This window comes from Xyrauchen texanus, chromosome 23 (assembly GCF_025860055.1).
Source record: "Xyrauchen texanus isolate HMW12.3.18 chromosome 23, RBS_HiC_50CHRs, whole genome shotgun sequence".
Lineage (NCBI taxonomy): Eukaryota > Metazoa > Chordata > Actinopteri > Cypriniformes > Catostomidae > Xyrauchen > Xyrauchen texanus.
This window is the reverse complement of record NC_068298.1, coordinates 38,287,149-38,359,237: the sequence shown is the minus strand read 5'-3', so window position 1 is coordinate 38,359,237 and position 72,089 is coordinate 38,287,149. Positions and strand designations below refer to the sequence as shown.

Here is a 72,089-nt window from a genome sequence, read left to right as displayed (position 1 = left end):
TCTCAGGCTCCGGAAGAGACATTAGGCTGGCATTGAGGCGAGCTGCCTGTCTCATCCCAGAGGTGGACGGAGGCCAGCAAGCATGCTGCGGGGTGAGCAGCCCGCTGGGGATTACCTGGCGAGACCATACCCAGTGAAGCCCACAAAACTTCTCCAGCGTCAACCACATCGCCGTTGTACCTGTAGGTAGGAGGGACGGGAATGGGAACGGCTGAAGAAGTGCTCCCTCGGAAGAAGGAGTGCCATGCTCGTAAAGTGGTCATGGTTATGTTCTTGCAGCAAGAACATGAACCATCCACGAACGCTTCCTCAACGTGACATTGGCCCAGGCACGTGAGGCAGTGTTCTTGACCATCAGGGGCGGAGAGGTAACGACCACATCCAGGAACTGCACAGAGACGGAACAGCATCTTTAAAAAGACACATCTTTAAAAAGACGTTCAACATCACTGTGCACAACTCTTTTAGAGGAAAATACATTCAGTTAGAGGAAAATAAGCTCTTTCAAAGTGCTGTCGAAGCACCCAGGGGTGTAGTCTGCAGCAGAGTGGAGAGAGACCGCTGGAAAGCGCCGTAGATCCAACAGAAACGCTCTGAGAGAGAGAAGGTGCATGAATGAACAGACGAATTCAGCTTGCTGTAGTGTGACCGCTCGGCTCCAAAGAAAAAATCTGAATGAACTTGCCTGCTGGCCTCCCTTTTATACCCGTGTGTCGGGGGGAGTGGCATGCAAATTCAACTCTCCAATTCTCATAGGCATTTTCCCAAAATCTGAAGGTGTTTCGGGCTCTCAAGATCGACCCCTAGTGTAACTTCATAGACACAATGTCGAGTGAGTGGCAGAAGGGGAACTGTGGTTGCTCGCTTTACATAACAATCAGACAATCTCTTCGGTAAATTACCCTAGATGGCGGTAATTTACTATATTTGTTTGTGATCTGCCATTACAAAAGAAGAAGACCACGCTGCCTGATTCTGATCAGCAGACAGAAATATGCTGCCAGATGGTCTGACATTTTGCCTGTAAAACTTTTGCTTCTACACAATAAGGAAGGCTACACCGCTACTTGCGGGAAAATGTAGTTTGCTACTGGAAAAGCTACTCTGTTTTAAAAGCAGCTGAGCTACTGTCAAGCTGCTGAAAAATGTATTTAAGTTAGTAGCGTCACTACATGTAGTTAGCTACTCCCCAACAATGCTTATAAAGTAAAAAGCAGATTTTTACAGTTTCAGAAGGTTAATATTAAGTTTATGAAGTGTGTTTACTGTAAATTTAACAGAATTTTTTTTTACAGTGCTATCGTGGTCATGTAAATTATAAGTTTTAATCTGTAAAATTTACAGGTTGTTCTATAAAGTTGTTTACATTTTTACTGTATTTTTACATAATTATTCTGGAAACAACAGTTTATTTTTCTTTTTTTTTCTAAAAACAAATTGAGATTGTCTAAATGATTCTGCTTATGAGGTGGCATTGTCACATCAAATTAAATTCCTCAACACAGGTAAATCATAATGATAAATCTATCTATTGACCAATAATTTTTCTTAATGTAAATGCTGGATGTTTCTATGAACTCTAAAGATTGTGGAGAGAGAGCGCTATGCAACGCAACCATTTGAATTGAATAGCACGATTGGTCACCACATTAAGAAGCTTCAAAACAACATTTGTGCAAATTTTGTAATACATTTACATAGTTTGAAAGCTGAAATTAAAATAAAATAAACACAATCCTGCTACAAAATCCAGCATTGCTGGACACCATCTTATTTTATGTTTTGTGTCAAGGACCAGCTATCTAAGCTCAATGAAAAGCATGGCTATACTGGTCCACCAGATAGATAAGCACCAAACTAGGACTAACCAGCATTAACCAGTTTAAATGGCATGGGAATTGCATGCTGGTTAGAGGGATAGTTCACCCAAAAATACAAATTCTCTAATTATTTACTCACCCTCATGATATCCTAGGTGTATATGATATTCTCTCTTCACCAGAACACATCTGAAGAAAATTTGAAATTTATCTTAGCTCAATAGGTACTTAAAATGCAAGTGGATGGTGATCCCACCATTCAATCAATTTCTGATGGATTAAGTCATCTTCTTTAATATAATTTTCCACTCTGAAATGCATAACATTATGGAAGTGATAGGTTTAACATTGACTTTAAATTGACTTCATCTTTAAAGTTGTACCTTACTGGCAGATCCATCAAGGTCTCCTGGAGAGGTGAGGTGTCCAAGTCTCACTAGCTAACCACCGGTGTTCCTTGTGTATCATTACTTGGCCCCCTCCTCTACTCAAGCTACATAACATCACTCAGACATATCATAAAGGCACATGGCTTCCCCTACCACAGCTCTGCACTCTCAGATTTTGCACTCTGGTAGAGAGACGCACTCAAATATGCAAGAAGGCTGTTTATGGTCCAATGTCATTGACTTGCTACCCCCTTCAGGGAGGAGCTCACTGGTCCCTATACAAGAAATTCAAATAAATTGACCATCCCAAAGTGTCGAACTGAGAGATACAGGAGATCACCAATCACCTATATGTGCAGACTCTAAGTGACAGCGGTTTTTAGAATTTAGTTTGCGATATGAGATACTGGATCTTAAATTAGCTAATCAAAGTGTTTAAATTATTTCGTGTTTTTTAAATTTTAGGTTTGTTTAGTATTGATGTCCCATTGTAACAGCAAAATAATTCAGTGTTTTTAATGACAACTGTCTTTATGAACTTGTAAAAATTCTGAAAGGTCAATAAAGCAATAAAACAGATGATACGCTGCACCACCTGTCATTCCAGCCCAACGACCCCACTGTCTCTGCTCGTATTTCAGCCTGCCTATCTAATATCACGGCTTAGATGAAGGAACACCACCTTCAGCTCAACCTTTCCCAGACAGAATTTCTGGTTATCCCTGCCAACCCATATGCTGACCACAATCTCACAATTAATCTTGGTTATACAATATTACCAACCAGGATAGCCAAGTGGAAGTGGTGTTTAAAGACCAGCTAAATTTCACTGGCCACATCTTGCCAACCACCCATTTTTACAGGTATGCACTTTACAACATCAGGAAAATTAGACCTTTCCTGTCTGAACATGCTGCACAGCACCTTGTCCAAGCTCTTTTCTTATCAAGACTTGACTACTGCAATAGCTTGTTGGCCGATCTCCCCATGACTTCCTCACCTTGTCTTCAATCATCCAAAGAGGGCTTACGTCACTCTGCTCTTGATCTCAATCCACTGGCTACCTACAGCTGCCCACATCAAATTCAAGACTTTGACTTTGTCCTACAGGACAGCCGATGGAACAGCACTCTGTTACTTCAGCTTACTCCAGGTTTAGATCAAGTTATGAGCAACACTTGGTGGTCCCATTGCAACGAGGCATAAAGACTATCTCCAGATCAGTCCAATTCTCTGTTCCTGTGTATTGAGTGCGCTTCAAGCTCCCTTCTGATTTCAAAATTTAAACAACAGCTTAAGATACATCTCTTCCATGAACATGAGTCCACAAACATACAAACATGATGCACCTGTGTTCTCTCTCTCTCTCTCTCTCTCTCTCTCTCTCTCTCTCTCTCTCTCTCTCTCTATATATATATATATATATATATATATATGGAAAAATACTTTTTTAGACTTTTTTTTGCACTATTCCTATACACTCACCTAAAGGATTATTAGGAACACCATACTAATACTGTGTTTGACCCCCTTTCGCCTTCAGAACTGCCTTAATTCTACGTGGCATTGATTCAACAAGGTGCTGAAAGCATTCTTTAGAAATGTTGGCCCATATTAATAGGATAGCATCTTGCAGATGATGGAGATTTGTGGGATGCACATCTAGGGCACGAAGCTCCCGTTCCACCACATCCCAAAGATGCTCTATTGGGTTGAGATCTGGTGACTGTGGGGGCCATTTTAGTACAGTGAACTCAATGTCATGTTCAAGAAACCAATTTGAAATGATTCAAGCTTTGTGACATGGTGCATTATCCTGCTGGAAGTAGCCATCAGAGGATGGGTACATGGTGGCCATAAAGGGATGGACATGGTCAGAAACAATGCTCAGGTAGGCCGTGGCATTTAAACGATGCCCAATTGGCACTAAGGGGCCTAAAATGTGCCAAGAAAACATCCCCCACACCATAACACCACCACCACCAGCCTGCACAGTGGTAACAAGGCATGATGGATCCATGTTCTCATTCTGTTTACGCCAAATTCTGACTCTACCATCTGAATGTCTCAACAGAAATCGAGACTCATCAGACCAGGCAACATTTTTCCAGTCTTCAACTGTCCAATTTTGGTGAGCTCTTACAAATTGTAGCCTCTTTTTCCTATTTGTAGTGGAGATGAGTGGTACCCGGTGGGGTCTTCTGCTGTTGTAGCCCATCCGCCTCAAGGTTGTGCGTGTTGTGGCTTCACAAATGCTTTGCTGCATACCTCGGTTGTAACGAGTGGTTATTTCAGGCAAAGTTGCTCTTCTATCAGCTTGAATCAGTTGGCCCATTCTCCTCTGACCTCTAGCATCAACAAGGCATTTTCGCCCACAGGACTGCTGCATACTGGATGTTTTTCCCTTTTCACACCATTCTTTGTAAACCCTAGAAATGGTTGTGCGTGAAAATCCCAGTAACTGAGCAGATTGTGAAATACTCAGACCGGCCCGTCTGGCACCAACAACCATGCCACGCTCAAAATTGCTTAAATCACCTTTCTTTCCCATTCTGACATTCAGTTTGGAGTTCAGGAGATTGTCTTGACCCGGACCACACCCCTAAAAGCATTGAAGCAACTGCCATGTGATTGGTTGATTAGATAATTGCATTAATGAGAAATTGAACAGGTGTTCCTAATAATCCTTTAGGTGAGTGTATATTTCCCATGATAATTGTGATATTGGATAATCATCCTCTAATACATGTTAAACATCAAAACAAAAATTAGCACACATATGGATTATTTCAGTAGCTTGTCTCTCATAATTGAGAGAACATTTCTCAGAGAGCACAGGTCTCCTGTGGAAACATCATTGCAGCATTTAAAATGACCACACATCTAGCCCAAACCAAATGCTTCCATCTCACCACTCATCCATGCACTGAAATTTCCCTGCTCTGAAAAGGATTCCAGTGCAGCCATAGTTTGGCTTTGTGCAAACCTGTTTGTTTGGGCCGTATACCCAGCACAGCTCTTTCTGTCACAGAGCCATCACTGTCTGCCCTTCTGCTCAACCTGTGGAGATTCCTCAGGGATTGAATAATCACAGGTGAGGTTGCAGTTTGACAGCAAAGTGAAATAACACTATATTGTATAAACATTACAGCACTGGTTCTATAAGTTGGGTCTGGCAGGGGTCCACAAGTTCATGTTCTGGTGTGCTTGAGGATAAGGGAAGTGGATTTGTACCTCAGTGTCTATTTTCCTCCACAAACCAACAGACAACATATACAAGCCATAATTAATGTTGATTTCACAGGTGTTTTTGTTTTTCTTTCTTTCAGTGGTGTTTGTTAGCAAGCATTAGAAAGGTAAGTATTTCTACTACAATTGTTTATATTTAGGGTTACGCTTCTGTTAAAGCCACCTGTCTGAGTTTTTTCATCTTCATATTTCAACGTATAATTTCTGGTCAAGAATTACACTACCCATGATCCGAAATGGAAGCGATCCACCAATCATAGGATTACAGACAGCAAAGCATACCAAACAAGCTCTGCAGTGACTGCCCTTTTCAATGACACACAGCTAAGTCGATCTCCTTACACTCTCAAACTACAAATACAGTGTTTGTTGTTGTATCGATATTGGTATTGAGAACCATGAAATTTCACTGGTATTGGTATCAACTACTGAAATTCTGGTGTCGTGACAACTCTAGCTGGATGTGCACTTTCCAAATGTGACACTTTTTTTTTAAATGTTGAAAAATCATAAAAGTGATTAATTTGAAGAAAATGGAGTGGTCTACAGTAATTATTTGTACAGAACCAGGTAAAAAAATCCAGGATTTTGTCTTAGTCTGTAAAGATTGTTTGACAGTGCCTGCCCACTTTTTCAGCCATTTTGGTTCTGAAGTATTTTTCCCATTCCTTTATTTTCCATAGGGTTTTCATAAAATTCTTGTAAGAAAGTTATAAGACATAAAACAAGCCAACCAGCACCAAAGTTAATCACAACATTACAAACTTTGATTTAAAGCAAAAGGGTATTTGAAAATTACAAAATGACAAAGTTACAATACTGTGTACTTACTGTCTTTCATGAGGAATGAATTACAATCCCATGAAGCATTGCAAATGATATATCTGAAAAATATAAAGTACAAGTTTTTATAAGTATATATTGTTATTATTGTATAGAAACAATATATTTTAAGTTTATTGCAAAGTTTTATCCATCAATCTTCTATAGCCACTTGTCCTAAGTAGGGTCGCTAGGAGTGCTGGAGCCTATTCCAGCTGTCTCGGGCCAAAGGCAGGGAAACCAGTCCAACACAGACAGACATATTGTACACATTCACACTCTCACTCACACTTACAGACAATTTAGAGTTTCCAATCCTCTTGACCTTCATGTTTTTGGACTGTGGGGGAAACCGGAGCACCTGGAGGAAACCCACACAAACAAAGAGAGAACATGCAAACTCTACACAGAAAGGCATTTGGTGGGGACCATCTTGCTGTGAGGCAACAGTACTAACCACTGAGCCATCATGCCTGTAGCTTGTAAGCGTGTAGCTTTTATTTTGACTCGTGTTTTTGATTGATGCTTCTCTTCTCCCAAAAAAATAGTTGACAAGTGTGATTATTAAAGTGCAAATGCTGTGATTTAATGATATAAATATAAAGCTTGCTGTAACGGTATAAGGATGGGCAAGGAGGAGCAGGAACTGGCTGAACAGTCATTAAAACAAGAAGACAAAAACATAAACACTCACTCGGCAGCTGCGTGTGGCTCTCTCTCTCCCGAACTGCAGCATCCGGCTGCCTTTTATCCCTCTTGGCTGATTAGCCTGATTGGGGGCTGGGCGTGCATAGTCAGGGTCCGGCCCTGCCCTCCTCCTCGTTACACTTGCATGTGCTGTCCCCTTCACTGTGGATGAGTGCTCTGCTCTGTCATCTCATATAACACACAGTGCAAATTATACTGTGGAGTTTGGAGTTATGAGCGGTCTGCTTCACACATTCACTTTAAATCATGCAGCTTATCCAGACTAACATTGCACTGTTTTGTGGTTTAATAATCACAGTAAGGCATGTCACAATATCAATTTGATTAATTGTTTATTCATTCATTATATTTTATTTTGTTATTACCAACTTGGTACCAAAGTACCAATAGTCCTAGCCATGAGTGATTTGACAGATTTCTCTAATCTGATGTACCAGATTATCTCTAAAATTTGTCAGTACAGTTGTCTGTGGAATCAAACAATGAGCAGAAGTGATCAAAAGAAATGTTTGGTTTGAACCAGGGCTATTCAATAGTTTGAGGGTTATATTTACACTGTCTTATATTAAACCGCAGAAAATATGTAAAAATAGATCTGTTAAGAGCTCTCAGAATGGTGGTTCTCTCTCTTTGTTTCTTTTTTAATTAACATTTCTTTATTTTGACATGCTAGGATATCTGAATCTTAAGTGATTCTTTTTTATTTTGTCTCCTTGACAATACAGCAAAAGCTGATGAAACTGATCATGATCTGATGATTTTTTTTACAGAAGGAGAGAATGAAGTAGAGACAGAGAGATAGATTGTTAAGTGTGATATGGCCCTCAGAATGCAGCTGAGAAATGGTGTGTTTTTGTTTATGGAGTGTGCATGACTATATTCCAGGCTTTATTAAATTGTGAACTCAGTGGGAAGGAGAAAGGGCCGAATAGCACTTTGGAACAAAAGGCCTCAGATTTCATGTTATGTCTTGGTTAAAAATTACACGTCTTAACCCAGGATAGGAGACAAAGGCATAAATTGAATCTGGCCCCAAACCACAGACTCCTTAAGTGAAGGAAGGACATATCTGCAACACTTCTCTGACACTGTGAAATGATACTCTTTTATATTGTTATGGTTAGACTGATGCCTTGAGCCAAGGAATGGCCGAAAATTGATTTCAACCCTTCAACTTTTCCAGCTTTATCCAGCAGATTTCTCATTAATGAGAAGATCCACTCCTGAGTCATGCTCCCGGTTTCACTGAGTCCACAACGAGAGGTGTGTTAGTGTTTTGGAATGTGCATCATAATGAAAAGTCATCAATATTGCAAGTTCAATGTTGCAATCTAACAAATTCTGGTGCCATGCCAAGAAAAGGGCCATCAAACATAGATGACTCCTTCGCAAGCATTCAGCTTCTATTGTTATTCAATTCATTTATCATTCTTTTTACCTCTGTTCTCATATTGATATTAAATAGATTCCCAAATGTTTTTCATGACAGTTTACACTCCTGTCCTGCGCATCTTTGGTTTTGTTTAACTTATGAGCAGAAAAACTTGCAGCCTTTAATAGAATTTAATAGAATCATCAGTCATTTCCAGTGATTTGCAGTGTGGATACACAACAAAGCAACACCTACAAATTGGCTTTGAATTGCTAAATAGTGAAATCAATGTTGCAGGGGCAGGGCGTTATATTTTTTTCCTCAAGGAATGAATCACTAAAATGTGACGTTCATCTTTTTGATGAGATTTGCTTTGATTAATGAGTGTCTGACTGTGGAAAGTCCCTATCAGGATTGGGATTCGGGAAGGAGGGAGATGTTTAGAATAGAGTGTTCATCAAAAATCAAAGTCTTTCTAAAAAAAGCTTATATGATTTCTGTTCCCCTTCTGTCGCTCTCTCGACGTTGTGTCGGAGAAGCGATACTAGGGGTCTCTCTTGAGTGCCGAAATATGCCTCTGACTTATGAAAAAAGGCCAATGAGAAGTTGGCAGACAGTATTTGCATACCTCGCGCCCGGACATACGGGTATTTAAGCGGGTAAATACGATGAGTACATTCAGAACATTTCTTCGGAGCCGATGGTAGTGCATGCAGTCTGCTGCGAGTCACACACACCAGTTCCTGCCTGTTCCTCTGACACTCTGCATGCTGTTGGATTGACGGTGCATAACAGCGGCTTTCTCCTTCACTGCACGGCAATGCAGCTTTGACCCTGGGCGCTTCGACAGCGCAGAGAAAACAACTCGAAAGAGTTATTGAAAGAGTGATTTTCTTTGTAAAAGAGTATTTTCCTCTATTAGAGCAAATACACATCTGGCGTTGAACGTCCCTTTCAGGACGCGTCTTTTTAAAGACGTTTTTTACGCCCCTGTATAGTTTCTGGATGCGGTTGATTTCTCCCCACCTCTGACGGTCATAAAAGCTGCCTCGCGTACCTGAGCTGCGATCATGCGCAGGCAGCGTTTTATGAATGGTTATGTTCTCAGTGTGAGAACACAGCCATGGCAACATTGCGGTCGCGGCTTTATTTTGTAATGAGAGAAAGCCACTTCAGCCGCCCCCGCGCCTCGCCTCCTTCCTACGGGATTGGGGCAGGCGCCGCGGGCGATGAAGACAATCTGGGGATAATGACGGGCTCTGTTTCACCGGGTAAAGTCCCCTCGAAACCCCCTGCCTCCCCGGCACGCTTGCTTGCTTCCCCCAAGCTCGGGATGAGTGCGGTCCGCTTAATGGCCGGCCGTCCGGTCCCTTGAGCTCCTGGACATTGGATGAGGACCTCACCGCTGCATTGGAGAGCGTTACAGAGGCGTGGTACAGGAGGTAGACAAAGCACGCTTTCTCCAACACTCCCGTCTCCCAGCTCCGTCCATTCGGCGACACCATTTGACGAATCCGCCCAGCAGTCCTCAGCGGCGAAGAAACAGACGGAGGCTATTTCACACATCTTGCCCTGCCGCAAACCTGCCGCCACGGGCCATGCCCCGTCTGCTCGCCGAGGGCGTCCTCCTGCGGCTTTCAAGAAAGAAAGAAAGTGTTGCTCCGCCTCAACAAACAAGAGTGGGCCCAGCTCTCAGCCCCAGCGTCGAGCTCCCCGCAGAGGAGAATCTTTTGTTGGGGGGGTTGCGGTACTCACATTTTCAATAGCAGAGCTATTTGCTTTTGTCTCTGGGTCACCTGGCCCGCAAATGGAAATTTCTTAAAATTTTTAACAGGCCCGGCACACTGGACGTGGACCACCGCCCTCAGCCCCACGATTGTTCCCCGGACGACTGCACTGGACCTCCTCCTCAGTCACGAACCCGCCCCCTGCTGGGTGTGCGGAGCAAGGTAAGTGCTTTGAGTCTTTCTCAGCACCAACGCCTCGGGACGCACCCTTGCCTCCCGACACCGTACTACCTGCTCCACCCCGCTGCGAAGCCCCGCCGGGTACGTCAAAAATACTCGTCCCTTTGGTGCCCCTAGTACGGGGTTTGGAGGCGTGGCTCTCACTGCCCAACCCATCATGCTGGCTGGGCCGGACCATTCGACTCGGTTACGCAATTCAGTTTTCCAGGCCCCGCCCCCCCTTCCATTTTTCCGCAGTACACGCCGAACATGCCGGTTCCCTGTGCACGGAAATCACTACTCTTTTACTCAAAGACACAATAGAGCCTGTCCCTCCTACCGAAATGAAGAAGGGTTTCTACAGCCCTTACTTTGTTGTACCCAAGAAAGGCGGCGGCTTACGACCGATCTCGGACTTGCGAGTTTTCAACTGGGCTCTGCTCAAACTCCCGTTCAAAATGCTCACGCAAAAACATATCCTGACTTGCGTCCGGCATCTAGATTGGTTCACAGCGGTAGACCTGAAGGACGTGTACTTTCACTTCTCGATTCTGCCACGTCATCGACCCTTTCTATGGTTCACGTTCGATGGCCAGGCATATCAGTACAAAGTCCTCCCCTTCGGCCTGTCTCTGTCCCCTCGCGTCTTCACGAATGTCGCAGAGGCAGCCCTTGCCCCGCTCCGAGAAGCCGGCATCCACATACTCAACTACCTCAACGATTGGCTCATCTTGGCCCCCTCGCAAGAGTTACTATGCGCGCTCAGTGACCAGGTGCTCAGGCACCTCAGCCGTTTGGGGCTTCAGGTCAACTGGGAAAAGAGCAAGCTCACCCCGGTTCAGAGCATCTCTTTTCTCGGCATGGAGTTAGACTCGGTCTCAATGACAGCACGCCTCACCAACGAGCATGCGCAGTCAGTGCTGAAATGCCTCACTTCCTTCAAGCCAGGTGCAATGGTCACTTAAAACTTTTCCAAAGGCTCCTGGGGTATATGGCATCCTCCGTGGTGGTTGCGCCACTCTGGTTGATGCATATCAGACCACTTCAGCACTGGATTCAGACTCGAGTCCCGAGACGAGCATGGTGCCGCGGCACGCACCGTGTGATGATCACCACCGCCTGCCGCCAGACATTCAAACCCTGGACAGACCTCTGCTTTTTACGGGCAGGAGTACCCTTGCAGCAGGTGTCCCGACGCGTCCTGGTCAGGACCGATGCCTCCAGATCGGGTTGGGTGCCGTGTGCAACGGCATGCAGCTGCAGGCCGTTGGAAAGGGGCCCCGCTGCGCTGGCACATCAACTGACTAGAGTTGCTGACTGTTTTCTTTGCCATGAAGGAAGATTCTCTCCTTAGTTTGGGACAAACATGTCATGGTCAGGTCAGTGTGTATTTTCCGCAGTACTGTCCCCTTGTGAGTGGACTCCAGTGTCTCCCTTAGGCAGTCCCAGCTGCCTTCACTCGCCATGCTGTAGCAACTCCCCCCTCTTTGAGGCTGGATCTACCACCGCGTAACCTAAGCGGCCATGTGATGTATTCGCCACCTTTACCTCCCCTGCAGGGTAGGTGTGGTCTCCGCAGGGTCTTTTCCTCCTGAAAGAATAGGAAACTGGGAAGGATGCATGTAAGGGCCCCCGGCCGTGATTACTCTATGCAAGAAACATAGAGAGAAAAGAGGCCCAGCCAGGCTTGACCCGTCCCCAGGTTGGAAAGCTTCACCTTGTTCCTCTCATCAGGGTAACCCGAAGGATTCCGATGACTTTATGGGGCATTGGGGAAGGGTACGTGCAGCTGATACAGCTGGTCGCGTTTGCACGTGAGAATACCTGCCTGCTTCTGTACCAGCAGTTCACGTACACGGCTCAGCACATGGCATGATTTAAGTGGGACCCCTAGTATCACTTCTCCGACACAACGTCGCGAGAGCGATAGAAGGGGAACGTCTAGGTTACGTATGTAACCTCCATTCCCCGATGGAGGGAACGAGACGTTGTGTCCTCCCCGCCACGTCGCTGAGCCACTGTTGTGGCCGGACCATTTCCGGCTCCTCAGAAAAATCCTGAATGAACTCATCATATTCGCCCGCTTAAATACCCGTATGTCCAGGGGCAGGGTATGCAAATACTGTCTGCCAACTTCTCATTGGCCTTTTTTCATAAGTCAGAGGCATATTTCGGTACTCAAGAGAGACCCCTAGTGTCGCTTCTCTGACACAACATCTCGTTACCTCCATTGGGGAATGGAGGTTACATACGTAACCTAGACATTTTTTATTGTTATGCAAAAGTTGCATGCCACCCAAAATCTCTATCACGCAAAATGTCTTATGTTTTATCCATATGACATTTACATGTAAATCAAAGAAAACAACTATCTGTGTCACATTTTCAGCATCTTTTCAGAGGCATGTCTAAGAACTCAACAGCTCTATCATGATTAGGGACTTTATTTGTAAATACAATCAAAGATTTCATTTTACGACACATATTTTGATAATCCTGACTGGCAACATTAGATGCTGCAGAATGAATGATAAAGATCGGAATTTCATTGTTTGTTATTGTTTTAGCTGATTCATCCTGAAATTGATTGTTCCTGGTCCAGAGCCAATCTCTCTCATGCAAACCTCTGGTCTAATAATTTCAAAACATGTTGTTGGATGATATTTGCACAGCAACCTATAGGTACTTCCCCAAACAATAAAACAGAAGAATTGTACTCTACGTTTTATGCCTAGCACTTGAGTGAGTTTTTTTACAGGACAGAGAAGAGTATATACAGTATCTGCTTAAGGCTGCTTTATCAGCACTCAGTCGAAACTTCTTTGTGATTGAAGCCCCTTGATGGATAGATAAAGCCCTCAGTGGCGCAAAGTGCCTGAATTTCTCTGTCCCCACAGGACCTGCTAAAGTCCACATCAATTTGAGCTTCTTGTTTGGAGAAATCATAGTAGAATCATTTACCACTGCATGGAGTAGGAAGATTGCCTTAAAAAAATTATATACAGTAGGTGGTATTAAAAGTAAAATGTGTAGTTTCTATGACACTAGCGGCAGAAACAGTATAGCAAACATAATGATCTAAAACAAGTTACCATTACTCTGCCATTGGTTAAACCAATGCTGTATTGTCCGGCCTCAAACAAAAATATTGAAATTCCGTTCAGTGGCACTAATGGCTTAAAAATTGAACATTAATGGGCTACAGATAAGCAGGCTTGCAGAGTTTAAATAACCAAGGACAATGTCTACGATACACCAATAACTTTAACTTAAAATGCTACAGCAGGGTTTACGTTGGTTGCAAGACGGTTGAGCCAATGACATTTCCGGTTATCGACGTCAACCATGGTACAACACATCCTGAAGTGGCAAGTTTGAATGAATGATGTCAACCATGGTACAACATATCCTGAAATGGCAAATCTGAATGAATGTGATTACAAATAAGATTTGAGAGCTTCGGCGGACGGTAAGATTTGCAATGGATAATGATTTATATGTATTTCTATTCCTCACACAAAGCTATCATATGGCTTTAAAAATGGATTATGAGTTTTCAAATATGAGGGATTGTAAACAACATGAGGGTGATTAATAATTACTGAATTTTCAGGTAAGAATATTTCTTAATTCAATCAGTCAGAAATATTGAATATTATGCCCAATTATCTTCATGACAATCTTTACTGAATTATTCATATGACTTCAAAAACATACTTTGAACACTCTGCACTTCAAGAGTATGGACCCCAACTTGTTCAGGGGTGGTCTGCCATGTTCATGTCCATCTGCTTGAGTTGCCCCTACAGTATAGAGTCTTTTTTCACTCTCAAACTCTCGCTCTACCTCTACCTCCCCGCTCATACACTCAGTTAACACTATAACCTGTTCAATCATCTCTGTAACCCAATCCAGCATTTAAAACAAAAAAGTAGACACTCTTAAACAAGGAAAGGTCCTTTATCACCTTCTCCAGAGGTTTTGAATATCAGTCAATGGAGATAGCATCTCTCCTCGGCTATTCGAGTGTGTCATGGCCTCTTTCATTTGATCTTTATTTACATCTGCCATTGTGTGGCCGAAGCCATTAAACTAGAAGCTCTTCTGAATGAAGTTTGGGGATAATGCCTTCGCACGCCATTCAGTTGCCTTCATTAGTGAGCTGTCTATCCGTGGTGACGGATGAGAGAAAAAGTAAAGAGACTGATGGGAAAAAAGATGGATGTAGACTGAAAATGGGGGACCTAGAGATTCACTGTAAGGCAACCAAATAGCACACCTCATATAGATGGAATTCAAATCAAGACATGAAGTTTAAGTCAAGCTCTGTTTCCATCAGACAAACAGAGTGAGAGTGTGTGTGTGGGCTGGTTTGGGTGGTTTACAAGGAAACTTCTTTAGATTACAAACTGGTAATTACAAGGGTATTATGCTATAAACATGGTTTATAAGGACATTTCTAGTGTCCCCATAATTCAAATTGCTTAAAAAACATACAAAAACTTTTCCACTGCACAGTACATTTCGACTCAACTCGACTCTGTTCGCTTTTTTGTGGTTTTCCACTGTGGATAGAACCTGGTACCCGATACATTTTTAGTACCACCTCGGTCGAGGTTCCAAGTGAGCCGAGCCGATACTAAATGTGATGTGAAATCCTGCAGATCACTGATTGGTCAGGGAGAATCTTCACTACCAGCATCACTAGATTTCCGACATGCGACATCAACTCGCTAGTTTTAAAGTTAGCAACAGTGATAACAGTATCATTTGTTCACGCAACTTTCGCCGTGGTCAATAAACGAGGTGCAGACGTTCCACTCGTTAGCAATGTGAGAAACGAAAAAGTCTCTTTGGAAGTGTCTCAGCTGTTGGCCGCACACGGCTACCACCGGACATACCAACAGTGTAGGAAAACATAAAAAAAAAACTTAAACGTGACTACAGAACCATCAAGGAAAAGTGGAAGTGGTTCGACCAAATGGACGCTATCTAAACTGGTGACCAATGGGAGGGAGAGTGCCCTGGACTCAACCACAATGGAGGATGGTACGTTTGGTTACGTTAACTCTATACTCTGCTTGAAAGCTTCACTTTATTTAGTTGAGCAGCTACTGGAAGCTTGCTTCTAAAACAACCAGGCCAATTTAACTGTAAACTGTAAAGTCACCATGCAACAACTGCTTTATGCAGCACAATGAGCTAGTAGCTAACAGCTAAAGGTTGTTTTATTGTTTTGGTCAGTTTGTGTCATGTTTAAGATGATGTCACAGCATTAGAGGCGGTGCAACTATGACGATCAGCCTATAATCCCACCCACGCTGAGGGGATAGAATCTATATTTCGTACCGTATAAAAATCAGTATATCTATGGAGTGTCCTCATAAGGATAGATGCAACAATGTGTGTGTGTTTGTGTGTGTGTGTGTGCGTGCTTGTGTGTGTGTGTACAGGTTTAACCTCCATTGTGTGGACCAAATGTCCCCACAAGGATAGTAAAACCTGAGATCACCTACATTTTGGAGACAAGCCAGCTGTCCCCACGAGGAAATTGGCTTAGGGGTAGGGGTAGGGGTACCCTTTTGGGGTAGGGTTAGGGGATAGAAATTATCGTTAGATCCGTATAAAATCCATAGAGGTCTATGGACAGTCCCCACGATGTTATAAAACAAAATGTGTGTGTGTGTGTGTGTGTGTGTGTGTGTGTGTGTGTGTGTGTGTGTGTGTGTGTGTGTGTGTGTGTGTGTGTGTGAGAGAGAGAGAGAGAGCATGCTGGCCTTTTTACAAATTGCACAGGGTGTGGGGAATTTCCCTCCTGTAGTGATCTGTCAATCAAAATATGTGTGTCAGTATGTGTGCACTTTTATACAACTCTATTTGTGCATTGTGTGTGTGTGTGTGTGTGTGTGTGTGTGTGTGTGTGTGTGTGTGTGTGTGTTTTCTCTCCTTGCTGTTCCTCTGTCAGCCTACTGATGTTGGTTGTTGTGTTAGCGATCATTCATGGCTAATCCTGGCTCTTTCCCTCCCATGTTGCTCTGAGATGTTGGTTAAAGGTAAAACAGGCTGGTGGGGAGACAGATGAGAGATTTTAGGCCTCCAGGGTGATGACAAACAAGAGTTCAAAAGTTCAGATTTTCATATAATTCATAAGGATGATGTGGAAAGGATAGACATGAGTGGTTTGCTGTCTGCAATGGAGGGACTTAAGGGCTACGTTCCTCTTCTGGATGTAACTCTAGTAGGAAAAAGAAGGACTTGGGGTGATACCAGAAGAACTATTGAAAAGAGAATGGTATCTGATGGCTTGTACTGTACCATCAGCATAGTGATTGGAAGGATTATAGGAACCTGCACCTCCCAAACAGTTGGGAACTTAATTTAATTCCTCATACTGAGAACATTACTTGCTAAAAGCGCAATGGGCCTCAGAATGAAGCTCAACAGGATGTCCACCCGTCAGTAATTTTAGGGAAGTCTCTGCAGTATGCTGTATCGCCAACTACCTCACAATACGGTCCACACCGTGATAAATTTGCCAAGATTCAATTGAAACTCAATTGTAATTGAGACCTAGTGTGTCTGTGCAAGAGGGTGAAACTGTGGCATTTCTACAAAGTGGTTCACTTCACTTCCGTCCAATACGGTATAGCAGCATAAGACTGTTAAAGCTATATACAAACATAATGTAAAGCCACAACAGAGGGTTTGACGCTTGAACAATGTCCAGCAATAGTGTTCTTCAAAAGTGGGGTATAAGTTTAAGGTGCTTTTTTGTCGAAGGTTCATGTTGATCAAAAAACAAAAGGTTGTCTTTATGTTGCTGGATCAGTATTTTACAATGTTTTCATGGTTACTTTGTGAGTTTCATTAGAACTCAAAATTTTAAATGATGATAATGATTGGATCATCATCATCAGTAACATCATCATCAACAACATCATTATTAATAATAGTAATTTGTTAAATTAATTTTTCATTGGAAATTTGTGAATGTAAACATTTAATCATTTATTGAATGAACTAATCTTGATAGTTCACTACATTTCTGCTAGGACCTAAGCTACAAAGGCTAAGTGCAGTAACTATGCAAACAAAGAAAACAGAGAAAAAGGCCTTTAAAGTTTTTATACCAGCCAGTCAAACATGTTATGGGTAGATTAGTGGTAATGCATTTATCCTGAAACGGGACATAATTTAACCCAGATATTTTTTCACAAGACAGAACACATGTCATAAAGCCCATTAGAAGTCTTAACTCATTTTTGACCAAATTTGTAGTTACTGCACTTATGTAGAGAGTTTGTTTCTGATGGGGCACTTATTTGATGGGGCAATCTCCAGGTGTTGGCTGGCTGCTTGCCACTATTTCATATGGTAATGCTGACATTTTAAATCTGAAATTATTTGTTGTTTTGTTGGACTGAATTAAGGATTGAAGTCACAGTGTTCATAATATCCGTTTTGATGACGTTATGTGCAGTATTTCAATTAATTTAGTTATTTTAACATATTAAGTGCTAACATTAGCATTTGTAACATTTCCGATTTGGCATCAGGAAAGACAGAGATAAAACACACCTTAGAAATAATTTAAAGGTGTCTTATGTCTTAACAGGTATGTTTGGGTCTACTTTTGAGTCTGTATGTTTCAAACAAGATTTAATTAATTTAAAGCATCTTGGTGGAAGACTGACACTTGTCTTTCAGTGTTGTTTTTGTCACATTAAGAAAATATTGAATAAATTGTTTACCTTTAAATGTTGTGTTTTTTAATGTCATATGCTGGTGGATTTGTATTTTCAAATATTTATTTCACTGGTGCAAAAGTTTAAGGATCACCTTAGTGCATGTGTATTAAATGATTTGTTAATGCAGCATAATTTTGTGACTTTACTGAGAGGGGCACATCATTACTAACTCATTATTAACTACCCATTAATCCATGACTTGTTAATGCAGCATCACATCATGACTTTACTTGGTGGGGCACATTATTTTAAACTTACTATCAATTACACATGTACTACACTATTATTCATCCCAGTTAAATCACATATTGTCTAGCATCATTTGGATTGTCATGAGGTAAAAGCTGAGATGTGGACATGGTCTGCTTATGGATGGACCCGCAGTGGTAGGGTGGGTATGAAGGGAAGGAATGGAGAATCACCCTCACCTTTATGCCATTCCAGATGTGTATGACATTCATTCTTCTGCAGAACTCAAAACAATGAAATCACAAAAGTCTCTTTTTGATTGAGTTTTTGTTTTCTATTACCTATCCTGATTGTAGTAGGTATATGATCAATAAATTATTATTTAAGAGTAGATGTATTACAGTTGTGCATACATAGATTTAAAGTGTTTAGCCATAGGATACTCTTCATTACCTCTTCTAATGGCATATTTATGTTCAGCCAGATGGTCTTGCAATCGTTTTTTGTTCTACCCACATAGAAAACATTGCATTGTGGACATTCCAACATATAGATAACATGAGTAGTTTTACAGTTAATGAAGTGTTTGTTTTTAGCATAAACCTTATTTGATTTCCCATCTAGAAAAGGATTTCCTTGTACTACACTATCGCAGTGATTGCAACGATGACAGTCAAAACAACCCTTATCCCTTTACCAATGACATTCATGAATGGGTGTAGGTAACTATGTTCTAATACGTCTTTTCTTAAAACTTATCATTGGAAGGTCTGGCAATGTCACTCTCAACAAATCACCACTCTGTATAAGCTCCAATTCGTTTGGCGTATCCATTTAACTTTTTTAGCAATCATGCTATATTGTGCAACAAAAACATTATTTGCTGTTTCTGCTCCCGTTTTCCTTTTGAACAGTTCTGTCCATGTAATATCCTTCACTCCTTTTTTTAGATTTTTGGAGAGTTTCGAACTTATACCCTCTGCATAAAAAGTGTTTCGTTAACTTTCTAGATTTATCCTCAAAGTCTTGCTCTTTATCACAATTCTGGATGGATGGATTAGAAAGTGTAAGGTCTGTTTGGAGCGTGTTAGTTTGAAATCAAACAGGCATAGAGCGAATTGGATTTCCAAAAGTAAAACTCGGCCCACCTCTCTGTGACTGTCATTCCATTATCAGTCATATGCCTTGCAGCAAATGTTTCAATGTTCTCAACTTTTGGTTGCATAACGGTGCCACTTTTGCAAACCCTTGCATTTCCTCTCTCTGTCCTTCTGGTGCACCAGATGACCTGATTTTTCATGAATTGGTAAGAATGTAAAGATATCATACAAGGATCTAATGCACGGGTCGGCAACCTTTTTGACATGGATTGTCTTTTTTTTAATTTTCCTGGTCAATGGCAATTGATGTCATCCTTTCCCCGTGATCACGCAGCACGTTTTCATCAGCTGAATAGAAGGCTTAACACTATTAAAGTGAGACTAGACTCACGCTGCGAGTGCAGGGCATTCATGCATCACAAGCAGACTATTTAGCCCTTTTCGGTGAATCACACCAGCAAAATCCTAAAACAATATTTTCAGGTTTAATTTATATTTTGAATAGACACAATGTTTTCTCGTCTAATCTTTTAATAGAATTTTGAATGTGACCATGGGTTAAGGAGGGTGTTTTCCTTATTACATCACCTGTTGTTCTGAAAGCAAGCACAGCCTGGTCAAAGCAAAGCGGGCAAGTTGACTCGCACAATTAACCGAACGTGAAGTGCTGCCGGCTTGTGTTGCGTGAATGGCTTGCACGCGCTGCACGAGTCTGTTCAGTATACCGCAGTCTCGCCACATTTTTACTTTTGTTTAGCCTGCCATTCAGCTCATGAGGAAGGATTACATCAATATGTTGATTGGAATGCAGGTGTGGAATTTTATATGAATGAAATAGTCTACTCCTCTCTCGCGGTTGCTGGCATGCCAGTGATTTCACATCTGTGTGTGAATGCTGGCACATGTGCCATAGATTGCTGACCCCTGAACTAACGTATTGATGCAAAATTGTGAGAAAAATAAGAGCAATATACTTATATGTGATTTTCTTTCAGCACAAACCTATAGTAAAGTGGTTATCATAATTGTCTACTATTCAGAATTGTGTGGAAAGTCCTTGGGTTGAAACCGAGAGGAAACAGATTGTGGCTTTTGATACAGAAGCAAACTGGTGTGTAGTAGTTGAGGCTCGGGCTGGTAACTGTAAAGTTGCTGGATTGATCCCTGCATGTAGAAAGCAATGAACATTTGTTTGCTTGAGCAAGGCATTTAACACCAGGTTGCTCCAGGGGTATTGTCTCTGTTATGAGCTATTTGTGCCATTCCATGACAACATCATATGAAAGTCTTGAAAACCAATCCTACAGCCCTAATTGCGTGGCATTAAAGATTCTATTCTAATAAGTCCAGTTTGGTTTGTGTTTACTGAAAACTAAGAGCACACCAGGCAACATAACTATTGCAAGCTAAGTCTTGAAACTGAGGATGTCCAACTTTCATTCCATCTCAATTTGATGTCTGATTCATAGCATTGAAATGAGTTATATGTCCGTTCAGGTGAGCTTCTGCCCCGCTTCACGAACATTGGCATTGGTTTGTGTGGTGAGTTGGCTGTGAGAAAGGGGTGTGATGGGGTGGGGGTGTCGAGCCCCTGGTTTCATTGCAGACAGCACATTCCAGGGCCGGCTTTGATAAGACACAGGGCAGTAGAAGACAAGGAGTCAGTCAGTGGTGGGGTCCACAGCAGGCCAATGATTAATCCAGCCCCAATCATTAGCAGACTCAAAACACTCACAGACACTGAGGAGAGACGAGGGCTAGCCCTGGCTAACAAACACATGCATAACAGCATTCAGCACACACAGTGGAATCCAGGGAAATGTGAGAAAGCACTTTCACATGGTTAAATCACAAAACTCCTCATGGATACACCTGCAAATCTTTAAAACTAACCTTTTGAGCAATAAGATGATGCCTTTGTGCAATAACGCACTGTTTTTTCTCAGCAAAAACTGAACATAGTTTTTAAATAATTGAACCCTTTGACATGTCAAGAAAATGTACCTTTCATTTGAAACATTTCTGTTTGAAATCTATCCTTCGTTTGGAACTGTCTCAGCATTGGGCCTCTAAGTTTGGAGATAGAAGGCAGCTGCAAGATCACAATACATCTAGTTTCTCTGGTCCCCTGATCCCATTGGCTCCTGCTTGTGCTGGTTCCTCTACTTTTGAGTTTTGATTAGTTGTTCATCGGTTTCATTAAAAGGAAACCTAACCTGCACACTCCTTGTTATGGTGATGGATTCCCTTAAGCAAGCCTAAGAAGCCTGCAGGGTAAGATCAGGGGGTCTCTGCTCCATTTGAGTTCCTGGTACTATTTACTGTGAATTCATTTTTAGGAGTGTTACAGGGGTCACTGTGTGCGTGCTATTCTTTATGAACCTGTAGCAACAGCACTACAATCAATTTTTAAACTTTTATACATCTTTCTTTCTTTGTTTCCTTCTTTCAGGTAAAGTTGAGTGCTATGTGTTGGGCCAGTGGTTGGTTTGAACTTCTAAGGATTTTTTATGTGCTTTGGGCTCTTCTCACCTTGACCTCTTTAACCTGTTCAAACACTCTCGACTGCCAACACAACACCATCCAAGCAGTGAAGTGTTGAAAGAAAGGAGTGTGTTAGTGAGTTAGCAGGTAGGCAATCAAATTCTGCTCTCAAAGTCCAGTAGTCTGCTGTCCATGACTAACCCAAAGCAGTCTCTCCTGCTTGTTTGACTGTGTAAACACATTAGCAATACACAGCACTAACACACATTTTGTGATGTGCTTTGTTGTCAAAGAATTCCTGCTAGAGCTGGGCGATATGGCTTCAGAATGTATATCTCGATATTTTTCAGCAAATTGACGATATTCTATATATCTCTATAATTATGTTTTGTGGTTACTAATTCTTGGAATTGCGTGAATGTTTTAACCTGCAGTACTTCACAATGCACGTGAACTGTGCTACAAACACTAGCACATGAGCCCCACCACCCCTGCTCATGCAAACAGATCAGCGTGTCGCCGGTTAATTCTGAAGCGTTTATCTGTCTTTAATCACAGCCTTTGGCAGTTAAATAATCACATTTGATCATATCACCATTTTTATGTTATTTTGATTAATTATACAGCCCTGAAGGATAGTGAAATTAGTCTACTGATGCACTCTATGAAACTTAATGCCAAATAAAAGGCTAATTTAAAATTAAAACTTTTTCTCCCCAATTTGGAATGCCCAATTCCTAATGTGCTCTATGTCCTTGTGGTGGCGTAGTGACTCGCCTCAATCCGGGTGGTGGAGGATGAAACTCAGTTGTCTCCACGTTTGGAGGCTTCATGCTATTATTCACGGCATCCACGCACAAATCACCACGCGCCCCACCGAGAGCAAACCACATTATAGTGACCACGAGGAGGTTACCTCATGATACTCTACCCTTCCTAGCATCTGGGCCAATTTGGTTGCTTCGTAAACCTGGCTGGAGTCCCTCAGCATGCCCTCATTTCGAACTCACGACTCCAGGTGTGCTAGTCAGCGTCTTTACTCGTTGAGCTACCCAGGCCCCCCAAATGAAAGGCTCATTAAAATCATCATGATATTCATGATATTGTTGAATTTTACATGGTCGGCAAAATCATTGCGATTAAATCATGGGAATTCGATGCCCAGCCCTAATTCCTGCTAAAAAGAAAAGCCTTAGACCTCAAGCAAGGCCTACTATCTCAGCAGCATTTCTAACAGTGTACTGCAGTGTGATTCTGCTGTGGAGAATTTAGAAGTGTTTCCTGTGTTACAAGAAACCATTTTAACAGGCTTTTGGAGTTTGTTTTTGGTTGTACTAGAACAGCGATCTCTGTTTTTTTTACCACAGCAATCAGTGTAGTTGTGTTAATACAGTGATTAAAGCTGTTGTGTCAGTACATTATTCAGTGTGGTTTAGTACAGCAATCAGTGTGGCCATTATAGCACAGCAGTCAACACTGTTGTAATAATACAGTGATTACAGAGGTGCTGTAGTAGCACAGCAATCAGTGCAGTTGTATTAGTAAAGCAATCAGTGCAGTTGTATTAGTAAAGCAATCAGTGCAGTTGTAGTGATCGGTAACAAGCTGAGCAATTACAATTCAGCAATCAGTGCATTTGTAGTAATCTCTACCAATTTTAGCGGTTGTATTTAGCAGTTAAATTGGGATTTTGGTTAGTGGGGAACCCTAAAATCTTGTGGTTATTCTGATGACCTAGAGATAAGACATGATGTGGTGAGATGTCCTGTGCTGCTCTAGAGAAATAGAGCTGGAAATGGTGTGCCAAATGGAGACAGAATGTGCTTCTATGTGTCTCCGCTCACAAGAAATCGAATGCATTGACAAACAAGCTGCCATGTTTATTTGTTTGTTTGTTTTTTCCTTTTTTGAATCAAACATGCTGAAACACTGTTCGGCCCGATTTGACCCTTTGGTTGTAATAGAGCAATCAGTGCAGTTGTATTAGGACAACTTTAAGTGTGGTTGTATTAGTCAAGAAATCAGCAATTGTATCAGTGTAGATCATCAGGGTTGGATCAGTGTGGAGTGCGGAGAGACACCCTGCTGTTTGATGCAGCATGTAGAACAGTGGGGGGTTGTGCTGTGTTTGTTTAAAACTCACAAGAGCCCCATTAAGCTCTGATTCCACTCATTTAGGGCTTCCACAGGAACAGGGAGTCGAGCCACTGGGAAGCGGTATGTTGCAAGGGACACCAATTATGTTCTGGAGGACATAGGCCTGCCTGTTCCTGCTCAGGCCAGCTGTCACATCGCAGGATGACCCTATCTGTCAAACCCATTCAGCGGAGCGCATGGAAAGCTAGCCAAATTGGTGTTGGGCAAACAGATTTTGTCACAAAGTTGCAAAGGAAGCTAAGTAGCAGAACGTTCACATTGTCCAACCCCTGACCTGCAGTTTCGAGCGTTCTGAGACCTCCACTATGTTCCATTGCATTGATTAATCTTATATGACCTGTGACTTGTCATATGAAATCCAGGGCAGCAATTAAAATCAATATTCTAGCAATAATCAGCAATGTAAATAAGAAGTGAGCCCTTTTCTCCCTGTGGAGTGATATGATATGTACAGAGAGCTTGGCCTTGGCAGGCACAAATCTGGTAGGGTCTTTGGGGGTCATATTAGAATTGGTTTGTCATTCGCTTGTGTCTCCTTCTTTGTTCCTTTTTTCTCAGCCTGTACGTAACTACCTCCCTCTATCCTTTGTCCTCTCCCATCATCCTCCTCTACGAGGTCTTTCAATCTACATTTTAAAAAGAGGATTTTGTGAGGGATTCACTTCACATTAGCTTTGGAGAAGGGCAACAATAGCTGATTGCTTGTATTGGCCAATGAAAACACACGTTGAATCAGTGGCTGCAGAACTGTCTCTCACCCTCGGATGAAAGGTCTGGCTGTTTTTGCGCTTCCTTTTTTCCTCTGTCAGCTTCTCCTTTTCCATCCCACCATCCCAATCCATCCTTATCCTATACTGTTGTCCCACCATTGCACATTTCTCTATGCTGGCATCTCTCTGTCCCTTTCAATTCTTTCACTGACCCTTCCTTCCTACCTAACTACCTACAGTATATACATTACTTCCAGACATTCTTCCTTCATTCCTATATACATTCCTTCCTTCCTAATTACCTACATATACATTCCTTCCTTCCTTTTTTTCTTCCTACCTTTCTTACAGCCTTCATTCCTTTCTTCCTAGACACCTTGATTTCTTCCTTCTGGTGATGGGCACAACAGACTAAATTTATAATATTTGATCTTTGAAGTTCACAGTCACAGGTGGAGCCAAAGTTACAAGAACAACACAGCACATTCACACTGTTTTCAGCCCAGATGACCTTTTTTATAGACTGTGATGACACGTTTTTGCATTATTTAGCAGCACAAATTTAAAACAAAATTATATTATACATTTTTTAAACACTGAGTGCAAATGTATAACATTATGCTTTGTGTTATATTACCCTGGAATTAGTTTTAAAAAATTAATTACCACAGCTGTGAGGAGGTTTGGATTACAGCTGCTGAGAGAGTGACAGTAATTTTGGCATATTTTACCATTTTACTGCCTTAATCCACGCTCTCTATTTTTTTCCTCTTCTGGCAAGTCATTCAAACGTAATAGTGGATTTTTTCTTTTGGTCTTGGAGCAAATGGGTAAGAGAAAATTATATTTGCTGTGGTCTCCCATTCACTCCCATTCACTCCCATTCACCGCTGTCGAAGTTTACCCTGCAAACGTTTACTTCCACATTCCAAAACCTGGAGTGTTAAAAAGGTCTATGGTTTGACTTCATTAAAAGGGCACTTTACTAGTTCAATAAAACAAACATCACATTGTGAGTGCATTCAAAGCAGGATTAGGATGATGAATGATGAAATAGTGCAGTGATTGGAACCCTATAATAAAAGCTCATTGTGAAAAGAAAAAACAATAATCTCATGTTTGGGTCGTTTGATCATTCAAGATTACATTGTTACCTGATACGAGCAACTCATTTTCTGATTAATTACATGTTATGTGGGAAGTGACAAAATTAATTCTCAGTAGGGTGAAAAATAATCTGGTACTTGCCACCCATGCAACCAAAGTAGTAAAAACACTGGCTGCACATGTATAAATATCTGCAAATTAATGACCTTCATTCTGTTCTGTCTTTTTCAGGTCAATTATTACAGAGAGAGAGAGAGAGTGTGTGTGAGTGTGTGTGTGTGTGTGTGTGTGTGTAATGGGAAAAATTATTTTGGCCCTGAATATATAATAAATACATTATATTGTATAGGTGGCCAAGCAGATAATATGTCTAAATAAATATGAATATATTTATATAACTATATATTTTGATTCAAGATGGTCAAAAGGCTTTTGCCATCAATGGGAAAATACTGATTAATTTTGAAGAATTTCTGTGAGAAAAAAATGCCCCGCGCACAGCTCACTAATTACAGCCTTGCACAATGAACAACAAAGAACCATCTCATATCGCAAGACAATGAGGAGCCGAGAGGGAGGGCGAGTGAGATAGAGTGAGAGTGACAAAGAAAAAGAGAGGGAGGGAGAGAGAGAGAGAAACTAATGAGATTAATCACATGTCAGCAGAGATGATTTGGGCCCTTGGTGGCCCCCAGGAGCAAGGACATGCATGAGGGCCCAAAGTCACTCCCCACCAGATATTCTCCTTCCCCCTGTTGTAACAGACAGAAAAAGGGTCCAGACAATGCTCTAGCTCTGTCATGCACTAGTCCACGTAGCAATGCTGGCAACATCCACTCTAGGATGTTTCATGTGTTCACTGAGTGCACATTGTCATCAAGTGGAGTAACCTGGGTTGTATATACTATCTGTGTTAGGGCAGAGAAAGGTACAATATGAGAGATTATATGAGAGAAACAAACTGTACATTTTCTGCCTCAAACAAATGACATGATTAAAGTCAACATGAGAAATGGAAAACCCCACTATTGCAGCACAATTCCGCAGAAATGTTTAGTTTAGTGGAGAAGCTGTTGTTGCTGCTTACTGACAGAGTCGCACGAACACAAGGATAAAGAGAAAGCTGTGAACACAGTGCATGTAAACTGGAATGACACTTTCTAGCCTTAAGCAGCTTTCCAGCAATGAATGGCTTTCTGGTGTCCATGTAAATGAGCTAACTTTAAATTCGTCGACAGTAGGTGGAAAGTTCTTCATCGGAAATTGGTCTCAATTCAAACTACAGCCCCTACTGGCCGAAACTTGAAATGTTGTTGAACGAATGGGCACATGTGAGCTCCAGATTCTGGGTAAAATGTCCACAAAGACAGTGCCAAAAGCGGGTTGTTTTTAGTTGTAAATGATATAATCCAGTCAACAGCAATGCATATTTTATTAACCATATGTCCAAACCCAAACTCTAAACCTTACTATCGGTGCAGTAAAAATTTAATCTTGGAAGGAAAATGCAACCTATGAATCACCTTCTTAAATAATTATGTGAATGCAATTACTTCCTGTTTTCGAGATGATCAGAACCTGTGTCTTCGAGGCTGCTCAATCAACATGCTATAGATTGTGCCACGGGGAAAGATAAATACATTTGAATTGCTGCAAATATGTCTCATGGGAGATGGCACTTCTCAGTAGAATGGGGTTGATATCAGGGTGCCGAAAATCAAGTGTGATTTTGTTGTAACCTGTTCTGCCTCCGAAACAACTTTATTATTTTCACTGATGTCATCTAAGCTAATGATAACCAATAGCCAAACAGTTATTTAGGCTAGAGGCCTTAGAGGTTCGGAACTGTTTTTTCCATCCCGTACCCGCCCACTCTCGCAAGTTTCTATCCCGAATGCTCCCGCTGAATTTTACGTTCACCCACTCTCTACCTGCCGTGATTTTCTTACCGACTGCTCCCGTTCCCGCAACCCCTCATTTATTTTCCACATAGGGCAAAAGCCATGCAATTAGACAACAAGTGTACACAAAGAACTGTCCTATTATTGCTATTATCAGATGACATGTGACATGATGCACATCTGACTTGCCTGAGGCTGATTTCTTAACACTAAACTGACCATATTCTGACCGAGTTTCACATCCTTTGATGACACAGTGTGTCCACATTTGCTATTTTTCTATGTATGATAAAAAATGACTCAGAAATCAATCTGTATCTCACCCACTCCTATCATATCATGTCTGAATATATAGATTTAATCACTGGAGTCATATGGTCCATATGATTACTTTTATGCTGCCTTTGTGGATTTTGCATTGTGATGACCTTCAGAACTGAAATATTCTTCTAATAATATGAATTTCTGTTCTGCAGAAGAAAGAAATTAATTTGCATTACTTTATGGTGAACTATCCCTTTAATGTCACTGTAATATTGGTTACAACAATAACGGCAAATAATGATGATCTAAAAAGAAGCGTTTAAACTAGATACAGCAAGATGTTCTCGATGGTGATGGTTGAAACTCACTCTCCACATCCAGGTTAAAAACCTCCTCAAAAGTGGGTACTGGTGGTGTTTTAAGAGGGGAGTAGTCCTCCATAACCAACTGCAAACTCGCATTCAAATCTGGCTCAATTCTGGGATATAAACATCATGGATGCAAACTGGGTTGTGAATGCTGTTTCATGTTGACTGATACTCAACATAGAAATTATAGAAGATTGAATGCTAAAAAAACACATTTCTATGAATATAGATGTTCTATTTCCCCATATTAGTTCTTTTTGATCCGTTCTCCTCAGATCTTGAATACCTCACTTTCATAAGGCACATCTGAGCTGTGTTTCTTAGGATAGTTGCAAATAGGTACATATGTAATCCTATAAAAACATTTATCTGCTATTCCTATGTGAATGGTTATTAAGAAAGGCAGAGAATCAAAACACTCTCTGTATGTTTCATGGTTTGAGCAGGGAGGCCAATTGTGGTCAGACTCACTGAGAATGAAGACGAAAGCTTGCGGTGTCTCAGCGGTTTAAAAAAAATAAAAAATAACACACTAAGAGCTGTGACAGTTAGGATTATGTTAGCGGTCAACCTTTATTTTGGTTTCGAAAGTTTTTTCCCCCTGAGAACCCTGAGGCAAAGTTAAGTAATATTTAAGGAGACAAAGGTTGTTCTGTGTCGAGAATAGAGGGCCACCAAATTTCTGTCGACATGGCCCTTTATTAAGTGTGTGGTTGCTGAGCAGAGCAATCTGAGGAGCGTTTGGCCCTGTGTCTTTCTAGCAAATTTTAACCCAACCGTTGAGAAAAGTTCTGCGCAACAGTGACCGCCGTGCTGTGGCATACACCTTATTTTCTGCTTGTCACTCTTGAAAGAAAACAAGTGCTGACTGGCACCCACCAGGCGTGGAAAACATGATCCTTATTTATGGTTTTTACCGAAAGCTGACCCATGAGTGCAGTATTTTAAAAAGGCTAAATAATGGTCAGCTAAACGAAGGCGAAGCAGTGTCTGTAGACAGTCATGCACTGCTGATGTGTCCATGATGGAGTCAGCTTTTCTTTTGCCTATGAATAGCTATCGGTCCACTGTGGTGAGTTCACAGAGCTGGTCTTGAAAGGAGTGGTCATGGAGAGATTCTGTGTTTTATTTTACCATATTGGGTCAATTCCAGGGTCATCCTTCGCTGATCAAAGGTTACGCCAGAGGATGAAAGCAGAGGGGAGTCTTGAGTTAAACACATTTTGAATGTCAGTACTCAAAGTAAACTGTGCCATTTCCTTGTAGAATGTTTGGTTGACTGAAAGCTAGGGATAAAGAATGCAAAGCTAGAAAATGACACAGGAAAGTTTCATGGGCTGTGTTGGCATTATCAGGTTTATTTGCTCTTTTCCAAAACCATCTAACTGACACGTAAAGCGATCAATCACACTCTGTGTTTCATTAGGTGCCATTTAGGAGCAGGGTTATCTGAAATCTGTTACACAATAAAAAAGGCCGGCGTGGGAAAAAATAAAGGCCCAGCAGCAACAGCACTGAAAAGTACACAGAAACATTTTGGAAAATGTGTAGAAAGCAGTGGCGTTGCAAGGGAGGCCCTGATCTATTACGCCAAGCTCCTGATAGCCACCCACTGTGAACCCCATTAACCCTATAACCCCCTGTATTTTTATGTTTGTTGGAGTATTGTGTTTTTAGCTTAGCCACATGCGAATATCAAATGCTATTGATCAACTGCAAGCTAAGTCTCCCGTTTGGAACGTGTGGGGAATTTTGCAAGTGGAGTACCTGTTCCAAATCAGTCACTTAAGAGGTTCCATGATGACTAGGATGCAGTCTCGACCAGTCTTTCAAAAAGAGCTACAGTATTATTACAGGGCTATTTTGTTTGATTGTGTTTGTTGCATGAATGTATTTCAGTTTGTTGTTGTATAATTTATTATTACCATTGTTTTTAGTGGTCGACCGATATATCGCCGATATTCGGAAGTTTTTAATTATCGCATCGACCAATAAAATTTACAGTTAGGCCGATTTGTTTCTTGAGGGTGCTGAGAATTGCCTGCTTGCATATGAAGTGACTGAGACATGTAAACGACCAGTCATGGTTTGTTTTGTTGTTATGTGCCATCGCATTACTACAATAATAGACCATGTGCAACACAGTCTCATTTAAACATATCCACATATCAGAGCCCTGACAGACGCATTTGAGCTCATAATGTTAAATTACTCGCATGTTTCATTCTCCCTTTCTCTCCTCATCAGTTTCCTGTAAATTTTAACTTGTCTAATGATAAAAGGCAAATATCAATAAAACTTGTATTATATACCATCTGCAAATATGCAGATATCTCGTTTAAATAGATGTAATTCATGAACCTCATGAAAATCCAGCGTTTTTCCCCCATCGAGCGCTCATCTAATATCTTCCTCTGAAGCGCGTATTCGATCAGCCAGAATCAAAACATCAGGATCAAAAGTTTCTCTGATTCACAAATTATTATGGTCAGTCCATGACAATCCAAGCAGGCGATCCAGGCCGTTTAAACTGTCATGAGATTGATGCTCGCTCTGAAGTTGCACTCACGCGCTCAAGCAGGTCTAAAGTAAAAGCACTTTAAATAAATGTCTTACTATGTACTGTATGTACAATTGGTTTGATTCTGTATTTTTTAGTAAATGCGATTGTTAATGCACACATGCCATCCATGGTTGCTGGACTACTGAGTGTAGTGTTATTTCCTCCTTAATATATGAACAATTTTTCTTTCTTCGAAAAAAATGTGATGACTAAACAGAAATCAAAATAAACTGCTATCTACCATTTAAAATACAATATTATTTTATTTGATATTATTATAAGTTAAAGTTTAGTGTGAAATTGATTAAATATAGTTCTTAATAAGAGTTTATTAATTTTTAGCAATTTTATGTTTATGTTTTTTACTTTGTTAAATTGTGTGATATATCGGCTAACCTGCTCTCTCAATATCTGCATCGGCATTGGCCATTAAAAAACCCATATCAGTCAATCTTTTTTTTGGTATTTTAATTATTTAGATTTACTTCCTATTATGAGGTTGATGTAAGTAGAGAAGCAACAAAATACAAATTGAGAGATTTTGTTAAGGATAGTGGCAATAATGATGCAGCACATAGACATAAATTGAACAACCATGTTATTAATTAACTATATCGTTTGTTATTATTCATAATCTATTTAGTTTAGTAGTCATAGTTCACTGACTATTGATAATTCTGTGATGTTCTATTTATGCATGAATTATCTTTTTATAGGGATGTCCTGATACCATTTTTTGGAGAACATGTATGAGAAATTATACTTTCTTTTCTTTACTACTTTTTTCCCTGAATTCCATATTCACCAGTTTATTTCAATTTTATCATTAAAATGTATTTTTTACCATAATATTGTATTACTTTTATAAAAAAAAAAGTGCTTTTATACAGAACTGCACAGCACATTCCAAAATACAACTTTGGAGCTATTTTTGGTCAAATAAAGTAGTAGTATTAACATTACAGTGAATATTACATACTATAGAGATATATTTCTGTCATACTTATTTTAATTTTTTATAAAATTGAGCTTCTATTTTGGAGTGAGGCCTTCTCCGTTTCGGTGTATTTTTAATGGTAGCTTTTCACCTCCAGAAAAGCTTGCTGTCATCAGCAACAAACATAGTGCAATCCTCATTATGTGTTTCCATATACAGTAGATATTTAGGGTTTACCATGTATGGGCAGCCAGCTTCACACATTCACTTTGAAGTGTGCAGCACATGCAAACTATATGTTAATCTCTTTAAATCACAGATGTTGTGGTTTAGTAATCACATTAGGAAATAACGTGATTTTAAAGGTGCAAAAAGTATGATTTGGCTAAATAATTAGTTTTACACCTAAAGACATAAATAGCATTGTTTTGAAATGTTGAAAATGATGTACACTTCCATTAGATGAAGACTCCAGTCATATCAGAAGCCCAATAACAGCTGTTTAATTTTACATCGAGCGGGTCGCCCACTCATGGGTGCTGCCATATTGACAGCACATGACACTGTCATGCAATTGACTGAGTTACTACAACTAATACTGACAATAATAATAACTTGTTTACTTTATATAGCCCTATCAGCCAATGCTTAAATATAAAAGTACATGTAAACAAAACAAGCAAACCAAACAATAAAACATTAAACTCAACTACAAACAGCAACACAGCCTAGGTCAACGGTATAGTCCAGAGTGATGTATAACATTGATAAACAGGAGTGTGATCCATCAGACAGTCCGAACAGAATGAGTGCAAGTGAAAAGAAAAGATAAATAGATTAAAAAAAATAAAGAGGCCCCTGCTGAAGTCATGAAACTATCCACTATGACCTGTAGCTCTAACTGTGAGGATCATGGATAAGCGGTGTGATCAAATGGCAAGCGCGAGCGCAATGCAGTGTTCAGACGGCAGGGAGCTCATGAGCCGCGGCTGTGCGGTCACAATACAGCACTCAAAAATGTGTGAATATCAGTTTGGAGAGAATACAAGAATGCCCATTATAGGGATGTGTGCATTATGAGACGGATATAAACACAGACTAAATGTAGCAAAACAGAAGATAAACCATAAACCAAAATAAACCTAAGATAAACCTTATTCGGCATGAAGCATTAGTAAACAAACTTCTAGTATGCAGGACGTTGGGTGTCTGTATAGAGTCCAAAACCACAAGTACCACTGGGACAGATGGCAACAATTAGAGCCAGCTAAAATTTTACTTAGTTTCACCTTCTGAAGGTTTACGCAGTGACATTCATGTGTCAGATGGTATCAGAGCATGTTTACGCGTATAAATACGTGAGTGCTGTATAACCTTTATTCTACCTCTCAAATGAGTCTAGATCTTGAAGATACTTGACGTTCTGATGTGGATAACAACCGAGTCCGAACTTTACAGAAAGCACATCAAAGATCACAATATATCAATGATTTGAATCACATTCACTAAACAAAAAGAAGAATACTCTCCCGTGTTGTATAGAGTATAGACAGACTCTGCTAGCATGCAATCTCATCATTGAACATCACCAAATTGGTGAAAGAATTCATTAAATATGTAAATACTACACCCTAAAGGCTATATAGATTTCTAGTCATTTCAAAAATTATTTTTTAATGCAATAGGACTGTATAAAAAGATATGCACTTTCCCTTTTATATTTGAACCTAAAATATGGATGCTTTAAACAAAATCAGACTCTGATGGACTTCTGTGTCTACAGTACACTTGGTGATTTTCTCCGTCTGATCCATCTGCTCTGAGTAGTTCAAGCTTGGAGGGGACACCCATCTAAAGAAATATAGCACTCTATTATTCAGCCTAAAGGAAGCAATAATACGAATGGGAAAAGAACGAAAATCCGTCAGACATCTAAATTAGCTGATATCCCCTGGTCTCCCCGCGCTGTAGGTGGCTATGCTGCGGAGCCTCTGATAACATCAGTGAGAAGTTAAACAAAAGGCATTTTTTCCTCAAAACGGCCATCTTTCAGCTTGACTACTGCTGTAAACATCATTCCAGAACACAACATTATGAGACATCTTACCCTACATTCCTTATCCTCCTCTTTAAAGGGAGAAGTCTCAAAGTGCTTTGCCAAAAAGAAGACTCCTAACAGTTTCAAGACACACGGAGGGGGAGAGGTACAGAAAGAGTGTGTGTTTAAAAAATGTACCAGGGCTTTGACGGCGGGTTTGGAGTTTTGTTTCAGAGGTCTTGGTTTCACCTTTGAGTCTGTTATTGACACATTGAGAATTAGAATAAATTCTCTCTAGTGGCTAATGCAGACTGTCTAATGAGCGCGCTGTCATCCGCCAAAGTAATTTCTCCCAGAACAAGGTTTCATACCAGGAGTTTTGGAAATCCATTTGGAAAAGGAATAGTTCCATTGACCTTAATACCTTTTCGAACTTTCTCTTTGAGCATTCTTTCATAAAAGCGGTAATATGTAAAACCAAGGAGGGGCTCTGTTGATATAACCTTGAATCTAAATGATCCTTGAATCCCCCTGTTGTCTGAGAAACTCTTCACTGTCTTTAAATGCCTCATAACTTCCCCATGACACATTTTCTGGACTGTGTCTATAACTTCCACAGTGCAATTCACCTCTCCATCTTATGTCGACTTCCTGCAGCAAATGATCTACTGTTACTCCTGTCTCAAAAGTCAACTCCCTCAGGTCCAGTGTGCACTGCGTTTAGCACAGTCAGGAGACGTACTAGTTACAACCTTTAAAGAACATATTCATGCACTTTGTGTTGGACAAAGCATAGTATGTAATGCTGGCAATGTGGATGGCAGATAAAAGCACATGGACACCTGTTTAACTTCCTGTAGCTAAACGTATTTCAAGATTGGTAGACACACCTTCCAGAAGCACTTTCTTTGTGCAACAAGTGACAAGAGTCACTTGTTTTCGCAATACTGAGTCTCGGGTCTTCAGTTAAGTTAGACCACCAAATCTGCAAGGATTACAAATAAATTTTCATATTTTGTACATTCATTTTTGAGTTTTTTTTAACTATATTAATTAAAGTATATATATATATATATATATATATATATATATATATATATATATATATATATATATACAGGGTTGGGGAGTAACGGAATAAATGTATCGAGATTGTGTATTTAAAATACAAAATATAAGTAACTGTATTCCACTACAGTTACAATTTAAATCATTGGTAATTAGATTACTGGAGAGATTACTTTGCATTTTATTGTCATTTGTTTAATTTAATATTTGGTCCTTTCAGAAGGAAAACATTTCTACATATAAATGATGATCCAAAGTGTATTTGAACAGCGGTGAAATACTTTCTTATGATGTGGTACATTCATACGAGCAGACAGAGAAGTACGTCTGAAGTAAGTTTGGAGCAGAAGAAATAGAAATAATCCTTGTGTAAATTGTCAGCTTTACGCTAAGCCAAAATGCTATTTCTATCCATTTTTACCAGACACGGTCATATTTTCTTATCAAGAAAATGTACATTGGATCATAATTTCTTTTTTTCTAGTAAGACCTTTGATATTAGGGCAAAAACCATATTCTTGATAATAATTTTTGTATTGTTTTCCTGTAAAAAATATCTATTAATCTTGTTTTAGAATTAACACTGCATAAGATATTCAGGTTTTTCAGAGAATGTATTTTTAACATGTGTATTTTGTTTTACTGTACTGGTAGAGTTTTTATAGTCAAAACAAGTGAAAAAATCTACCGGTGCTGAAGAAGTAATCCAAAGTATTTAGAATACATTACTGACCTTGAGTAATCTAACAGAATACGTTACAAATGACATTTTACAGCATGTATTCTGTAATCAGTAGTGAAATATATTTCAAAAGTAACACTCCCAACCCTGTATGTATGTGTGTGTGTGTGTGTATATATATATATATATGTGTATATATATATATATATATATATATATATATTAGGGCTGTTGATTTAATGCGTTAATTCAGTGCGATTAATTCTATTAAAAATAACGTGTTATTGTAATAAGGAAGATTCATGAGAAATGCAAGCTTGTAGTACCACCTGTTTACTTCAGAGGGCAGTAATTGAAATTTCAGCTTTGTGACAACACGCAGTTTATACAGTGAAGAAAACATCCAGACAGCACAAAACAGACATTTGTTGCATTCTTGCGTTCAAAACACTTGATGGAGCACAAATTGGAACTAAGAGATCTCAAGATGTGTTCTAAATATTAAGCTATATTTAACTTGAAACAGTGAACTAAACATTTTATGTTTATGATTATGTTTACCCGAGACGCTACACAAGCATGTCTGATGCTTGTTGAAATTGACGGCTCTTAAACAAGCCCTCATAATAAATCTCCAACTGATTGACAAATTCACTTGTGTAATGGATTGCTGTGAACTGTGTGCCAATGATTGACTTATGATCAATAATATTGTAATAAACAATACATTGTATTCTAAAGCCACTTTTTGTACTGTCTTATCAATGATTAACTCTTCTGCCACAAGAATGTATTTTAATTATCTGAATATTTGTATATATATACATACATACATGTATATACTGTATATAGTACAAGTCCACATATATGAATGCCACAGAAAACCACATAAGACGACACATAAATTTATTAATTTTTCCATATATAGTCCTCTTTTTTTGTTATTAACAGAGGTAAAATAAATTCAAGTCATATTTACAGAGAAAGGCAATAAATATTTTATAATAGTAATAAAATTATTTTTGCATACAGATTTTGTAGGTGTGCTATGGTTATTAGTAAAGTCTGACATACAATGAGTATATAGATGTGTGTTTACTACAGCTATACCCATATGGAGAGTAGACCTCAACATTAGTGGCTGGAGTCCAACATCTGCAGAAGGGAATTCCACTCCAGTTAGTTTTCGAGAACATCTCGGACCCACAGACATTGTGCACCTGTGTCTGAACCATTAGAGAAAGTTCTAGAAACCAATTCTAGAACAGAGTAAGGCCATGTACACACTGCATACTTTTGGGAGTGAAAATCTGATTTAAAATACAGTTTTGTGTGTGTGTGCAACACAAGAGTTACGCTCAAAATTGCAATTCTTGATATATTGATAACCATAGCAACATTTCACTGATATTTTGAAATGTGAGTGGCAAAGATTTCACCTGAAAGAATATGCGGCATGCAACTGGAGTCTAGTTCTTTGGCCTTTTGACGTACAAGTTCAACTTTTAAAACCGTATCTGTTCTGCTCCATTCCTTTGCTGCCACTGTCTGGGAGAACCACGTCTCGGCCAGAGTAACCAGATGTGAGATGCACCTATGAAGACCAGCATCTCTGGCTTGGCCCCTGTTGAAGCATCCCAACATCAGGAAAAGTGTCTGAAGTTTAACAAAGTTCCTGTTCGCATCAGTGCAGTATAATGTGTGTGTGTGTGCATCATGTTTCACCTTGTATTGGATTATGTCTTCAGCGTGGATTGTAATTATGTGAGTTTAGAAAAATTCAGTGTGGATTGCATTGTGTGTGTTCGGCACATTTCAGTGTGTATTATGTGTTTTTTCAGCTCATTTCAGATTGGATTGCTTGTAAACCAGTCACAATATGGTTCAATCTTTGCAAAGGAACTTTTATTGAAAGATGCGGCAGTTAAAAACACTAGGGGACCTGACTGCAAAACAGTAAGTAGCCAACTCAATTCATAAATCTTTCACATGTTATGACTGCTTGACATTTATAGTCGATGGTGCTGCTGTGATTGATTGAATGGTTTGAAACGGATGCAATTGGGTGTATGTTATGTGTAAACCCTGAAATTTAGTTTTATATTGTTGTGGAGCCGGTTCATTCTTTTTTGACTGAGTTTCAAATACATTTAGTTATATTCAAAGGTACTGCATGAGTTTAGTCAATCATAACATTGGGCATTTACACTGAAGTTTAAAGGAGACGCTGAGGTCAAAATTAAGCATTTCAGACAGAGGGCCAGATACAGGGTGAAATACTATCATACAGTATATCACTAAATTATGACTGGAAAACATGGAAAGAGTTTGTCATCTCAAAAAAGGATTGCCTACCAGATTTAACTGCAGTGTGTACATGGTCAAAGTATGAAAGAAGACAACTGACAACTAGAACAACTGGTTTTGGTTCAGACAGTGTGAATTCATTGGCTGAATAACATGCAAGTATTCAGATTAATCTCAGTCAACTGTCATGGAAATTAAGAGTACTGCAATATACCTGGTTTTTGCATTTTGCAGGATTGTCTTTGCATGTTTTGGGAGCCAAGTTGTTTGTAGAAAGGACACAGGGTGACAATATCATCAGCACGTAATTATGGCATCATTGAAACGTAGGCTGCATTTGGCTAAAGTACACAATGGTGCGTTACATACTAGTGAAGTAGATGAGGGCATTCAGACCATTGGAATTCCCGAAACCTTTTTACAATACGCCATTTCAAATGCCTCTCTTATCTCTCCCATTCCCTTCATATCCAAGCTTCTCGTTTGTCTTTCAAAAGAACTAGTACCACAGCTGATCTGGCTGGTCAAAGCATATCGATCTAAACTGATTCACAGATTATACAAAATGTCACAGGAACCAAATAGTACTCGGAGCGTTCTGCACATTTCACCCATAAAGGGCCTGTTGTCTGCTCAGAAGAGCAGCGGCCCACAGGAAAACATCCGAAAGGACAGGAACAGCACGGTTCTTCAAAATATTGCACTCAAAGATTGACGTTTACCTATGGAGGCCTGTAAAGGTCACATGATTATGTTATCACTCTCTTGTTGCATCTCCATGACAACCCATTCCAGTGGAAAATATTGGATCCCTGTTTTCAGAAAATAAAAGGTATCCCAGGAGGTGCGGTTTACTCTTGTCGTTATTCCAGAGTTTTAACAGGATGCCTTCTGCTGTAAACGTGTCATAGCATGAGACACTAGTTCCATGTATGCCATCCTTAGTTAATCCAGTATAAATAAAATAACAGACACCAATTTTAGATTTAGAAAAACCCATAAACATTCAACAGGTGGGAGAAACTTGACACTTCTGAAATATAAAAATAAAACATCTTTGAACTTTTTTGTTTAGCTTCTTGTCTCGTTTCCGATAGCCATTTTTTTTTTTTTTTACTTGTGTCCTCTTCCATAAGACTGGTCTTTACGGTGTTGTACGGCAAGAAGCTTGTGGTATCCTTAGGGAACAGTGCATACTCATCCTCACTGATTCAGTTAGTTTTTGGGTTGGATTTTAAACGCCGTGCCCTTCGTGTCCGTTTCGTTACCGTTGTGAAACGGAACTCCTCCAGAGGGTCCACTTTACCCTTTGGATGGCGTTTCATGAAATGCACTTCCTGTTGTGTCTGCGTGGTCCTTGAGCCTTTCTTGGGTCGGCCCTTTCGATTGAAACCCAAATACCATCCTTTGTACTTGGCCGACATCAGTGCCGTGTAGTTGTTCTCCAAATATTCCTCCACGAAGACGCACTCCTGGTTATTCCCATTGGGCTGAGGATAGAGGATAAAACAAAATGTCAGACCATTGTTGGACGAGACCTTCAACTTATGTTTCGATTGGTCATAATATAGGAATGCCAGTGACTACAGTCATATGCTTAACTAAACCCAGAGAGTATCTATGTATGGTACATAAGGGCTTAATGTCCTGTAATGCCTATGGTTTACGTTCACCGTATATCTAAATCAGGGCCGGTACTCGGGTGGGCAACTGATTCTCTTTTTATTATTTCACCATTTGAACGGGGGGGTGGAGTTGGACAATGCCCCTCCTAGCCCCTTCCTTACATCAGGACATGGTGTGAACGCCTTTTGAAAGAACTGCTTTTGAGTTGCTCTGTATTCCACACATTGACTGATAACATTTTATGACAGGGCGCCTACTAAACTTACAAAGTGTAATGTTCTATAAAGAAAGGCCATCCACTCTACCAACATGACACAATAATTGTGTTCCTCTCTGGAATTTATGGTCAGTTGTATGCGTGCCAAGTGAACCATGGAATATACTACATAAGGCAAAATGTAGGGGGTGTTATCCTTTCCACTTCAGATTTGTTTGAGGTATGGCAGAATGTTTGGGGGAAAAAAGGACGATTTTACCTCAAAACAGCATACCTCAATATTTCATTTTTATTTTTGAATAGATGGTATTAAAATGAATGATGACTGGCTCCATTATGTATCCATCATGACTTGGTTACAGTAGCTGTAGCAGTGGTTTTCTAAATGTATTTCCAAAATTGGTCCCAGCTACAAACTCATACATCATAGAAAGTTGATGTTCGGTAAACGTTGCTACACCCTTGGAGCACAATTCACCAGTAATCATATGCATAACTGCAATAATACATTTCAACTCAATACAACTCATGCTTAAAGTCACAAGCATACACAAGGGAACCAAAAACACTAGCTTAGTTCATGCTGCGGATGAATGTGGGACTTCCATTGTCCAGTAAGTGGATCCCGCTTTTTTTTACCTTTTTGGTGACCTTTTAAAAAAGTTTCTGTTCTTTGTCTTTTGTCCATCAATGTATTTATTAATGTTCACCTTTGTCATGCATCACCTATTTTTCTAGCAACACTAGGGTTGGCAATTGTTCCATATTATTCTTGATGTCCCGAATTTTGGCTGGTATCTGGCCTATTTTCCGTTTTGAATGCATTGTGTCAAGTGCTGAAAAGATGGCAACCCTTCACAATGCAATTGTGAATCCAATTGTGGTCTGATTTAAGTGGACAAAGCCAAGCTACAATTACATTATATAGGTATAATAATGAGCTGAAAATCTATTGAGCACTTTAACTTGTGGTATGAACACAGCCTCTGAAACCCAATGTGGTCCACCAAGACACATGATAATGTTCTACAGTGAATTTAGCGACACTAGGTCGAAAGTTTTTCAGCTGAAATTGCTCTGTGCTTACTGAAACTGGGATCACTGCCCCCAGTGGCTGAAGCTGGAAGTGTTGTTGAATTTATGAACACATGTGAGCTCCAGTTTCTGGGAGAAATGTCCACAGAGTGCCGCACCAAAAGCGAATTGTATTTTTTTGTTAATGATTTAATACAGTTAACAGGAATTATATTTGATTAACCGTGAGCCCTAACCCAAACCCCAACCCTTTCCTTAAAAGCTTCAGTTGTCTGTACATTCCTGCTACAGGAAAATGTTACAATTGGACATGGCTAATCCTGGCCCCTTTTTTCTTAAATGTTCAAATCAAACTTACCTTTCCAATAATTTTGCCATTCTTGTTCATGCAGATGTAATATCCGCTCTCTTTCCCTTTTATTCGAATGCGACTCCCAAATGTTTCTGTCTCAACAACAAGTAGAGCTGCAAGAAGAAGAAAAAAACATTCTTTACTTAAAATGTTATACACATTTTTTTTTAATCAGAGGATGAAACTATGTAAATATCCAGCAATGAATACTATCTCACAAAACCTGTCAAGAACATGCCCCAGTCATATTTCACCCCAGAAACAAAAGAAAGATGACAAAATGACATATTATGTTATGCTTACAGACAAAGAAGCCTTAATTGGGTAGCATTAAGAAATTGCACGTTTGATTGATATTATTTTCATGACAAAAAGCCCCCCAAAAAAATCTTTTTACACACACATATATATTATTATTATTATTATTATTATTAAAATTTTAAAATACCTATACATTACTGTTGTATTTGTTCTACTGTATAAGTTATGTTGATTTTACTCATAAACAAATTTTATATTTTGAACGATAAAAGTACATTAAAAAGTAGATATAATTTGCCAACTATTAAAAATAAATAAATAAAAGCTCTGTGAAAAATTCAAGGATTCGTCATACACTACAGCAAGGTGCTCCCTCACAATCCTTCACACCCCAAGCATTCTCCCTCTGTAGCCACCTTTGTTAAGAATCCTTTCTCTGAAGGGGGGGTGAAGAAACCTGCCAATCTCCTTGGAGCAGTTCAGATCCCTGGGGATTGGGTTTCCACTTGCCTTTAGTTCATGCTCACTCAATCAAAAAGTTAGGATGAGCCATTTTTTAACACACTGGGCTATTCAAAGGTGCTCAAAGCAGAGAGGCTTAGAGAGCAACACCAAAACTGTCCCCTTCCAAAACAGCCTGGGGCAATATGAGAGCGGCCAGTCCAGGCATGGCACTTGAGATCAAATGAGGGTGGGAAAGTTCCCACTCCTGAGCGAAGGTCCCTTTACAAAAACATGCTGTTTTAAATGATATGCTTGAGAAATCTGAAGCTTTAGTATGAAACAAAGAGGATAGGATATGATTCTGATTGGGAAAAGAAAGTTTACAAGATTACATCTTCCTGTGTTTAAATGAACTTTACCTGTACTTAAAAATCACATCTGTGCATAACTTGTACCAGGCGATTTCAGAGAGTTCTTTGGTGTAGCTTATTAATATAAAAACAGATGGATTATAAGGATGCTATCCTTCCCCAAATAAATAAGTTAATAAATAATAAAAAACGAAATAAACTAAGGTGGTGGTTTTTTTCAGTGTTAAAATATGTTCTCCTATCCTAGTTTAATGTGCAGAATCAACTATAAGTAAGCCATTAATAGGTTGATTTCCCCAAAAAGTGTAAATACTGTCTGTGGCGCTATCAAAGTATTGTTGGTTTGAGCATCCCAACCAGCTAGGCACAGCAACACTGGGTCAACCAATAGCATGTGTTTGGTGCAGAACAATCTGTTTGTCGACCAATGGCAGAAATACAGTGGCTGAGGGGTGCGCAACACAACCAAATCTGCAAAGCAATTAAAAGCAGAAAATACAATGAAATCAAGCCACAACACCTTGAAATTAAGTTACAACATAAATTGAAGCCACAACATGATGAAATAAATAAGACTATATACTAATAGTTATAAAAATGCTCTACTTATTTGTCCTGAAAGGAATATTCCGGGTTCAATACCAGCTCAGCTCAATCAACAGCATGTGTTGCATAATGTTGATTACCACAAACATTATTGGGCCAATTTTTGAAGGGGTTCAATGCAGAAATGTGAAGCTTATAATTTTATAACAACAGCACTTACATTCATTCTTCTGTTAAAACTCTTAATGCATATAACTCAAATCAGTACCAACCATGATGCGAAAATGACGTCACAGCACCTGCAGCTATTCTTGCATACCAGCAGCTCCTAAAAAGTGTCCTGCACCCACAAAAATGGGCTATATGCAAGCTGCAGCCCCCGTTCGGACAGCAAAGTGCTTTGGTAGAAACGTTCAGCATCACAAGTGTGACCGGCAAACTCTTGTAGTGGGACGAGCAGCTCTCTGCATCTTCCGAGCAGCCTCATGATCTCTCATGCATTGAGTCATACTGCCAAATGACTTAAAATACAGTGCTTAAAAAAATATTTATTTTGTTCATTTCGTTGTGTTGTGGCTTTATTCCATGTTTTCTGCTTGTATTCACTCTGCTAATTTGGTTGAGTTGTGCAGTTTTCAGTCACCATACAGAAAGGGCGGATGTTCAGGAAAAGTGGCGTTCCATGTCAGGATGGAGCCAGATAATAGCATGAGATTGAGAAATCGTTAGATATTGAATGAGTTGGCTCACGTTTAACCCCCAACCCAAACCTAAACCTAATCATGATTTTAATCGGAAATAACTGCTGTGTACCATCGAAAAAACAAAAAACATTGGGTTTTGAACGAGACGAGGGAAGTTGAAGTAAATCAGTCATTTATGTTGCATAAATATACTGTATGTGGAATGAGTAGCCAAACTTATTCACAGATGTTTCCTTTCTTAAAATAAAGTATTGAATTGGAGGCTTGCTAAATTTGATGCCTGTATCGTTTTGAAATTGTTTGTTGATTGGTCTCTATGGGAATAAAAGTAACACCTTTTTGTACAAGCCAAGCCGTAAAATATCTTATGATTTCGCCATCTCGTTTAAAAGATTACATGTTCTCGTGAGACTTTGGGCATATTGGGCTAATATGAATACCAATAAGAATATCATACAGTCAGCTGTGTTTAACACATTTCATCATGGTTAAAATCCATTCTGCAAATATTTTCCTGGAATCAGTACAGAACATACAATAATCTCAGATATGCTAATAACATCCCTAAGAATATATATTCTCCTTTATAACGTCCAACCTGGACCATCATTAATCAAAATGTAACAAAGTATAAACAAAACAAAAACCACAAAACTGATATGCAGCTTACCCCAGCAGTGCTAGTGTGAGAAGGGGAGAGTGAAGATAAACACTTCACTTTGCAGACTGATACAAGCATGTTTATATTCCACTCTTGCACTCATTTGTGTCAGTCAGAGCAACTCAGCATAAAAATTCCATTACAGACGTAATTCCATAAACCTTCAGTCATGAATTTCTGTACCTGGGTAATCCTGTTACTCCTTTGGATTTGTAGTTCTTCTTGTATAGTGTTTTATTTAAATCTTTGTTAAAATAATGCTAGTGAGTGACAAAATGTCACTGGTCTGCTGTGTCAATCATCTGAAGTTTTTGTTGTGTTACATTAGGTAATGTAGCCCAAAAAATAAACAGGTTATGAATGTTTTCAATTTTAAGAATTTGGTTGGCTGCTGAGCTGTTTTTGTATGTAAGTTGTTCTGCTGAAGGGTTCATTTATCAAATTCTATCATCATTTACTCACCCACATGTTCCAAATCTGCATGATATTCAGACCAACTTTATATGAGGTGTCTTTAACTCCTATGAACATTAAGGGATAGTTCACCCAAAAATGAAAATTCTCACATTCACTCACATAGGTGTGGGTAAGAAACAGATCAAGAGTTAAGTCCAGTTTTTGCTAGTAAATCTTCTCCCTGTCCAGTAGGGGGCAATATGCATGAAGAACGTGAATAACCAAAAACACACAAGAAGAATATGAAAGTGAATGTGGAGATTGACTGAGCAGGGAGAAGAATACATAGTAAAAAAAGGATTTAAATATTGATTGTTTCTCCCCCGCACATCTCATATCACTTCTGAAGACATTGATTTAACAAAATGATGTGGATGCTTCAGCAACTGTTCATTATCACGTTTTTGCTTTTTATGACATTATCGGTTTGGTTTATTGGTTTTAGGTTTAGGGTAGGGATATAGGTTTTGTTGATTTAAAACTCGGTAGAGCATGAATTTTAGGAACCTCATCTTTTGGGAGAACATTTAACTTGCTTTTAGTGCCACCCAGTGGATATTTCACCTTGGATCTGCCACTATACGATACTGTATAATGTAATTTTGGAAAAAGGTTGCCAATAGCTTTTCTTTTATCGGGGTAAGGCCATAAAGGGTTGAAGCAAAAACTAATCAGCACACATTGATTTTTCCCCATTACCCTGATGTTGCATTGCACGTAAAGACCTTTAATGCCGTTCCTACCAGGACTTTATCAGCTTTGTTCAAATGATGTGCACATGGCTGTTTACGCTTTGATGTCAAAAGCAGAGAATAACCGGTGATTTTTGATAGTTTTCAGCATATTGCTGTGCATGTAAGCATGCTGAGTGTTAGTTTAGCCATGCAGCATTGACTGAACATAGCTGCGTTGTACTAGCACGTGAGGAGGCAGATCCAGGTAAATCCCCACACCTGGCACCTGTGAACTCCATGACACTCTCTCTCTCTAACACACACACACATTCTGTGCTCCCTTGTGTTACTTCTGTCCTGTCAAAGTTAATATGTTTAAACATTCAAAAACAAAGGGAGAGCTCAGCATGTTTAAGCAATGCTTCGTTTATGTGCTGCACTTCTAGAATCAGAGTTAAATTAGTAGATTTGTTGTTTGTCATTAATAAAATTCCCTGAAAAACACAAACAGGGTTGGCCTTGTTTTTCATTTTTCTTCATCTTTAAATACAACTTTGACCCTATTTAGTTTAATCACTTGCCCTGCCTCTCAGACAACTTTCCTTCTCATTGAACATTTATTCATAGTGACCAACCAATCAACAAACAAAAGTTTAAATCGATAAAATACAGCCATCAAATTTCAGCTAGCCTCCTATCCAACACTTCATTTTAAGATAAGAAACGTCTGTGAAGAAATTTGGTTACTCGTTGCATATTTCTTTATGCAATAATACGGATGAATGACAATAAACTCATGTTCCAAACACTGACGTGTCTCTTTCTTCCGTGGTATACAACAGTGATTGGTTCCTTTGTTTTTCTCTATAGAAGTAAAAGAGTGGAAGAGACAGGTGTTGTCCAGACAGCAAAGGGAAAACTGAGCCACAATTGGAAGACCCAGAGTGGATTGTACAATTGGCTCTTCTGACCAACATCACATGCCACTTTAACACACAATTCTTGGTGCTCCAAGGAAAAGAAAAGGTAAAATATAAAATTGACTACAAGCAATCCAGAACACAATAACAGCACTATATATACCTGGCAAAGAGCTTGTTCATTTCCCAAGACTGAGAGCTGTCACGACAAATGACCCTGAGGTATCGAGACACTTCAGCTACAGTGAATCTGTCAAAGTGCTGGAAGAGATGACGAAAATTTTATTCCAGGTTTAGTGATATCAAGAAGTACGCTGAGATTTCCAATTTCATTGACAACCCCTTCCTTCTGTCTTTGTCCTCTTTGACTCCTGCTATCGAACAGCTCTACCCTGCTATCATAGTGCACTTGAAAGTGAAATGGTTGAGTTGCAGGCAAAGGACATACAGCTCTCAAAGCTAAACCCAGAGAAGGTGTTGCCACTTCTAGAATTTAGATTCTGAGGCGGATTTTCCCACTTTGAAATAGTTTGAACAAAAAGGGGTAATTTTTTGTGAGCTCATATAATTGTGAATCAACATTCTCCACCATTAAAACACTATAAAACAGAGTAATAGACTGACCAATGCTCATCTTGAGTGCCTCACAAGGATAGCAACATCAAGCTACAAATATAGCTTCAAATGATTTGCTTCCACTCATTTTAGTATTAAGGTAAGCCTGTTTTGTTTTCATCTTGTACTTTCTGCGTTATTGGTTTCCATCTTGTATGCTGTGTAAGAAGAACAGAATGCCTTGGTAGGCCAATGTAATATGCTCTCGTATTGACTGTCTCTTGCCATGGTTGCTCGCTTGGAAAAAAATGATGAGGCTCATTGGTTCGTGGCACACAGAACTAATTCTGAGTCAGATGTTAAGGGCGTTTTGTTGGTTTAGTCTAGTTGGCTGAAGCATCTAAGAGCACTGGAACACTCCCATACCGTACTTGCCCCCATCGTCTCCATTGGCGTTGATCTTCTTGCCCAGGATCTGCACGTGTTTTCCTGTGGTTCTGCTGTAGAGCTGATATATCCGCACCTGTTTCCGGCTCACGTCATCTCGAGTGTGATTCTCGATGTAGAACCGGAAGTCAGCCGAACTCTGGTGCGATTCCTGGAACCAGCAAGAACAAATGGTTTGTTGATCAAGGGTGGAGAGATATAAGTAATAATGCTAGAACAACTACATTACATTAATGCATTTGTACGACACTTTACATTCCTTAAATTCATGCATTGCCTGGGAATCAAACCTATCACCTTGACATTGCTAGTGCCATGCTCTATCAGTTCAGCTACAGGAACAAAAGCATGTCTTTTTAAATGTTACGACATTAAAGTCACATGAAACGCTGTTCATTACCAGTGTTGGGTAGGTTACTCAAAAAGTAATCCAATACAAATTACTGATCACTTCTCTAAAAGATTACATTCCTAATTCACATACACATCAAACCCTACTCCTGTCATGGAAAAAGTAATCGCATTACTAAATAATTTACTTGTAAGTTACTTCCTAAACACTTTTGATAGAAAAGTTTGTTTTTCCGAATAATGAATAATGTCTATACTTCTATGCTTGTGTCTATTGTCTATACTTCTTTTTCATTGTTGTACTCAAGCCATACACTCAACACCACATTTTTACCATAAAATGATTTGTTATTGACACTTCAGCCATCACAGACATGCAAACAGAGGTACAAATAATGTTTTAAAGTTGCAGCATATAACTTTTTCTGTGTTAAAATACTTCTTTCTATTCCAGCTTACTAGTAAGTATTCAGAGGTTCATTTTCTCAACAACTGTAAATGCTTGTCTCTGTGGCACAATCAAATTTAGAGCAACCCACTTTGACCCGTCCCAACAACATTACTCAACCAATGGATTACTCACATGCATTTAAAATGTAATGCATTACAAAACACAACTTTTTTACTTAAACACTAAACATATTACAGTAATTAATCAAAGTTCTAGAGCTGGGTAAATCATATTTTCCCATAAATCGTGGACTTCATTTGAACAATCCCGTTATCGATTAAACCCCTAGATAAATGTTTTTCAATACCTTAAAGTTTACTTCAATTTAGGTTGTATTGATTATTTGAAATACCAAATTTGCAGCTCGATATTTTCACATGCAAATGAGCTTGTGATTCACTGCAAATGTTTGCCAGAAGTTTGCAGATCTTCACCGGAAGTGGTGAACTTCAGGCAAACCTTTTGCAACAATTGACAATTTGACACAAGTTTTACACAAAGCTCATTTACATGTGAAAATGATCTGTGGCAAATTTGCAGAAAGTTTGCAGCATATTTGCAGTGAACTCTCAAACAAAAATGTAAGGGAGGGTCCTCAACTTCCTTGGGGAACCTGCTTGCAGCGTCTGCCACCCTATTCTCCCCCGTCGAACACCGAGACAACAGGGAAAGCCGACAATCTAGTGCATGTTCATAGATTAACAGTCCGTTTCCAACAACCTCTCACCAAATCAACTGCATACTTTGGGCCCTGTTCATTTTTATTAATTAATATTTTTATGATATACCAAGTTACAGGGTCCCCTGTATGATTAAAAGCATTAGTAGAGAGAGAATTTCTTTAATCTGTAAATGCAATATTGACATTATAACCAGTGTTGGTTAAGTTACTGTTACTTTATCAGATTACACTATATATTACATCATGGTAAAAGTAATCACTACTAATTCCTTTAATTGCAACACCTCCCAAATATTTTTTTTCTCAAAATATTAAAAATAATATCTATATAAGTCTCACACTCCACATGCACACTTACAAAGCACCACAATGTTCGTCCTTACAAAGACTTGTTAGTGTCTTTTATATAGACATAATTCGTGTTTTGGATTCTAGACAAATAATATTATTTTGAAATATATTGTAATCCAAGTAATGTACCTAAAAGTACAATTGAAAAAAAAAAGTACAAACCTAAAATATATTGAAAATCAATAACTTATCAGATAACACTAATTAAAAATGTGATACATTGCACTACTTTTGGACTTATAAAAGTACTTAGATTACAGTAAATGATTATTTTGTAATCAGATTACACCCAACACTAATAATATAAATATACCCCACTGAATCAGAATCAAAGTACATTGTATTAAAGTCAAAATCAAATTGAGCTTGTGAATTCAAATAAATCCAGAAATCTCTATCAATGCAATGATTCCAGCAATGCAACGGTGCCCAACTCTCTCTCTCTCTTACTCTATCTATCTAAATAACACAGCTGAATACTATGAGCCTGGAGCTACATTGAAAGGTGAAGTTTTCAATTTCCACGAGCAAGTCTCCAGCAATTATCCACCTGAAAGATCCAACTCTGTCATCAAACAAATATCTGCCTAGGGTAAGAATCACACTCATAAATCAAACATACATACATACACACACACCTGGAGACACATGTGTACACAACTGGAGTCTTGCACATGTGCACACATACAAACAAAATAAAATACAATACAGGTTGCCACAGCATCTCCTGTCAATATGAAGCCATCACTCACATTCACACACTCAGCCTATCACCCGAGGCTTTGCTCAAAAACCAGCTATCCCACATCTCATCCAATATCCTTCCTCTATATGTGGGGAAACATATACTTCTAAAAACCTTGGAATCTCTATCCCAGCCAAGACTGCTCTCTCTGGCTGAAATGAGGGGTAATTACCCTGTAATGAGCTTTTATGTGGCTTTTCTCAGGTGGTTAATTACACACACATTACATGCTTCCATTGCCTGTTATTTTAACCATGGCTAATTAATTACATTTAGGGAACATAAAGGGAAACATGCTCACGTTATGAAAAAAAATGTCAACTGAAATAAACCACCTCCACATACAGTGGCCACTAAGTGGTATTTGAACACTAAAGTCACACTTAAGAAAATTACACATGCATTTGACATTATTATAAACAAATGTGAAGCAATTTGAGTAAATACAAGTTTGAGTAAATAACTATTTTAAAGTCTGTTGTAAGAGCCACACTTCCTGCTGTCATGTAAAATCCATGTGATTAGCCCCCCATAAAACACATCCAGCTCAATTTTGATCTAAATTACACAATGCACGCAGAGTATATGAGACACTTCCTGTTTCCCTATTTTTGCCATTCATTTAGTGCATCACCAAGACAACACTGTTCGATATTTAAAAATCTGTTTGCAATTTAGCACTTCAATATCTTAATGGCATAATGTTGTCTAAATGTGGTGACAGTCTCATGAATCACCTAGGAGTATGTAAAAGTTCAGAGAATCTATCTATCTATCTATCTATCTATCTATCTATCTATCTATCTATCTATCTATCTATCTATCTATCTATCTATCTATCTATCTATCTATCTTTCATTGTAATTTAAAACAATTTTGCTAACTGATTAATTTGACAATTTAATATAATTATTTATTGAAAAAACATATGCAGATCTAAAGATAATATTGTTCTGAAGTCATTTAACATTTTTATTTATCCTTAAAATGGCTTTAAATTAAATTAAAAAAAATGTTTTTCAAGGCATTAGGTGTTAAGATAGTCTAAGTAGATTTTAATATGAACACAGAAGTCATTTAGGCTTGTAATTTCGTTGCAATTCTATGGCAATAGGTTTAAATTTCTTTTATAGTTACATTTTTTCTCTGTTCACTGTCAAAATAAATACGCACATTACTTTTGAGTCTGCAATCAATATTCATAGGCACAACTGTTTAAATAGATTATTAAAATATTATTTTAAATGTTCTACTTTGAAAAAAGTAATTATTGATGATCAACTCAAGTTCTAAAATAAATATTTAACATTATAAATTTGATAACTTTATTTTATCTGAGTGGGTAAAAGGAGCCTAACTGGGTGGTCTAATGGTAATTTATTAGCCCATCGCATAAGAGGTTTGGGGTTCTATTCCGTCCATATGAAACTTCATATTTTAATAAAGAAATATTGCACCAAAGTAGATGTATATCTTGAGTGGGGACACATTTGTTTGCATTTATCTATGGGATTCGACTGTAAAAAAGTGCAAACTGCGGAACTTGCAGCAACAAGGAGTGTTCATTGCCCATTCTCGATTCCTATTTGTATGTATTACACATACTAAGACTATACATAACATATGAAAGAGGGATCCCTTCTAGACATGACCCGCAAAATCTTGGAGGGACTGAGATGTGGTATTTTGGGAATCATTCAACAATGGAGCTTTGTCCTCTATTGGACATTTATGGTACTGCGCCTGATTAAAGTTACTTGCCACTCAGAACTAAGACGTTTGGCTTTGGTTTTCTAGTATTTTTACATTTTTGTTGATATTTTTATTATATTTTATTTATATAAAAATAATAAAAAATCTGTGCAGTACGTTTTCATTACAATAAATGTAAAATTCTATAGCTTTTTTATTTCACTTTAAAAACCACTTTCACTTGCACAATAAACTGCCATGGCATATCCCTTTACAATTTTAAATCACCAGTGTCCTGACATTATTCTAAATAATTTTGAAGCAATTAACGTAAACATAAGAGGGTCATTTCAAAGTCAGATAAAATGTCCTTCCTTCCTGCTGCCAGTTGATGGCACTATGGCTGTGACCCATATTAACCATATAAATGTGATCACCATTACCAAACATACAGCTTAAAATTCATCAAAATCTTACAATGCACAGAACATATAAGGAATTTCCTGTATCACATTTTTGCCCTAAATTTATTGTCACCATGGCAACACCATTCGTTATATAAAAAATCTGTTTGCAATTTATCATCTTCAATGTCTTGGCATAATATTGTCTAAATTTGAAGACAGTCACATGATTCTCCTAGGAGGGGTGTTCAAAAGTTCAGGGCCTGCAATTAAAAAAATGCAGCTAATGATTTTAATCATGAAAGTTGTCTAGCTTGATGAGAAAAATATATGTAGCAAGTTTGATGACCATAGAAGAAACTGACCCTACCTCTTTTGTCAAATGTTTGTGCTACAGAGTTTTGGCCTGGCCTAATGGCTGACAACTCTGATGTGTGTGCAAAATATCATGAAAATTAAAGCATGCCAAGTACATCAAAAACATGAATATAGATAAAATATGCACTGTCATGAAATTATTCAAAAACAATTTAAGCAATTCAGGTAAACATAAGAGTGATATTTCAAAGTCTGTTCACCGTGCCACACTTCCTTCCGCCAGTTGGTGGCACAATTAACATAACTAACAATAGCCACATCACTTTGATTAGCCCACAAGGCCAAACATTTGTCTAAATTTTGATGTAAATGCAAAAGACGCACGCAAAAGATATGAGACGCTTCCTTTTCCACATTTTTTTGTGTTATTTTATCGTATCAACAATTAATACTTTTATTCAGCAAGGATGCATTGTATTGAACAAAAGTGACAGTAAAGACATTTATAATGTTACATTTTTTATATATTGTGTATATGCTCTATATCAGATATTATATTTTATTCTGTTCCCAGGGGAGGGGTCTTTGTCTCCTCAGGTGTGAATCACAACAATATTCATGATCATTCACGCCTCCTCACATATGGCCTTTCTAACAATAAAAGTGTCTTACAAAAGTTAAATGACTATATTGTTTTGTATGAATGAGTGATGGAAAGATGATCTATGCCACAAGATCCGGTTCTCAAAGGTCTTGTGGACAAATGTTTGGTATGTGTTATATTGCCTTATTTCAGTGACACCAGAGGGTTAATAAGACTGTGAATGAATGATTGAAATACCATGACTGAATGTTGAATTTAGCCCTTAAATACAGTATTTTTACATAAAAAAAATACAATGCATTAAATTCTGTTAAATGAAGTTTTATTGAATATAGACATATGCTCTAATGCTGCTTATTCATTTTGAGAGCATTAAACATGCTTATATTATCATATACATTAATACGTAGAGCTATTTGTATTCTTAACATTAAATATAGCCACAAATGACACAGAGTGTGTGAATGAAAAAAGGACTGAGACACCGTAACTGGTAAAGTGGACCAAAAAGAGATCTGAGCCCACTTACAGGCTCTCAGACAGTGTGAATTCAAAGAGAACTGCGTCCCTTTTCACTCTGTCCACTTTTGGTCCACTAAAAGGGGTCTGAGTTTGGTTCTTTTAAAGAGGACTTAAGTGTGAAAACTGTCACTGGCCAACAGGTGGGCCATTTGAGTGCAACAGAATTTAAATTGCATCGACTTCATTAACAACAAAGCACATGAACGTGAATCACGCAATATCTGCCTTTGATCTCTTAATGATCCACTACAAGAAGTGAGAACTGTCTGACTTAACAGCTCTTATTTCACTCCTCCCCTGACTGTATCAGCCTGCTCTCTCTTTTAACAGAAGTAAAGGGGGAAAAAGAAACAAGCAAAGAAAGAGAAAAGAAAAAATATATAAATAACTATGTACAAAAGGGTATTAGAATATTCCAGAGCCGTAGATGCAGGGGTGTCTATGATGGGTAAAAGTTCAAGGCTCTACAGCAGTGCAGAATCTTTGTTGCTTACAAGCTCCAATGTATCAAGATCCTGATAGAGCTCAAACTAAAATTTCCAAAATGAGGTATCTTCTTTGACATCTATATTTATGGATATCGTATTTCCATAACATAATAAATAGGTTAAGGACATAATAGATTTACTTTTCCAAAGGTTTATCATAAAAAATAAAACATTCTTATGGCACTTTTCCACTGCACGTTACGGTTCAACTCGCCTCAACACTACTCGCTTTACTTTTCTGAGCTTACATTTCCACTGCAGTTTAGTGGCACCTCAACGTGGGTGGGATTATAGGCTGATCGTCATAGTTGCGCCACCTCTACTGCCGTGACATCATCTTAAACACTACATAAACTGACCAAAACAATAACAAAACCACTACCTGTTAGCTACTAGCTCATTGTGGTGTGGGGACGTGGTCATGTGTCGGTCTGCGGGAGAGAGAGAGAGAGAGAGCGGTAAGGCTTGTCACCTGGTTCATAATTAACCCTAACACCTGTCTCTCGTTATAGTGATGCGGAGGGAGACATAAAAGGCATGCCGAGTTTCCAAAGAGAGTATACAAAAAGAGAGTGACCCACAAGCAAAACAGCACAACAGTTTGTGTGTGAAGTGAAAAATTAAAAACCCTGACCTTGAACTTGCTTCGCTGTCCCCTGACTCCTCCATCGCCCCAAACGAAGAGCTTTTTACACTCATTGTGCTGCCTAAAGCAGTTGTTGCATGGTGACTTCACAGTTTACAGTTAAATTGGCCTGCTTGTTTTAGAAGCAAGCTTCCAGTAGCTGCTCAACTAAATAAAGTGAAGCTTTCAAGCAGAGTATAGAGTTAACGTAACCATTTACATTACATTTACATTTATGCATTTGGCAGACGCTTTTATCCAAAGCGACTTACAGTGCACTTATTACATGGACAATCCCCCGGAGCAACTTGGATTAAGTGTCTTGCTCAAGGACACAATGGTGGTGGCTGTGGGGATCGAACCAGCAGCCTTCTGATTACCAGTGATGTGCATTAGTCCACTACGCCACCACCACTCCATACGTACCAAACGTACCATCGTACCATCCATACGTACCATACGTAACCAAACGTACCATCCTCCATCGTGGCTGAGTACAGGGCACTCTCCCTCCCATTGGTCACCGGTTTAGATAGCGTCCATTTGGTCGAACCACTTCCACTTTTCCTTGATGGTTCTGTAGTCAATTTTACATTTTTTTTTTTTACGTTTTCCTACAATGTTGGTATGTCCGGAGGTAGCTGTGTGCGACCAACAGCTGAGACACTTCCTGAGAGACTTTTTCGTTTCGCTCATCGCTAACGAGTGGAACGTCTGCACCTCGTTTATTGACCATGGCGTGGTTTTGCGCACAGCCATTTCTTTTTTCACAATTTGAAAGTCACGTGAACAAATGATACTGTTATCGCTGTTGCTAACTTTAAAACTAGCGGGTTGATGTCGCGTGTCAGAAATCCAGTGACGCTGATAGTGACGATTCTCCCTGACCAATCAGTGATCTGCAGGATTTTGACGACACATTTAGTATCGGCTCGACTCGCTTGGAACCTCGATCGAGATGGTACTAAAAAAAGTATCAGGTACCAGGTACTATCCACAGTGGAAAACCACAAAAAAGCGAGCAGAGTCGTGTTTAATCGAGTTGTACCGTGCAGTGGAAAAGCCCCATAAACTTCCAAAGTAATTTCAATCAGTCAACCAGCCATCTCCTGACCCAACCTGCTCTCGTCTACTTTCAAGGCGAGGCATTTGACATCTCAAATGAGCCTAACGTGAAGGTCCACTGGTGAAAATGGTCTCAACCATTTTATCCAAAACATTGAAAATAGGGGGTAAATGGGGAAAACCTGAATGATCCTCTATTTTTATGTTATCGTGTAATTAAAAATGTCTAATTTCAATAAGTTATAGATACAAATTAATTATTATGCAATAAAAATCAGTGTCTCCCCTATTCTGTGGACTCTTCTGAGTATTTTGAGCCCACCCACACCTTAATCTGTGATTCACAGCCAGATCTCTCATTCAACACAGATCAGACACACTGTGGTTACCAAATGCGCATTGGCTATTTACCTAGATCAATCAGGCCAATAGCTCTCTAGTAATGGTTTGACTGGCAGGTCATGTAACAGGCAATGTAGTGTGAGGTATCCATAGTTACATGGACTGGCCTTTCTCAGTTTCATTTGAGGGATCCAGAGGAATTATCTTGTATAATTTATGGCAGAAAAAATATAATATGCTTGTTGAAAATTAAAATAGTTGCTGTCTCCAACTGCTAACAGCACTTACGTTGTAATAGGGCTGGGCGATATGATCAAAATTCATATCTCTGTATTTTTTGGCTGAATGGCCAAATTTTCAATAAAGTGAGCTAAATGTTCAGTTGTAAGTCACATGTGAGATGGTAAATGAAGCTTGCATCGCACTTTGTTTCGGGGCAGAAGACTTTTCGGGATGCAGCAGCACATTGTGTTATTGCAGCAAGATACCAAACACAATTTACACATTTATCAAAATAACAACATTTCTGTAGTCTTTAGTGAAATGTGTTGATTTTTGATGCCAGCTTCAATACCACATTAAATAATAGCATAACAATAATTAACTTAATTATAAAATAATTAAGTTCTCCGGTTATTATTTAATAGTAAGCAGTCAGTAATAAATTAACAAAAGAAAAGAAATGAATAGAAAAAAAATGATAGGCCAAACAAAAATACAAATTAAGAAAACAGTGCTTTTTAACAGCTTTAAACATTTTTATAAAACAGTATCAAGTATTCAATAAAACATTCAGAATGAATTTGAGACAATACTTTTATATTACAGTTATCCAGCCAATAGCAGTGAGAGGTTGTGTCCTTTTCTTGTTATTGTTGTTTGATTGATATTGAGGATACACTAGACAGCGGCATGTCTATTAGGGTACATTTAAACTTACAAGTCACACATTTAGTTAAAAATCACCTTTTCTTCTAATGTTCACGTTTAGACATCACTCTGTGTTTACATGAACACCTCACTAAGATGGGCATTTTGGCTGATTTTCTATATGTATATGACAGTTTATACGTGAGCATTCTTGGAGCACACGCATATGTAAAGCATGCCGCACACACAAGCCACCTGTCAGTCAAACAGTGCACAGATGTTTTGCTGCTCATCTGATCTTTGATAGCCTAACCATTTCCAAATAACTGAACCAGTTTTTCTTTACTAACCAGATCTTCTTTGACAGTGTAAATACACTACTCTATCTCTATTCATGTTGCAGGAGAACTTGTGAGTGAGTGGGGCGGGGCTGTGTTAGTGCACAGCAGACACAGTAAGTAAGTGTGGAGGCGGGGTTACATGGAGAGTTTGAGATTGGAGAGATGCAAACACTGGCATGGCATTACGGAATAAATGGGCTGTGTAATGCAGCATCAAACTATATCGATATAAAAGGTATTGTCTCATACTATATCTCATTTTTGCATCTACTCAACAGTAAATTAATAGGACCTAAATAAACAACAATAAATAAAAAAATAAAAAAAATTATTATTAAAAATAAATAAATAAACAAATATGGTTTTATTTTAAAACATGTTAAAATTGAATGCATAAAGAAAGGTAACATCACTCAGCTTGTTAAAAAAATTATTGTTTCATACTGGCTATTTATACACCAGTAAGCACGTAAAAAATTGCTAGGAAGTTTACACACATTAAATCTACTAATTGCTTATGAATTTATACTAATCACAAAATACATCTAGCTTTTAAACCTAAAATCACGAGATAAAAAAAAAATTAAGCTCGGCAACAAACACAAATATGAGCATGCATATATCATGAAATATTAAAGATCTATTTTGCGCGTGGGTATTCTAACATCCATAACATATATATATATATCATTAATCCAGACATAAACAACAACAATTTTACCAAACAACGACAACATGAGTGCTAAAAACACATACAATAACAGTTCATCAGTGCCATTGAGTTGTGTGTTCAAACAATCATGACGTCACCAAAATCCACTCCGGTGCACGAGTTACAACATTCAAGAGTTTTCACGCATGTTAAGTTCCCCCAAAGTACCGAAAACCTTGAAAAGAAGAAGAGTAAAAAATACTTAGAAGAACAATAGGCGCTCCGCACTTTCAGTTCTTGGGTGCTAATAATCTTTAGAAGAACAATGGGGCCTCCACACTTTCAGTAATAAATATAATATATGTTAATAATTAATATAGCTCCAAGCAGTGATGACGGGCCTAAGCATAACTGGTACATTTCCACCCAGTGGCTTTTGGAAAAAAATGCAAGGTGGACATGCATTTGGCATTTGACATTATTCTAAACAATTTTGAAGCTATTTGAGAAAATATAAGAGGACTATTTTAAAGTCTGTTGTAAGAGGCACACTTCCTGCTGCCAGGTGGTGGCGCAATGACCGTGACCCAAAATAGTCAAATCCATGTGATTAGCCCCCAAGACTAAACATATATCTTCTGTGTGCAATGTGTGATTTAGATTGACAAATCTGAGATGTGAGACACTTCCTGTTTGAACGTTTTCAACATTAACTGTATTTTAATTTTTTGGACCAGCATTAAATTAGCAGTTTGTGCTACTTTGCAATGCCATTGACTTTATTTTAATATATCACAATGATAAATACAATATCTCATGCTTTTAATTTTATGGTTCAATCATTTGTATTTTAAATGACTACAATATACAGTAGAAAATTCAGCTTCTGAATAATGTTTAATAAAACAAATGACTTAAAAGCTTATGCTGTATTGTGCTGTTCAATGTTATTTTTCCATAATATCTGTCCATGCATTCAAAAAAATGCTCACAAACTATTTTACAGGTTTTGTTTTAAAAGAGGATTTTTTGAAACTCCTATCAAGCATTTATTGTTAGGCTTTGCTGTTTCAATTTACAAGGAAATTGTGTAAAAATGTGTGAAATCACTTGAAATTTTAAGAAAGATGATTAAAAAAAACACTGTATCATGTTCCTCGCATAAATCCATGTTACAATGTATTAAATTTGCAATAACAATTTGCATAATTAAAACAAAATCGTTTCTCTGTTTTTGTGAGATTCAATTCCATAAGTGACAGAAACCCAAAGCTGCTAAGCAGGTGAAGATGGATGCTGCAAGATAACAAATAGTTTCCAGTTTTAGGGATTCCAGGAGGGTTTTCAAAGAGGCCACATGAATGCTTATTTTCTGAGGTTTCTACTGCTTCACTTTCCAGTTCTGAATTCTTTTTTTGGAACTGTGTCCTAACTTCCATCATTGTCTTCTCTTGTTCAGTAGACATGTCTGTAACTCTACTTCGCTCCAGATTAATATCTATCTTTGCATCTGCTCTGATTTTTGGACTTTCTTCCTGTAATCTGTTCTTTATTTGTTCCAGTTCTGTTTTCATTTTTAGCATTTTCTGAATGCATGTTGGCAAATTCTCTCTTCTCCAGATAACCATGTCTTTCCTGATCGAGTCTAGATGAGCCATGATTTGTTGAAGTGCTATTTCTTGATTGGCTCCTGTTACCATATCTCTGTATAGAGTGCCGAAGTTATGACGTCACTCTGTAGGACAATTCTGAAGTTAGCGGCGCATGGGTTCCCTTGATCGAAAAGCTATGCATTTTCCCCATAGACTTTTGGAAAATCGCAAAAAATAAGATCTGTGTTCAACAAAGAGTTGTGACCCTTTCACGTTTTGTCTATCAAGATAATATTTACAAGTTAATCCAAAATGTATACATTTTGAAGCCTAAATAAAGCCGTCAGATATAAAATGCTAACGGTAGGCTATAAACAGACTACAGCACACCATGGTTGCGGATCAACGTCATCATCAAGCTTCCTCAAACTTTATTTAAAAAACACGCTCGCTCATTATGATCTGCGCTGTGTATGAACACTTATACACTTTTTCATGAGAAATATTGCCCATTCGTTTTTTCCAAAAATGTTAGAAACTAATTTTGTTTATGCGTGTCACTCTGAGATTTTTTTTTAATCTTTTGTTAATGTTTTATTTATTTGTTTATTATTTTGTTAGTTTATATAAACCTTAATATTATTTTCTTTGTGATTAAGATTATTATGCCTGATCATTGTGCCCCAAATAAACTTTAAAGATTATCTTTCACTGTATTATGTTTGCATACCATTTGTATGTTTGCATACCATTTGTATGTTTGCATACCATTTGTTAATTCGCCAGAAAAAAAACCCGCGATTTTACCATCTCATAAGCACTAACGTTAGCTATGGCCGTATCAATTTCCAATCTTATGTCCTTTTTCTTAGACGATAGAAAAACCATAGATCGAGGAGAGAACCACTATAAATCTGGACATGTAGAACAGTGCAGATTAGATGCTGGTTTACTTGCCGGTATTGTAAGGGCCAGCATGAGGGACAAGGTTTATCGAGTCTCGGTAAGTTAAACTAGGGAGAGATGAAAAGTTAAACTTCTAAGAACGTGAGGCTGAAACGCGGGCTAGTGAGAGATTTCCTGTTTGTCATGATGATGTCTAAAGTCCCCGCCAAAGGATGTAGTCCCTTTTAGCAACTTGTTAGCAATCACCGTTTTTAAGACACAATAAAGTTTAAAAAAACCACAAGCAGGTTATAACTGGTGTGTTTTATTTCATAGATCAAAACGTGAAAATATTTAAGGCTTTGTTAACCACAGACCTTATTTCAGGCGATTTAGCAAAAACCCATTCAAAAAACCCATAGACTTTAGTGCGAGGGAACCGGAAGTGCTAAAATGCTAACTCACTTCCGCGTTTTGGCCTACAAAGTGACGTCATAACTTCGGCACTCTATACAATGTCCATGTTGGCTGTAGTAAGAGTCACTAATGCTGTTATGATCACTTCTGCCTGGTTCTTCTCAAAGCTGCTCTATTCCAGCTCTGTCACAAGCGCATGGGAGTCAGATGTAATTTCCTCTAGTCCAGTGGCGTTAACTCTAAATTTCTTACATCATAAGTTTTCACAGCAGTCGATGCATACAACCCTCTCCAATGACACAGTGATTGCATGTTAAGCTGATGCAATTAAAAAAAAAAAATTCTCCAGCATGACATTGTGAACAAAATATTCAGAAACTGAATGGTGGATTTTAGTTTATTTGGGTGGGCAGGGAAATGTTCTGCACCTTTAGCTTCTACACAAACTTTGAAAAATAATTTTTGCCATTAATTTAATACCTCACCATGATAACACTGTTCAATATATCAAAATCTGTTTGCAATTTTCAATGTCTTGGCATAATGTTGTCTAAATGTGGTGACAGTCTCATGAATCACCTAGAAGGACTTTTTCAGACCGTGTCTTGTTCAAATGCATCTCAGTTCTGTTCGTTGCACTGTTTGTAGCTTTTCCAATTTTTTTGGCATCGCAAAGATTCAAGGGCGAATTCACTGAACAGTTGCGGCAGTTTTGCACATGGTATTTCAGCACAAACACCTGCATCTTATTAACTAATCACCTTCTATCTATTTCAAGCACACCTAAATAGGCACAATCAACACTGAAATTGCATTGCATCTTGAGTGTTTAAACAAAGTAATTATCATTCCACTCCACACAAACACACCTCCTTTCTATGTAAATTAAATATATTGTGCTTCATTCACAAAAACTGCCTGCCGCAATTTACATTGCGCTATTACCGCCAGATGAAAGCTTTCCGTGAAATGAATTTTTAAAAGAAATGCTTGCGTACATATTATATCGATCATATCAGCAGTGATTCCTCAAATAATGTTTAGATGATGGAGAAGAGCATTATAACCTGGCATTTATCCAGATGTGCGGTGTAGTCAAGCGCACTTTGGGGATGTGTGGGGATGGGGGTGTGGTCGTGTGTCTGTCTGCGGGAGAGGGAGAGTGGTAAGGATCTTCACCTGGGCTGACATTATCATTAACACCTGTCTCTTGTTATAGTGATGGCAGAGGGAGACGTGAAAAGGCAGACAAGGGCATGAGTCGGCAGAAAAAGGAAGCTGAGAGAAAGTCGGCTGTGTTTGTCACTACGAACATTGATGTGAACTCTCATTGGACGTGTCTGTGTGTTTAGTTGGCCACAAAGACTCCTTTTTGTTTAAGTTTGCCTGACACTTAAAGAGTAATAAAAATACTCACGTTTACTTCTGCCTCCCGACTCATCCATTTGCCCTGAAATTACAAACTCTGTTACAGTGGTGCAGGAGTGAGGAGGGATGCGCTGTTGCAGAGTCTTTGCCACTGCCATCTGCCAGGGGAGCAGCCACGGCCATCTGCGTGGGCACAGCGGGGTCGCTGCCAGACACCGAGAGCCAGAGGAACCACGGCCGTCTGCCAAGAAGGGGAGGAGCAGTTCCATCTGCCAGGGGCCAGAGGACTTGCTGCCATCTGCCGGGTAGGAGCAAGATGGCGTCCCCCAGAGGACAGAGGAGCCGTTGAGGACCAGGCAACAGCGTGTCCGGGAGCCGGCGAGTAAGTCCTTCTCTCTTTGTCTCTCTCTGTGTGTCTCCGCTTGCCCTTTCCCTGGGTGGACCACCGGCTGACAGAACGGCTGGAAGGGCAGTGTCTCCCCTCCAGAGATGGGGGGGGGGGGTAGGCGCCTGACCTGAATAGGGTGGGGAGGAGTGTGACAAGGAGGAGGGCATGATTGGGCCGTGATGGAACATGGCCGGCCCTGAATCAGCGAGAGAGAAAGATTAAGGGCAGCTGGAGATGCAGGTTTGAAAGAGAGGGAGACTCATTCGGCCGCGTTGCATATGTGTCCATGTTCGTTTACGTTTGTTTTAAGTTTTAAGAGTGGTGGTGGCGGCGTAATGGCTAAAGCACAGGTCTGTTAATCAGCAAGGTTAATCAGCAAGGTCGCTGGTTCGAACCCCATGGCCATTGTGTCCTTGAGCAAGGCACTTAACTCCAGTTTGCTCCAGGGGGATTGTCCCTGTAATAATTGCACTGTAAGTCGCTTTGGATAAAAGCGTCTGCCAAATGCATAAATGTAAATGTAAGTTGAGTTTCTCATTAAAACTTTATGTTTACTGTTCGGCTGGCTCCCGCCTCCTCATTGCCCGTCCTTTACCTGTTACAGCATGTTTAAGAGATGATTCAAGTGTCTAGATCACAGTAGTCAGTGATGATCTTCAATCCTGCCAAAGTGTTTCAGGTAACGGTGGTCTCCTGCATCCTCCACCATATAGCACTCAGAATCAGCCCAAAAGTTCAGAATATCACCAAATTTCATCAGGCAGCGAATTTGTGGGTGCAATTGTAAAATTGTCTGATCTGCAAGAATCCGCCACCGGGCGCAATTCATTCTTGGTGAATTCCCCCCTCAATGTTCTACAGAAGTTCAGGTTGTAGAGAGGGCTTCATGTGGCTGCTATTCTCAGGGTTTTTTTCTGGATATAAATGTATAAGTGGGCATTTAGGGCCCCGAGCATCCATGGAGCACCGCAAAACATGGTAATTTTTTTTGTTTTCGTTTTTGTATATATACTAAAAGCTGCAAGTAAGACTCAGGCATTTGTTATGGCTCAATTAGACAGGTAAAGGGAGCCCCCTTGTGGCCTGAGAGGGAAAGGAGAATGTAATGATCTGGGTGGGGGGCATTGATGGGGGCCTCCAAGTTGGACTTTGCTTGGAGCCCCCAGTTGCTCAGAAACAGCCCTGGTTATACTGTTGCAGTTGATTCAAGATTGTTCTTTACCAAGCAAAGTTTTGGCAATTGATATACATTAAGCAAATATTTTTTTCCCCCATATGTTCTGGTGGGCTGAAGGGGCCTTGTTAAAACTGTACAGTATGGTTACTATACTGTTAAGAATGTTGCCAATGATGCTTAAATAATATACAGCCAATTGCAGCAAATGTACTTGCATTTAAAATAATTCATAAAGAGAGAGCAATTTCCAGTTTGAGCTTACAATTTTACTCTCTCAGTTGGGTCAGTTCAGGTTGCATAGTCTCTGACTTAATTTGAAGCCCTGTGCAGACGTTTTAATGTTTGCATTGCATAACCAACTACATTTACAAGCTTGTTCAAGTGTGATCAAATTATGCAGTAGAGTGATGTAACTGAAAGAGTGATGCACTTGTGATGCCAGGATAAGAGTCCTGAAGATCACGTGAGTCGACATGAAAGTGTCTAAGAAGCACCACAAAATTACATGGTTTCTTCGGCAATTGTGTTTTTCATCTCACATTTTCTTTTTCTGACACTATCAGTAAGGTTCGGTTCAACAACTCTACAGCTAATAAAATAATTAATATAAGTGCTTTTGTAAAATTATAAGCTTCACATTTCTGCCTTTAAACCCTCCAAAATGTGGCCCCATTCACTCCCATTGTCAGTGCCTCTCTGGAATCTAGATTTTGTTTTTTAAAGAAAAGGAGGGACAGTTTTGGTGGAAATGTATCTCACTTTGAGCACCACACAGTGGACATTTCACCTCAGAACTGCCACGTTACACGAGGAACAACGTAATATCAGTTTGCAAAATTCCCACCACAGTCATGCTATTTCTGTGAGATAAGGGTGACATTTACACACTGACTAGTTTTAACAGTAGCAATGTTTTGTTTTGTATTATTTTGGTAAATAGCAGCATTAAAGGTGCACTCAGTAAGTTTTTGTTTGTGTCATCTTCGACTTAAAGTGACACCTAGCGGCTTGGCTGCATCAATCAAAATCAATAGATTTCAGTTCCAGATACCATTGTAGCAATTCACTATTCACAATCAGCCATGATTAATTTAATGCAGGAGTGAAAGTATCTAATAACAAGACGGTTAATGAGTTTGATCTCAAAATGGCAGCCCCCATAAGGGGACCCTCCGCATGTAGAATAAAACAGCTTTTATAAGGTTACTGGTATGATTAGATTCCTCATCTCATGTGAGTGCTCATGATTTTATACATAAGTTTCAAAATCACAATTCATTTCTTTAGGAGTAAATCTTTTTAATGGGGAAAAAATTACTACGGCACCTTTAACAAACATATGATAATTCCGAAAAAACTAAATAACCCTGAATTATTTAAAATCTGATTTCATGGATCCATTACACAGCCATCTCCAATGTCAGAACAACTTGGTCTAATATAGAATAAAGTTCAGTTTTTAACAGTTTGCCAATTTCTGCATGTAATAACACTACTTGTATTAAAACACAAGTGCATGCACACACACAACACACACACACACACACACATATCGCCTCTCCACGGAAGAGTTTACTCTGAAATCTGCCCATCTCCAGTCAAATACAGAGGAGTGTTTTGTAGACAGTTGTGTACGGACGAGAGTGGGTTGCAGAGGGCATGCCTATGCAGGGAGCCCGCCACAGCCAAGCATTTTTTTATCACACCGCCTTACTCTCTTCAAAGCCAACCTAGGCAAACGAATATCACTGAGACTTCAAAAGACGGCATCGTTCTCGCTAAGAAGCTCAGCACTTGCATGTCAGATAGGCCGTATCTGCAGACACTCTCTGTGAAGGACGCATTTCAGGAAACAACGCTTCACTGCACTGACACTTAAACTGTGCTTATCGCACGTCTCATTCACTGCATCTCCTTAATAACAACCTTGTTTTTTTTCGGAAGGAATACTATCACACTGAAGGTTAGAATCATGCAGGGGTGAGTGGGGCTAGTTGTCACACTTTTTACAAAAGTGAAATAGGCTACATTTATATATAGGCGCATAACTCAAAGTATTGGCTGCAAAAACGCCATTGTAAAACATTATCTAATATGAGTTTTTAATTGTTTTTTTTCATTAGGTATTTGAAATCAACACACACATCAACTTCTAGAGAAACCACACTTTTATGTAATTGAAATTTTGAATCAAAACCTCATAGTTACAGATTCATAGCCCTTATGACAACTTCCCCGTGTGATAACTAGCTCTGGTCTCCCCTATATTCTGTCTATCAATAAACTGGCAACAATTAAAGATCTATACTACTCTTGTCACTGACTCAAAAAGCAAGCTGTGCCACACTGTAGCCTTGTTTGTGCCAAATACTTTGGAACAAAACTGAGCACACTGAATTATATAACCAACTTGGGTCTCGTTTTCTTCAAATCAGTGGCTTTTTGTTCCTGATTTGAGAGGTGTCTTTGTAGATCTTCCCCCTCTATTACGACATTCTGATGCAGGTTTTATAATCATGTTGCCTTGACCCATTTCCCTAAGGGGAAAAAAAATTTCTCTAGCCCATTAAGCTGTTCTCTCCTTGTGAGGTATGATCATCTGTCATTAAAGAGGGTTTGAGGAACTGCACATATCTTATTACTTATTTGTCAAGTATATTGTGTTGGTTGAATTCTGTCAGAGATTCACCTTCCTCAAAGTCTTGGAACAGCCGGAGATTTCAGCTCAGGTGAGCTAGTTGTAACTTAATAGCTTTTGAAAGGAAATTCAATTTGTACAGTCACCTGGCAGCCCTAAATAAAGAAAATCTCTCTCTCTCTCTCTCTCTCTCTCTCTCTCTCTCTCTCTCATTCTAGATGTTTTCATTTTGTTTCTTCATAGTAGATTTGAAGATTACACCCTTTGCACACTCTGTGCAATCTCTCAACCAACTTTATGAGGTGTCCACATTCTTTTTAAACAGTATTTATACACTATTCTACAACATTAACTCAAAGTATTTAAGCAAAAGCTTTTAGATCAAAAGGTTTTTAAGATTACAAGGGACACAAACCCGGTTGAAGTTTCTTCAAACATTAGATAGACAGACAGACAGACAGACAGACAGACAGACTTAAATTAATATTCCGGGTTTAAGTTATGCTCAACCAACACAATAAGTAAATAAATAAATATTTCGACTTATCCCTCCTTTTCTTAAGAACAAAAAAAAAAAAAAATCACAGTTCCATTGAGGCACATGGAAGTGAATGTGGGCCATTTTTGGAGGGTTTAAAGGCAGAAATGTGAAGCTTATAATTTAATAAAAGCACTTAAATTCATTTTTTTTTTTTGTTGTTGTCGTTGTTCAAACGTGTGTTTGTTTCAGTTGTAAAGTTGTTTACATCGGCGTTTTTGCGACCAAGGTTTACGGCGTCAAGTCGTCATGGCAATGCGGTCGTAAAAATTGGATATAACTGTATACAGAAAAGGTTAGTCGGTGATTTTATCACACTAAAATCTTGTTAACACGCTTATGGTTTAAGTCTTGTGGCGATACATTTGAAACAGTGAGAATTTTTAACGTTAACAGATTGGCCTCCATTCACTTCCATTGTAAGTGTGTCACAGTAACATAAACATTTCCTTGAATATCAGAATCAGATTTATTGCCAGGTATGCTTACATACAAAGAATTTGTCTTGGTGACAGATTTATATATATATATATATATATATATCTGTCACCAAGACAAATTCTTTGTATGTAAGCATACCTAGCAACTATATATATATATATATATATAGGGCCTATATATATATATATATATATATATATATATATATATATATATATATATATATATACCACATATATATATATATATATACTACATATATATATATATATATATATATATAGGCCATATATATATATATATATATATATATATAGGCGTAGGCCCTAGGCTATATTATTTTATGTATTTGTTTTGTGGTAATCAACATGCCACAAATGCGGTCGATTGAGTTTAACTTGTATTGAACCCGGAATATTCCCGTTACCATGCTTTAATCAGTCTAATCTATTAACATGTAATCTATTTGAGCGCGGAAGCATAGCAAAATTGATCTGGCCGTCTCTTTGATTTCAAGTTATTATGTTCTTAATTTCATGGAGAGTACAAAAATGTAATCGTGCGTGTCCTTGTGCAATTACACGCAATTAAATATATTTCCTCTACAATTCATGTGCGTGTATTTATTAAAAACACATATTTAGCGTTTCATTGATTGCGCAAAATGTTCATTTTAGCTTTCAGGGGTGTACTAGCCAATAAATGAAAGTCCTTACTATTCCGAGGGAAAGATTTACGTTTGAGACGATTACAAATAAATTAGTTTTAGATATCTTTAACGAAGATCTGAATGCAACAGGACAATCCACAATTATTTTGCAAGAGAATTTCAATTCCTCTGTCGAGACCACCAACAAGCGCAAACTCCCTTTTACTTTACAGGCCTCTAGGGTTTATATTTCTCATGCCAGTGTTTTCAAAAACCTTAAAACAACTAATTCAAACAAGCTTTGTGTTTGCGCACTGGCGGCACATCCTCATAATCCTCCCCTTAATCCAGAATAATGAAGACAGTCAAACAGCCAGACTTACCTGTAACTGGAAGTAGAGGACCAGAAAATGTAAACACCTGGAGAAAGAAAGACAGAAAGAGAGAAAGACAGAGGGAGGAAAGGAGGGGTGAATCACAAGCAATTACACCAGATAAAAATGTACCAGTAGCCTGTCTTTGAGCGACTTCTATTGGCAAGAATGTACGGACTCAAAGTGAATCAAAGTGATTATTAAAAATGTGTCTTACAAGTAGAAAAACCTCGAAGGCATAACAGACATCTTGGTCAAATACACCTGTTTCCAGCCTTTGACGCGGAGTCCCGCCAGTGTCTCACACACAAAATCCAAGAGGAGATGTGCAATCCCAGGGAAAAGAGAGATAAAGGAAGTGCAATTGTTTCGCTGGAAGCAGCATGAGGATCTTATTTGCTTTAAAAAGATCGCAATCAACAGAAATCAATGTCTCCCCGAGATGTCCCCGGTCTGCGGCCGTGCGCACGGCGCTCTCTCGCCAAAGCGCGCAAAGATTGAATTTGCAAGTAGCGGGGTGTCTCCTCTTCGGTGAACAATCCACGGCCTTTGCTACTTAGTCTTGATCCAGTATGCGATCAAACAAGATAAATTCCTTTCGTACCTGCCGATGACACCTGAATGCGCACACCTTACATAGACCACACTCTTTGCATGTCCGTTGTTCGGAGAGGGGAAAAACTTTCCCGACAACTCCAAGCTGTCAGGAAAGATGAGTTGTTGTGCAAATAAGTCTCGCTTTGACTATTTGCTTCTGTTGTCCAAGCGATGGTGGTATATAAAAGGCAGATAGACCCGAGGCGAATTCTAGAAGAACGTTTGGTGATGGTGCGGGACTGCCTGTCAGTGTTCTGTCTGTGTGCCGCGGAGGGTTGGAGCGCACTGAGGGGTTTTTGGTTGGTAGTGGGTGGAAACCTGTCAGTGTTTTTGCACCTGATAGGGTGATCTGCGAGAGACTATCTGTGCGGGGAATGCACTTTTCCTCTGTCGGACAGCTTTCCATGTGCGCCTCTCCAAGTTTATTGGGCTCTGTCTTCGTTTTAATGAGGATCTGTTAAAAAAAAAAAAAAGAATCCATAGGAACTCGTAAACAGGTGCATTTCATTTGAGCAAAACCAGATACGCACACTCGAGATAACACATTTCTCTACTGATGCGGTAAAAAGGCGTTAATTTACACTCCGTTCCCAAAACGCAACACTAACTTGCGATGAGCGGTCAAATGTTTCTATTGATTTTAAAATCCTGTTTGGGGTGCAGAGGAGGAGAAAACTAAAATTAGTGGTTCCTGACCAACTACTACACAATTTGTGTAGCCTATTTGAATAAATAAATGCATGCTTTGATTATTTATCTTCTGATTACCTTAGTTCAACTCGTTTGTTCACCCCCCATTGCCGAAAGCATTTTATTGGTGGAGTGTGTTGATTCGTCTCAGACAGTATTGAGATGCAAGTGGTTGTTGAACTCGAATTTTCAATATTGTGCTATAAGTGATCTATTGAAATGCACCAGAGGTGCGAATGTGTTTGCAAGGTCTTCTGAACATGCCCCCCGTCGGCCGCAAGTTTATACCCGTTAATAGCCCCTTTTCAACTGCGATTGAGGAAAGAAAGAACATTTCACATTTACATTACCACGTTTACATGTTTTACCTGTCCTATAGGCCTATTATATTGTTGGCAATTGGTCATTTGGAGCTCGTTTTAATTCGCAATGTTAAAAATTAATAAATGTTGCGCATGTGGTGTAAAATAATGAGATTGCTTCACATGGCCTAATTTGAATTTTCTGCATGTTCTAATTAATCCGAACAAGATCCAGGATCAGATTGGAGTCCAATATGCGTATTTTGAATCTGACGAATTAAGCTTGAAGTCTGGTTTAGAACAGCGCGCGCCAAGAGTGTTTAGGCACACGCACTCACTTCATCAACACTATTTACACCCTGACAGTATTGTCCTTTATTTAATTTGTTCTTTGCATGCATTTTTTGCATGCACTTCTTTACAGCGCCTTCGAATAATTAAAACAACAACAACAACAACAACAACGTCAAAACAGTAAGCTAAAAATCTAGATGCTTGATGTAGCCTACAGTGAAGCAAATTCTCTTTGAAGTGGATCACCTGGACTGTGCGGTAAGCTCACAATTATCCTTTTGGGAACAACCAAAACAAAAGCGGTTTTAAATGAAGAAGTGAACAAAAGGTTTCGTCCGTCATCGGCCAAATGAGATCAAGGGAGGTTTTGGCAATATGACAACCTACACAACATCTCCTGCAACAAGGCTGAGACTGAGACACATAGTTCTAACCAAGAGGAAGTTCTAATCTGGCATTCCATGAATTTCGGAAGTAACTACATCTATCTGAATATTCAATTGTTTTTTTTTTTTTTTGTGTGTGTGCACATTGCATCTGTCTTGCAGGGTATTTAATTATTCAGATGGCAAATTGATAGTTGATTCCAAGTGCAACTTATACTAAAGTGAGGCCCAAAATCATTTATCTGGTATGAGGCATATGCATAGTTGTGCTTAAAGTACCTTTGTTATTTATTAGAATTGCACTACTTGGAAGAATAAAGATAAAACAAATGAGCGATAGATTCCAACAGTGATTCCTGGGAGAGCTGGAGAGGTCTACATCACACATTCGGTGCAACTTTAAAGTGGGGCAGACTTTGAATGTGCAGCAGCTAAGTGGACTGAGGAGTGATTTAACTTAACAACAAAGGATCATTAGTCAAAGAAGTTTAACAACAGGATAGAATGCATTTAAAAAAATATTAAAATGTCAGATCAAGGTATTCTGCACAAAATGTTGGCCTAAAAATAAGAAAAACAGCCTGTCCTTTGTGCATTGGTGTAATGGAAGTTTGGAATGCTGTGCAATTGCTTTGTCCCTAAAGTTTAATAAAAGCAGGGAAAAACAGGTTTAATAAGACAACTCAGAGGAGAGTTCAAGCACAGTTGTTCAAAAACTTTAGAACTTTTAAAACTGGCAGAGGAACTTCACAACTTCCCAGGTAATGTGCAGTACCACATTAGTGTCAGAACACCTCAGACACACCCAACTTCCTCCCTGTTTCCACTTTCATCTCTGACACAATCATATAGATGGAGGTATAGATGCACGCAGAAGATATGTGACACTGCCTGTTTCCCTATTTTTGCTATTCATTTAGTGCATCGCCATGGCAACACTGTTTGATATTTAAAAATCTGTTAGCAATTTAGCACTTCAATATCTTAATGGCATAATGTTGTCTAAATGTGGTGACAGTCTCATGAATCACCTAGGAGTATGTAAAAGTTCAGAGAATCAATCTATCTATTAGTCTGTCTGTCCGTCCGTCCGTCCGTCTCTACACCCAGCAATGGTCAATTTCTCATGATAGGTCGATTTCGGGTCATGTCCTGTTGGAGGGTGAAAGAGAGGGTGTATGGGAGGGAATCAAAGCCTTGATGTTGCTTTGAGGGTGTGCACACATTCCTAATTTGTCCCCATCACACGTCGACTGCATGGAACCATTTAGAAGTCCACTGAAGTGCAGGATGTGGCATATGTGATGTTGGATAGGTGTGTGGGTGGGTGGGAACAGAAGACTGTGTGGGGGGTGAGGAGCATTTGAAGGTTGGGGGGTTGGATGTTGCGGTCAGTCAAGAGGGTGACACAGCCTTGGCAACTGAATTAGATAATTGTTCCATCAGAGCAGAGCAAATCCTGGCCTACAAATAGAATGCATTAGCAGGGCCTGCGACCAGGCTGCGCAGCATGGCGCTAATGATGATATTTCCCCTCTTGCTCTACGTTCCCTGTCCAACGTCATAAACACTTTGTACGGCTCCCTTGCCACTAGCTGCTAACATGTGTTTTTATTTTCATGACTGCATCAATTTCCATGGCTCACTGAACT

The 72,089-nt window shown here is 39.1% G+C and overlaps 1 protein-coding gene and 1 pseudogene across 1 annotated transcript; both read right to left on the bottom strand.

Moving 5' to 3' along the window:
* Positions 1–36,071: 36,071 nt before the first annotated feature.
* On the bottom strand, positions 36,072–68,895 carry LOC127663529 (fibroblast growth factor 18-like). The gene is made up of 5 exons (XM_052155148.1): positions 68,386–68,895; positions 68,178–68,214; positions 47,178–47,349; positions 41,166–41,272; positions 36,072–39,419 (listed from the first exon to the last, which is right to left on the bottom strand). Exons 1-5 carry the CDS (start codon positions 68,415–68,417, stop codon positions 39,141–39,143), a joined length of 627 nt encoding a protein of 208 aa, XP_052011108.1. The 5' UTR covers positions 68,418–68,895; the 3' UTR covers positions 36,072–39,140.
* Positions 58,945–60,919, bottom strand: LOC127663199 (coiled-coil domain-containing protein 90B, mitochondrial-like; annotated as a pseudogene).
* Positions 68,896–72,089: the final 3,194 nt, after the last annotated feature.

Bases quoted from the DNA above. Each gene is read 5' to 3' on its own strand.
- LOC127663529 (XM_052155148.1), bottom strand. From the start codon at position 68,417: ATGTCTGTTATGCCTTCGAGGTTTTTCTACTT. The intron at 47,350-68,177 runs GTAAGTCTGGCT...TGCTGGTTCCAG, and splicing joins TCCTCTACTTCCAGTTACAG to GAATCGCACCAGAGTTCGGC. The intron at 39,420-41,165 runs GTAAGTTTGATT...CTCTATCCTCAG, and splicing joins ATGGCAAAATTATTGGAAAG to CCCAATGGGAATAACCAGGA.